Raw genomic sequence first — 72089 nt, forward strand, 5'->3', positions numbered from 1 at the left:
TCTATGGACAATGTCCATAGAGTCAAACGGACTCTATTTGGCAATGTCAAAATGTACATGCTGATTTGGTTGTTATGGAAATGCACAGTTTTTATTAGACTGCACTTTGTCAAGGAAGGAATGTTACACAAGTTGTAGACTGTACTGGCCAGGATTTTTTTGGAGAAACAGAACCAATAGGATTCATAGAGATGGATAAATGAGCAGCAGCTTATTAGAGGAATTGACTCACATGGTTATGGAGGCTGAGAAACCTCAGGCCAGGCCACCTGCAAGCTGGAGAACCAAGAAAGCCAGTAACATGGCAGATTCCGAGTTCAAAGGCCTGTGAACCAAGGAAGCCAATAACATCACTCTCAGTCTGAAGCCAAAGGCCTGAGAACCTGGTGGAGGATGTAGGAGTTGTGGGGGCAGTTCTTGTCCAAAAGTAGAAGAAGAAAGATGTCCCAGCTCACTAAGAGAGAAAGAACCCACCTTTCCCCTGCCTTTTATTCTATCTGGGCCCTCAACCAATTAGTGGTGCCTGCCCACATTGGGTGAGGGCATCTCCTCTCTGCTCAGTGCACTGAGTCAAATGCCAATCTCTTCTGGAAACACCCTCACAGATATACCTAAAAATAATGCTTTACTGGTTCTCTGGGTATTCCTTAGCCCAGTCAAGTAGACACCTAAAATTAAATGTCTCATGGGCAATGTTCAAAAACCAAAAAAAAAAAAAAAAATGAGACTTTTTTTCTAGACCAGTGTTTCTCAACTTTAGCTGCACATTTGAAAGACCTGGGAAGCTCTGTAAAAAAAAAAAAAAAAAAAAATATATATATATATATATATACACACACACACACACACACACATATATATATACACACACACACACACACACACACACACACACACACATATATATATATATATAAAAAATATCAACCCAACTATCATCTCTGCCTCCTCTCTCATCAATTGATCTTAGTTTGGGGGAATCTTCTTTCAAGTGGTTCTAATGAAAAGCCTGTGGGGGAGCCACTACCCTACCAGTCAACCAGCATCACTCAAAATCTAGTCCAAGTCCTGGTGTGGCTCAAACTGTTTCTAGCTGGTTCATGACGAGATAAGTACTGAAACTGAGAGTAAGTGTGTCTTAATCTGTTCAGGCTACTCTAGAAAAACAACACAGATTAAGTGACTCATAAACAACAGAAATTCATTTCTCACATTCTGGAGACTGGGCAGTCAGAAATCAAGCCACCAGCAGATTTGTTGAGTAGTGAAGGCCCATTTCCTGGTTCATAGATGGCACCTTCTCATTATGTCCTCACATGGTGGAATGGCAAGGCCATAGGGCCTCTTTTGTAAGGGTGCTGATCCCATTCATCAGGACTCTATCCTTATAATCACATCATCTTCAGAAGCCCTATCACATTTATGACTAGGTTTCAACGTATGAATTTGGGGTGGACATAAACATTCAGACCATAACAAAGTGTTCAGAAACTTTTATAGCAATATGACCAATTAAGTTTATTCTTAATTGAATGGAATAATAAAAACAGATGGATTAGTGAAAAAACAATAGTTGGCTTATAAAGAAATACATTGAAACCCCCTGAAGGAATGGTCTAAATCACTAAACATATGCATCTCTGGAAGTGAGGATATACTGGGCCCCTTCTTTAAGCTGTTGTGTCTTAAAGCTGAAATATTAACTTCAGTGATAAATTCCTCAGGCAGAGCATTGGCACCTGGGTACAACAGGGTTAAAGAGCAGGAGTGGGGTAGGTGGGGTTACAAACCAGGAACACATGCCCTCCAAGTTAGATAGCTTTTTTTTCTCTTTAATTGCCCTTAAAACACACACGCTCTCACATAACACAGAAGGTGAGAGCTGAATGAAGTTTTCTGGGTAATGGCATGAAATGTTTTCCTTATGAGAAGTGGTGTTGAGTTACAGCGTGCAGACGGAGAACGGGGAGGAGAGAAACAGCAGCCTCAATCTGGCCCCCACCTTTTCTTGGGCTTGTAGGAAGGTGGACATGGGCTCCCGGAGACAAGACAAGTAATACGTTGAACTGTTCGGTGGCTGGAATCAACTTTTCCTGGAGTAACCTAAGGCCAGTGTTTACCAGAACTTAGCTAGGGCCAGCCAAGCAGGCACAGATGCTCTGCTATGAAATGCCACGCAGGCAGAGACTGACAAGCGGTAGGAGCTGAGCTTTCCCCTTGGACTGCTGCTTCCTGCTGTGTTCAGGGGAGGGGGTCACTTTCTGGCAACTCTGCTGCTGCTGCTGCTACTTCAACTCCCTCTCCACTCAAGGTAAGCAGGCTAAGGGAGGGCAGGCTGCTAGGGAAAGCTTTGTACCATGAACAGGATCCGAAAGTTTTTCCGAGGAAGTGGGCGAGTCTTGGCATTTATCTTTGTAGCTTCTGTCATCTGGCTGCTCTTTGACATGGCAGCTCTCCGCCTCTCATTCAATGAGATCAACACTCGGGTCATCAAGGAAGACATTGTGAGGAGGGAGCGGATAGGATTCAGAGTTCAGCCAGACCAAGTGAAAATTTTTTACAGCAGCATAAAAGAGATGAAACCTCCCCTAAAGGGACATGGGAAAGGGGCACGGGGCAAAGAGAACTTTAGAAAAACTGAGGAGAGTGTGCTCAAGGTTGAGGTGGACTTGGACCAAACCCAGAGGGAAAGAAAAATGCAGAATGCCCTGGGAAGGGGCAAGGTTGTACCGTTGTGGCATCCTGCACATCTGCAGACCCTCCCTGTGCCTCCTCACAAGCAGAAGACAGAAGGGAGAGGCAACAACCCTGAAGCCTCCTCTCACCAGGGGACACCAAAGCAAATGACAGCTCAGGGGGCTCCAAAAACCTCATTCATAGCAGCAAAAGGAACTCCATTAGTCAAAATATCAGCACACATGGGACGTGTCAGTTTAAAACAGGAGCCCCTGAAGAGTCATAGTCCCAGCAGTGACACATCAAAACTAGCAGCTGAAAGGGACTTGAATGTGACCATCAGTCTTAGTACTGACAGACCAAAGAAGCGATCACAGGCAGTAGCAAAAGAGAGGGCACACCCTGCCAGCACAGCAGAGCCGAAGTCTGGGGAAGTCATGGCCTTAAACAAAACTAAGTCTCAGAGCAAAGAAGTCAATGCAAATAAACACAAGGCCAATACGAGTCTTCCTTTTCTTAAGTTCATTGTCAATTCAAATCGCTTAAGGAAGCAATCTATTAATGAGACACATTTGGGAAGTCTGTCAAAGGATGATGGACCTAGAGGGGCTCATGGGAAGAAACTCAATTTCTCTGAAAGCCATGTTGTGATTATAACCAAAGAAGAAGAGCAAAAGACAGACCCCAAGGAGGTCTCCAATTCTAAAACCAAAACTGTATTTCCTAAAGTATTGGGTAAAAGCCAAGGTAAACACATTTCCAGGAATAGAAGTGAAATGTCTTTCTCTTCTCTTGCTCCACATAGAGTACCACTGTCCCAAACTAACCATGCTTTAGCTGGAGGGCTAAAGCCGGCAAAAATCAACATAACTGCCAAAGCCCCCTTTACAGAATACAACCAGAGTCATACAAAAGCCCTTTTACCTGAAGACAGTGGAATGCACCAGGTGTTAAGAATTGATGTGACGCTTTCTCCAAGGGACCCCAAAGCTCCAGGGCAGTTTGGGCGTCCTGTAGTTGTCCCCCATGGAAAGGAGAAGGAGGCAGAAAGAAGATGGAAAGAAGGGAACTTCAATGTCTACCTTAGCGATTTGATCCCAGTGGATAGAGCCATTGAAGACACCAGACCTGCTGGGTAAGACCTATTTCTCTTCTCTTTCCTCAACCCCAAGTGCTTTGGTTCTTATATAGAGAGAATTTATTGCTAGATAATTCCGTGTGGTTTTTTGTCACCTAGAGAATTAAAGAAACATTAATCATTGGATATCATTCAAATATTTCACCAACTACACAGAGAAAAAATTCTCATATCAGCAGTTGCAGAGTTCTCATTCTCTGAGACTTTGGTCCCCACCATTAGCTCATGTTCAATTTCCTTCTCTCTGTTGAAAACCTGTTAAAATGATTAGATGAACTCAGTTCATAATAATGTATATATAAATGGTAGAGCTTAAAGTGTAATTCCATTAGAATAGTGACAAGGAAGTGAATTCCCAATTTTGGAGCTTTTCATTATTAGCAAGTTTGTCAGGAATATATTTGGGAAAGAAGCACACAGAAGGACTCTTCTAGGCCTCCCTGGAATCATATCTCAGCCAGCAGAATTCTGCCTAATCATGAGTAATGATAACCAGGATAGCAAGAGAAGAAGTGACTTTACTCCCTAAAATTTAATGTCTTTTATAGATGGAGATGGTAGACATTTCAGGAGATCAGTTACATAGGAATAATAATGTTGGAAAAAGTCAATCAGTCCATACCAGCAAACACCTACAGGAGGTATAAAAAGCATAATAATAATCACTTCTATTTGTAGACATTCACTATTTACAAAGAACCTGCATACATATAGATGAACTCCATATGAGCCCTGGAAAGGAGGAGGCTGGCATTATGGTTCAAATTAACAAGCTGGCAAGGGCGCTCAGAAGTTACAACACTTTCTCAAAGTAATGCAGTTCTAAAGCTGCCCAGTGGACCTTCAGGAACCAGTCCTTCAAAAAGTTAAATTCCTGTATCACCAGATGTGGATCAAAGCATATAGATATTTAATCTGATTCAAATATAATTATGTTCCTGGCATTTTTTTTTCTTGGCCCACTGATAAGTGAAAGTACTCAATAGCCATATTTCAATATCTGTTAACTCAGTTCCCTGAGTCAAACAATATTTGCCAGGAAGTTGGATTGGGGAATGTCAAGATTGAGACTTAGCACACGTGGCATGTAAACAATGGCCTTGTGGCTTCTGTAGAAAATTCTTCTTTGTGATCTAGGTAGTCAGCATTACACTTTAGTCGGTGTTACTAGGAGGAAGGCAGATACAGGGGAAGCTTTATCCATATTAGAAAGAAGAGTCTCTACATTGTGACGTCGCTACAACCAGGTCATTTTCCATCTCTTAGCCGTCAGCAAATGGCTATCAGCCATGCACTGCTTAGGTCAAGCACTGTGCCATTCACGCTTCTCACCCTGGTGATAATCACAGCCTTGAGGAGAACACAGACATACTCAAAGATGAGGAAACTGAGGCCCTGGGATGCTAGATTGCCTGTGGTCACAAAGCTAGTCATTGTAGATAAATGATTAAAATTCATGCTCAAAATTATGCTGCATTCTTCCCCATCTCTTGCCAATCTCCCCTCAAAAAGGATCCTAAAAATTATGTTGGCCCAGCTCTAATCTAAAGTCCTGTGTATCACAGGATTACACTTGCCAGCTTTGAACAGAAAGTGCAGGGAAATGAAGTAGCTGTTAAAGGAGTTTCATTTTAACATGCCCTTATTGACCCAGCAGGCTGCTAGGGAGTCTGGGGAGGAATTAGACACTGCACAGAAGCACAAGCTCCACTTCCAAACCAGAGAAAAGGCACATGTGTGGCGGGGTGAGGGTGCCCAAAGCAAGTAATAACAATGTTATCACCAGTGGGGCTCACTGAAGGCTCAGTGGCTCCCAGTGCTTTTTAGTTTCTATACTTTGGTCTGTAGAAGGTAAGCATTGCAGCCCAGGAAAGTTATAGTCAGGCTCTGTCCTCTGTCTTCTGAAGGAGGTTGTCCCAACTGTAGGAAAAACTGACACGTGTGCTTGAGAGGATGAGTCAGAGAGCATGTGGCCAGGCCTCCTCCCTCTTATCACATAACCCACCTTGGCTAAATATAGGCGTGTTCTCAAGCTGCCTGGCGGATGCTACGCTCCACTCAGGAGTCTACCACCAGGGATCCTGGACCTGGGGCCTCCCAAAGTATTTTTCAGTCCTTTTGTAGCCCTCTTCTTTGAAAGAGGATAAATCATTTTTTGTTCTTTTATCCAAACACCTCGACTATAAATATGTGTAAATTATGTATTCATGCAGATAAAGGTTAAAGAAAATACGATCAAAAAACATTTGATTCATCAGGTTGGCAAGATTTGGAGTGGTTTTTTTTTTTTCTTTTTTTACTTTGGATTTATTTATTTTCAGCCTTGCTCAAAATGTGTTTGAGGTAGCTGCTTACAGGAACGCACGCAATAAGATTTTTTAAGATGATAAGTTTTCAAAGTCAGCATAAGGGGAAATTGTTACAAAACAGAATAAGAAAATGAGTATGTGTGTGTGAAAGAGAGAGAGAAACAACTATAAGAACACAAGAGGGCTAGCTTAAAATTAGCTGAAGTAGCATCCTACTGCAACCTTTAAATTTTGAGAGTTTTGGAGAATATCTTCCTTATTGACCTATTCATTTCCCCAAAATCCACTGTTATAGATGAATTAACACATAACTGGCATATCACTACTGCTCATTGAATACAGAATGCACCAAAAAATGTAAAAAACAACAACAACAACAACAACAACAACAAAAACCACACACACAGATTTGGTATAATCATTTAAATTCAACTTCCCCCAGTGAAGATAATAACTAGTCAGTAGTTAACATCATTTAAAGATGAATTAGCTGATGTGCTAGGGTGAGGTTACCATTAAGAAGTAGAGGACAGGCATGGTGGCTCACACCTGTAATCTCAGCACTTTGGGAGGCACGGTTGGAGAATCCCTTGAGCCCAGGAGTTTGAGATCAGCCTGGGCAATATAGTGAGATCTCATCACTACAAAAAGTTTAAAAATTACCCATGGGTGGTGGTGCATGCCTGTAGTCTCAGCCACTCAGGAGGCTGAGGTGGGAGGATCACTTGAGCCTGAGAGGTCGAGGTTGCAGTGAACCAAGATTGTGCCATTGCACAATAGCCTAGGTGACAGAATAAGACCTTGTCGCAGAAAACAACAACAACAACCAAAGCAGAGGAGACAGGCAGGGATTTCCAGGACAACTTCTCTTACTCTAGTTCTGAAATCAGATTCTCTTTTCCAAACCTACTCTTTCCTCCTTTTTCTCTTGAGTCCCAAAGGACCATTGCTAAAATGTTAAGATGCAATTTCATACCTCTTTTCTAAAGCACAAGAACTCCTTTCTGTTCTCAGGGTTACTCACACTGTCCTTTTCTGTCTGCCCATGTTTCTCCCCTTGGTGGTATAGCAATAGCACCCCGCACATGACATTTTCTCCAAGCTGGGCCCTCAGCATGAGAAAAGCTAATCTCTTTGCTCTTCTCCACCCATTATGGTTGTAACCATCCACTGAAGTTTACATTCACTGGTCCCTTCCCACAGCCTCCCTCCATCCTCACCATTCTCTTGCACACATTCTAATCCAACATTACTCAAAATTCAACTGTGGCTTCCCTCCACCTGGACCATGAGGTCGCTGTGACCTCTAAATTGCAATTACTCTTAGTGTACACAGGCATCCTAGTTACTGAAACACTCTTTACTGCGTCTGTTTTGTCTCCTTAGTGAAATTATAAGCTTCTGAAGGAAACTCTGTCTTTAGCTTTATTTTGTACTCCTTTAGCACTGATCACAGTGCTGTGCATTCAGAAGCAACAGGTTTACACAGTATGAATTTAAAATTTGTTTCTCTGAATTTGTTTCTCTGAAATGATTTTTGAACATTGATACTACCTTGAAAATAATCAAAAGGTAGCAATTCAAATGAAACCTGCAACAAGTCTATTTATAAATTATTAATGACTTCTTAATTTTTCATTATGAATATATGGAATATATTAAAATCTGATTTAAGGCAAACACATTCTGTTTAACGCTATGATCTATTCATTAATTCATGTTTATTCCTTATTTTATATTTTTGTTATTGTTTTGGTTCTTAATTTTAATGTTTTGGCTTTCAAGAGAGGAAAGCCTATTTTATTTACAAGAATGTTTTATGTCAGCATGTAAAATACAACTTCATTGTTGCCTAGAAATTTTGCCTATAAAATTTGCTTGAAATAAAATGCTTTTTTGACAGTTAAAGTTCCATATTTAATCTTTTTTTAATTAAAAGCTAATCTTTTCAGTTCTTGCTCCTAATGATTGAAGTTTGTTTCTGTCAGCAACAATCAACGCACATACACATACACATACACACACACACACATGCACACACATATGTAAACACAGGTTTTGCTAAAATGTGATCCTGTGCAGGGCAATTCTACTTGGAGAAGTCTGTCTTCTGGCCTGAAGCTATAGTTAAGATGGAACTCCAAAAATGAACTTATTTTAAGAGTGCACTTCCTGAATCTGAATTTAGAGAAAAATGACTCAAAGGAATTTTTGCTGCCAGCATTCAGTTTTTAAAGTACAATAAGAATTCTGGCGTGCTTGTCTGCCACTGCTGTGTCCTCATAATGTTACTCAATTGCTTAATTTAATGCTTTGCTTTCCCTACAAAACTCTGGCAAGCCCCTCAATAAAGCAATTAAAATGGGTCTTTATTCTCTTAGCCCAGAGCCAGGACTGTCAACCAATAATTTGATTCCTTCCTACACAGCTAAAGAAAGTTTTTTTTGGCACATTTGAAAAGCAAAAGATAGCACCATGCATTTGCCACAAACCAATCTAAATTACTGAGGGGAAAGAAAAACTTTCTGGAACCTTAATTTTGATCCTAGTAGGGTTAGAAACTATAACTGATGAGTTACTGGAGGAGGAAGGGGAGGAGCAGGAGGATACAGAAGAGAGAAAATAAAGTGATCAGGTGTCCTCCCAAACTTTGAGCTTCTAAAAGTTTATCAGACTGAGAGAAAAAAAGAAACTTTAAAGTTAAATTAAATTTAAATTTGGGATTTAATTTTATCCCAAGATGGGATACAAATCTTAATTGATGAAACGAACATGCTTTTGTGACTAATAGCCATTGGAGAATATTAATTAAAATTCATTGGAGAAGCTATGAGATCTCCTTGAGAAACTAATTGGAGGCAGGAAAAAAAAACCTCACAAGATGAATTCAAAAGGATTTACTTCCTGCTTTCACCTCTATGGGTAAAAGCAATGCAGTGGTGCCTTTTGAATAGTGTGTACGTGTTCATTTTTGTGGGCACGTGCGTGCATTTGTGAACATATGCATGTGTTTGTGTGTTAGGGCACAGTGCTCTATTTCACTCAAAAGTCATGTAGGAGATCAGGAAATAAAAAGGAAAACTTGTTAAAAGGTTCAGACTAGACTGTAACATAATGAAGGTGAAATATGGCCAAGGGACAATGAACTGGGCCTTTGAATACTTTTCTTTATCCCACTCTCCTTATAACAAAGGGAGTAACAAAGACAACAAAGATCAGAGGAAAAGAATGGAAAGCACAATTCTGCCTCTAGTTCAAAGAGAAGAAAACAGCTAAACGGTGCCTAATGAATATAAAACTGAGAAATGTTAAAGCGAATTCCTGACTTTTCCTCCTAAATACTGTGAAAGCCCTAGAAACACTCCTGGGAGAGAGTAGTTAATAAATGCAGGAATTTGAAAGAAGTATACTTTTTCATATACTGAACACAGGGCCCAATTTAACCATCAGCATAATATATCAAACTCTTGCTGTAATATTGCCCTGGTACTCTTGGCCCTGAAAATAACTTCCTATTGGGCTTTTCTGGCTGATCCAATCAGAACGGAGCTTCTCAAGAGAGAAACAACTTTTTTGCTCAAGGTTCAGAAAATTCAGAGAAAATAGCAATGTTTAGAAGCTGTATTTTGCTGTTTGCTTTCGAAATGAAAGGAGCTTTTTAGAGTCTCCTGGAAAAACAGCTATATCATACCAAACTCACGCACCTTCTCAGTTGGCCTTGCTTCTAAAATGTTGATAATATGGACAAGTGTGAGAAGCAGCAATGTGAGGAAACAGTGTTTACAAAGGTCTTCACAACTTGCCTTCTCGTTTAATCCTTAAAACAATTCCTCAAGGTAGATACTATCATCATCCCGGCTTTACCTATAGAAAAACTGAGACAGAGGAAGCTGAGGTTTCAGGTAACAGCAGATATTTCAGACAGTGGCAGTTCATTTCGTTGCACATGATATTTGCTCATTGCCTATCAATCAGGAGCGGTGCACCATGCCGGGCAGTTGAGGCCTTTATCCTTCAGGCATATTATTTCATCTGATCCTTCTGGCCATGCCAGATTAGCAAAGTGTTACGTCTCTTTATTAACAGATGAGAGGGGGAAAGAGAGCAAATGGTAATGTAACTTGCCCAAGGCCTCACAGCTCACAAGTGCCAAAGTTGGGACCCAACCTCTAGTTTTCTGATTCTTCCTCACTCAGTAATAATTCCACTGCACCAGTCTGGTTCCCTCTCCACCCCCAGCAACTCTCCCCATGTAGTGACCATCATCACCTGCACCTCTCCTTGACTTGCCAAGGCCCTGTGCATAAAGGGGAATCCCTCCACTGCTCAGCTTCACACACAAAAGAAGTGCTTAGTTTTGTTTCAGTCAGTGATGTGTGTGTATGCATATATGTATGCATGTAGACTTATGTTTGCATGTGTGTGTGTATTCTAAGCAATCCTCATAGCAACACTATGAGATATTAACTTTCATATGTTTTACAGTTGAGAAGGGTGAGACTGTAAAAGAATAAATGATTTATCCACTGTCCCAGCAAGCTAATAGCAAATTTGGGATTCAAAAGAAAATTTCCCAATTTTTAATTCTTTCCACAGGTGACAGCTCCTCCTTCCTTTGTTTCCTTATAGTCATATGACTTTGGCAGAAATTAAAACACCTCTCTTCCTTATACATGGGTAAGAGATGCATGAGGGGAGTTAAGTTTGCATGACATGTACCTCATCAGAGAAAAAAATATAGAAAACCATTTCCTATACAGCACTAAGCAAAGGTGATTCTTTAAAACTGGGCCATAACACAGCCCTGCAGTGAACAAAGCTCTCAGGACTGCTACTGCGCAGTATGGCATCAGAGCATGGTCATAGACTTCAAGGCATGTACAGCAAAATGTGATGCAGAAACACAGGGGACTATTGGGGAAAAGGAGATAAAAGGCTAAACCTGAACTGGGAGAGACAGAAATGTTTGAGCTGCAACCTGAAAGAGTAGAGAGTCAGAGAAATGGAGAAAACAGTAAAAAGGATGATCCATTGAGAAACTGAGGAAATCTGACATGGGTTGCAGGAGAGCAATGAGGATGTAAATGAGGCCATAGAAGTAAGTAGAGTCCAGATCACTCAGGACCTTGTTCAAGTTCTTCTAAGGGCCAGTGGGAAATCATTAAGGGATTTAAAACCATAGAAATAACAATTTAATTTGCCTTTTCTCAGGGGACTTATGACCCAAAGGAAAGCACTTACAGGTAAATGCTAAAGTTGCATAGAAAACCACAGAATGTTAATACTAGGTGAAGATTTGAAAGTTATCTAATCTAGTCCTTTATGTTAGAGAGAAGGTTCCAGGAGAAAAATGACTTGCCCAAGGTCATACACAGCAGGAAAGACAGAACATCCCCACCTAGTACTATTTCTGTCACATCACACCACCTCCTCCTCTTCTCCCTGCCATCCCAATTTCACTGTGACAGCTTCCTGCTCAAAATAGACTATTGTTGAAGTGGTGAATGTTGATGCTGGTGGCTTATATTTCTAAGCCTGAGTCCTGTCACTTTGATGACTCTACATTTACCACGGCAACCACGGCCGCAGTTGGCTAAGAACTTTGGAGTAGAAGTGATGAGTGTGACTTAAATTTTCTGAGTCAGTAGCCAGGTGATTTTGACTGAATGTCACGGATAGTCTACCCTAGAAAGAACAAAACATGAAAGTACAATTTTTATATCGCTGTACCGTCTTACCAGTGAGAGGGAAAGCGGCCCCAAACAATTCTAAGGTCTGGGAGAAAAGAATACAATTCCAGGCAGAGCTCTTCAGCTGTGTGCTCAATTCTCCTCCTGATGTTCCTGAGATACCAGCGCTTGGGGAGTGAAGGCCCCTGAAGGCTCACATCAAGGCAGTAGTTGAATTGCAAATAGAAGTTAAGAAAATATTCTCCTTGACCTTCTGTTCAAACCTGTGAAGCCTGAGACTTGACCCACATAGTACATCTTGACTGTCTCGGAATAAAATGAAAAATTCATAGAAATGAGAGAATGTTATCATTCTCTCAATCTTAGGATTTAAAACCTTCTCTATTTGATAGGCTACATTCAAATCAGGTTAGTGGCTCAGCATACAGCACACAGAAGCCAGGAGGGTGGGACGCATCACTTTCTGGGTCTCTCGATAAATGATTGAGCACTTGACAGATTCAGATTAGAGGACTGCCTCAGAAAAGGGCAGTGTGTGTTATGCCCAGACCGTTTATTCCCTGAAGAAGACCACCAGAGTCCAGAGTCAAAGCTAAGCAGCAAGGATCTTTATTACAGGTTCGAACCTGGAACTCTCCCTCGCTCGTGAAACGAGACGGGCAGGAGAGCTCCCCCACTGAGCTCCGAGCAGTGTTATATAGTCTAAGAAAAGTGGGCATAGAGTTATTATACAAATCAGATATATGATTGGCTAGTGTTTGAACAAGGCGATTTGGCTAACTATGATTGGTTCCCGCCATTTCTGATATTTTGGTTCAAACTTTGAGGCGGGAGAGCAGGTTTATGGCAGCAAGAGTTTATCTTACTTAAACACGTCTTGTGACCTTGCCTCAGAACTTACAAAATCTCTGGTACGTGCAAAACAAAATCTCTGGTACGTGCAGAAAACCAGGTACTCACAGAACTTACGAAATCTCTGGTATGTGCAAAGATTAGAGAGCAGAACAAGGGTGTAGCGGGTGGGGGGCAGGTACACATCTATCTTTGTGTCCTTTCATGTGCTCCGTCAAAATGTGTGTATTTGCATTATGGGTAATCATAGGTTCTCACATGAGTTTTTCAGCATGAAGCTTACAAAATATTTTTACATCCATTATCTCATCAAATCTTCATCACCGTTCTGTGATGAAGGCATTGTAATCTTCATCCTAAAAGTGAGGAAACTAAGGTTCTAGGAGCCTAACTCACTTGCCCATGGCCATAGGGCCAATAAATGCTAGAATGAACAGAAAACTTAGTCCCTCGTCATCTTTCTCAAGTCCAGGGTCTTTCTGTCCACCACAGCAGTATGTCAGCTAAGTGTAGGATAGTGAAACTCCCCACATTAGAGGCCCCATTTGTTTTTAGAACTTGGATTGGCTACAGTAATCTAAGCATAGATTCCCCCCACACGAAACAGATTAGATTAATTTTTAAGTATAGCATGGGACCAGTAGACTCTAAATACCTAATCTGTTTAATAAATAGGCATATAGAATATAAATGTGATTTCCTAGCCTCAAAAAAGTTACAAACCTAGAAATATCTGGCATTCAAATTATACTTTAGAAGCAATTCCTCCTCCCACGATATAGGCAGAAATTAAGGGAAAATTGGAATAAAGGAAACTTGCTTGAATTAAGTTGGTGTAGGATAACTTGAAATGGTTTTTACAACCTATGCCAACTAGATGACGTAGTGTCTGTCCAGAATATTCTCCATTCGCCTCAAGCCCCTACCCTATTACAATAGCAAGTAACCTTCCTTCCAGTATGAAAGACTGGAGTAAGAGTTTAAAATGCTGAAAACTTTGCTGGGGTTTCCCACTGTTCCTTTGAATGAAACAAGCACACTAGTTTTTCTAGATACCCGGAAACATGTTTAATCTGTTTAGTAATGCAGGAGAACAGGTCTCTGTAAATGTTAGAATGCCTTGACATGTCAGTGACCCCAAAGCAAGGCACACCCTGAAACTTTGTATTGGAAATCTCTGGCATCTCTTTCTGTCATCCTATAATATTGCTTTTACCAGGCACTAATATGATCTGTACTATATAATCTTCCACAGAATTTTCTTCATTGTAATTCTTTAAACACATCTAAGATATATATTTGTCAACAATTGGCAGAGGTGCTACTTATTTGTTGGGATATTAGCATCTAGTGCAATCCCTCATGATCTACCCATGTAGGGTACTAATGGTGAAATTAAGGCACCATGACACATTGGGGGAATGGAGGATTAGATATTTGGTGATTAGAGGTGTCTTCCCCAAATCTGTCAAATTTCTGAGAGTTTTTCTTACCTCCAATTTCAGACTGTCTAGCAATTTTTAGAACTTCCTTCTAAAAAAGACAAAAACTCTACTAATTTAAAATATAGGAAGAGTCATTTGCATGAGCCTGCTTAGTTAACTCCTTCTCATACAATTCCTTTTGTCACTGGATGTTTCTAAGATCAACCAAATTTTAACCACAAAGCAACTCTCAGGACTTCACAGCGGGGCTTGTTGGTTTATGCAGAATTTGTGTAATTGACTCTTTCTTTTTAGAATTGATTAGATTTTTTTTCAGCACCAAATACCGTTAAAAAAATTTAAGTGTGAAATGTGTGAAATAATTTCTCATTAATTTATATTCTAAAATTAGAGAAGAGGAAGTCACAGGCCGTAGCTGTTTTCTTCTGTACCCTCCCTTTCACTCAGGCTATTATACTTCTCTTAGCTTTACTTCCTCTTTCCCTGACCCAGAGCTCATCCCAGAATATTCAACCACCTTACACCAGTCCCCTCAAACCTCACTACCCATTCTCTTTCTACTTCATGTGCTTTGATGTCCCTTAGACTCATATTAATCCAGCAATTTGCTTTATCTCTTCTTACACTCAGGCTGGCAGGCACTGGTGGAGCAAATCATATATTGAAATTTCATAAAATTTTGGCATCTCCAGTTTCAGAAAAGCGCTCACTGCCCATCTGAAATCCTAGCTAGCTGGCTAGTATTCTCTCCCATTGCCCATAGTATATGTCTAAAATATTCTCCATTCTCCTCAAGCCCCTGGCTTATTACATTAACAGATAACCTTTCCTCCAGTATGAGCTACGGCTATTTTCAACTTCTCATCCCATGTGCATAAATATATTTGTATACATTACCACCATTTTGTACTTTCTATCTCAAAGGGAAATATTTCTTCCACTATTTTGGCTTTAAATTTAAGCTCCATCTCATCTCCATCCATCCATTCATGCATTCAATACATATTTATCAAATATTTATTGTGTAATTGTGCTGGAAGCTTGTGGTACTGCAGTAGGCAAGGCAGATTTGTCCTGCCCTCAGAAAATTTTGGATGCAGAAGATAAGGAAATAAGATTGATAAATGAATGCTATGACAGAAACACAGGTGACTGCAATAGGGAATAATAAAAGAATACCTAAATTTTGAGAGGGTAGTCAGAGACGGCATCTCTGTGAAGGGAATATTTAAGATAGGAACTAAATGAACAGAGGCAGCCAGCCACGAAGATATGGGAAGGGTAGCAAAAATGCTAGAAGTTAAGCAAATAACAAAAGCTGGAGCATTCTTCTAGGAACTGAAAGAAGGCCAAGGTGGAGTGTGTGAGGGGAGAGTGGAATGACAGGCAGTTGGAAAGGTGAGCAGGGGTCCTATAAACTAAAGAATGTGGATTTTTTTTTTTCCTTTTCACTTTGTCCCATAGAAATTGACTGAGGATTTTAGACAGGAGAGTGGTGTTGATCTGAAAAACTGTGGAAGTAGTGTCCCATTATGGGACTCCAGCAATAATCCTGGAGAAAGGGAATGGATGCTCAAGAGCCAGGGGAGGCAACTGTGGAGGTATAAAGATGTTAGAGTTGAGATATTTGTTGGCAATATACAGAATAGAAGTTGATGGATTGATTATATTTACAGTCAGGAAGAGGGTGAATTCTAGACAAGAATCCATATTTCTGCAGCAAGGAGGATGGTGATGCCATTATGAGGGAAATGCAAAGGAGCTGGTTGGATTGAGTGGGGTGAAGTCAAGGTTTCTGTTTCAGACACATTATGAGTGAGATGCCTGTGAGACATGCAGAGGAGATGTTCAAAAGTTGTTTAGATGTAAGGTAAATCTGCAATTCAGATGGGAAAGCTGACCTGGATATAAACTAGGAAGATATTATCACACTTAAAACTGTGGGCATGATGGGCTCATACAGTCATATCATACATAGAAGAAAACAAAGCCCCAGACCCAGCTCTGAGAATCTTGTGTTTGTTAAGAAGAAAGGAAAGCTGAGAAGGAAACTGAAGGCGAAAAGCCAGTGAGTGATGGGTGAAAACTAGGAGAGTGTAGTGTCTCATGGGACAAAAAATTTAAAAATGGACAGTGGCCAAAAGAAACTAGACTTGTTAATTGCATCAGCTGCCACTGTAAGGTGGGTTAACATAAGGAGACCTTGCTTTATTGATAATCCTATCAATTACTGATTTTTTTTCAACTCTTAGTTCTATCTGTACCTTCTCTGATGCTCATAAAAATGATTCTGTCCATTTCTACTCAAGAGAGGAAGGGAGAACAGGGATGACAAATTTTCCTTGTATCCCACCTATCTACCCTCCTATTTCTTTCTTTTCTAGGTTTTCTCCCAAAATTGTCTGCAAAATACTATCCTTTCCCACATTTACGTTTTACTCCTTTTTTAAATAATTTCAACATTTTAGATTCAGGGAGTGCATGTGCAGGTTTGTTACAGGGGTATAATGCGTTCTGCTGAGGTTTAGGATTACAAATGATTCTGTCACCCAGGTACTGAGCATAGTACCCAACAATCAGTTATTCAACCTTTGCCCCTCCTTCCTTACCCTCTCTAGTAGACCCCAGTGCCTATCGTTGCCATCTTTATGTCTATGAGTACCCAGTGCTTAGCTCCCACTTATAAGTGAGAACATGTGATATTTGGTTTTCTAGTCCTCTGTTAATTTGCTAAGGATAATGTCCTCCAGCTGCATTCATATTGCTGCTAAGGAAATGATTTTATTCTTTTTTATGGCTTCATAGGATTCCATGGTATATATGTATCATATTTTCTTTATCCAATCCACCATTGAGGGGCACCTAGGTTGATTACATGTCTTTGCTATTGTGAACAGTGCTGAATTGTTTTGGTAGAACAACTTATTTTCATTTGGATATATACCTAGTAATTAGAATGCTTGCTCAAATGGTAGTTCTATGTTAAGTTCTTTGAGGTATCTCCAAACTGCCTTGTACAGTGCATAAAGTAATTGGTAGGAACTACATTCCTACCAACAGTATGGAAGTGTATAAGCATTCTCTTTTCTTCACAGCCTTGCCAGCAACAGTTGTTTTCTGACTTTTTAACAACTGCCATTCTAAGTGGTATGAGATGGTGTTTCATTGTTCATTTACCTTTTACTTTGTAGTTCATTGTGCTCTCGCCCCACCAATCTCTCGTTGGGAAACTTTAGTCTCATCACTCTGGTCTTTAATGTTCACCACAAGAGATTCTGAGAATTAGAATCTTATTTTGGAGATGTTTCCTCTTTTGCCTTATGAAAAACATTTCAGAGTTTAAAGTCTGTCCAGTTCCAAAATTGTCCCTTAATTGTTGGAATTGTTGGTAATCATGCAACCAAATAGACCAATTTTTTATGTACTTCTTGGAAGCTCCTCAATTTATATTCTTTCTTCTTTTTTTTTCTAATTATCTTTCTTTTCTAAAATTGAGTTTCAATACAATAGTTCATAATTTGGTATCACCAATTAACACTTTCATGGACTTCAATGTGCAAACTCCTAAAACTACAAAGAAGCTTCAAATTTAGAGAAAAAAACCCAGCATGACTAACAATTCTGTAAATTCAAAATAAACCTACCTTTTGTTGAGGGGTAGAGAAACCATTTTAAATTTTTATTTGAAAACAGCACATTTCTTGCTTTTTGTTTGTTTGTTTTGTTTTTGTTTTTGAGACAGAATTTCACTCTTGTTGCCAAGGCTGGAGTGCAATGGCACGATCTCAGCTCACTGTACCCTCTGCCCCGCTGGCTTCAAGCAATTCTCCTGCCTTAGCCTCCCGGGTAGCTGGGATTACAGGTGCCTGCCACGATTCCTGGGTAATTTTTTGTATTTTTTTTTTGTACTTTAAGTTGTAGGGTACATGTGTCCAATGTGCAGGTTTATGTTGGTTTGCTGCACCCCTCAACTCGTCATTTACATTAGGTGTTTCTCCTAATGCTATCCCTACTCCAGCCCCCCACCCCACAACAGACCGCAGTGTGTGATGTTCCCTGCCCTGTGTCCAAGTGTTCTCATTGTTCAATTCCTACCTATGAATGAGAACATGTGGTGTTTGGATTTTTGTCCTTGCGATAGTTTGCTGAGAATGATGGTTTCCAGCTTCATCCATGTCCCTGCAAAGGACATGAACTCATCCTTTTTTTAAGGCTGCATAGTATTCCATGGTGTATATGTGCCACATTTTCTTAATCCAGTCTATCATTGATGGACATTTGGGTTGGTTCCAAGTCTTTACTATCGTTAATAGTGCCACAATAAACATACGTGTGCATGTGTCTTTATAGTAGCATGATTTATAATCCTTTGGGTATATAGCTGGTAATGGGATCACTGGGTCAAATGGTATTTCTAGTTCTAGATCCTTGAGGACTTGCCACACTGTCTTCCACACTGGTTGAACTAATTTACACTCCCACCAACAATGTAAAAGCGTTCCTATTTGTCCACATCCTCCCCAGCATCTGTTATTTCCTGACTTTTTAATGATCATCATTCTAACTGGCGTGAGATGGTATCTCTTGTGGTTTTGATTTGCATTTCTCTGATGACCAGTGCTGATGAATATTTTTTCATGTGTCTGTTGGCTGCATAAACATCTTCTTTGGAGAAGTGTCTGTTCATATCCTTTGCCCACTTTTTGATGGGGTTTTTTTTTTCTTGTAAGTTTGTTTGAGTTATTTGAAGATTCTGGATATGAGTCCTTTGTCAGATGGGTAGATTGCAAAAATTTTCTCCCATTCTGTAAGTTGCATGTTCACTCTGATGGTAGTTTCTTTTGCCAGGCAGAAGCTCTTTAGTTTAATTAGATCCCATTTGTCTATTTTGACTTTTGTTGCCATTGCTTTTGTGTTTTAGTCATTAAGTCCTTGCCCATGCCTATGTCCTGAATGGTATTGCCTAGGTTTTCTTCTAGAATTTTTATGGTTTTAGGTCTAACATTTAAGTCTTTAATCCATCTTGAATTAATTTTTGTATAAGGTGTAAGGAAGGGATCCAGTTTCAGCTTTCTACATATGGCTCGCCAGTTTTCCCAGCACCATTTATTAAATAGGGAATTCTTTCCCCATTTCTTGTTTTTGTCAGGTTTGTTGAAGATCAGATGGTTGTAGATGTGTGGTGTTATTTCTGAGGCCTCTGTTCTTTTCCATTGGTCTATGTATCTGTTTTGGTGCCAGTTCCATGCTGTTTCAGTTACTGTGGCCTTGTAGTATAGTTTGAAGTCAGGTAGCATGATGCCTCCAGCTTTGTTCTTTTTGCTTAGGAGTGTCTTGGCAATGTGGGCTCTTTTTTGGTTCCATATGGACTTTAAAGGAGTTTTTTCCAATTCTGTGAAGAAAGTCATAGGTTGCTTGATGGGGACGGCATTGAATCTATAAATTACCTTGGGCAGTATGGCCATTTTCACTATTTTGATTCTTCCTATCCATGAGCATGGAATGTTCTTGCATTTGTTTGTGTCCTCTTTTATTTCATTGAGCAGTGGTTTGTATTTCTCCTTGAAGAGGTCCTCCACATCCCTTGTAAGTTGGATTCCTAGGTATTTTATTCTCTTTGTAGCAATTGTGAATGGGAGTTCACTCATGATTTGGCTCTCTGTTATTCCTGTATAGGAATTTGATTCTCTGTTATTCGTGTATAAGAATGCTTGTGATTTCTACACATTGATTTTGTATCCTGAGACTTTGCTAAAGTTGCTGATAAGCTTAAGGAGATTTTGGGCTGAGGTGAGGGGGTTTTCTAAATATACAATCATGTCATCTGCAAACAGGGACAATTTGACTTCCTCTTTTCCTAATTGAATACCCTTTATTTCTTTCTCTTGCCTGATTGCCATGGCCAGAATTTCCAACACTATGTTGAATAGGAATGGTGAGAGAGAGCATCCTTGTCTTGTGCCAGTTTTCAAAGGGAATGATTCCAGTTTTTACCAATTCAGTATGATATTGGCTGTGGGTTTGTCATAAATAACTCTTATTATTTTGAGATACGTTCCATCAATACCTAGTTTATTAAGAGATTTTAGCATGAAGGGCTGCTGAATTTTGTTGAAGGCCTTTTCTGCATCTATTGAGATAATCAGGTGCTTTTTGTCTTTGGTTCTGTTTATATGATGGATTACGTTTATTTATTTGTGTATGTTGAACCAGCCTTGCATCCCAGGGGTGAAGCTGACCTGATCATCGTGGATAAGCTTTTTGATGTGCTGCTGGATTCTGGTTTGCCAGTATTTTATTGAGGATTTTTGCATCGATGTTCATCAGGGATATTGGTCTAACATTCTCTTTTTTTGTTGTGTCTCTGCCAGGCTTTGATATCAGGATGATGCTGGCCCCATAAAATGAGTTAGGGAAGATTCCCACTTTTTGTATTGATTGGAACAGTTTGAGAAGGAATGGTACCACCTCCTCTTTGTACCTCTGGTAGAATTTGACTGTGAATCTGTCTGGTCCTGGATTTTTTTGTTTGGTAGGCTATTAATTATTGCCTCAATTTCAGAGCCTGTTATTGGTCTATTCAGAGATTCAACTTCTTCCTGGTTTAGTCTTGGGAGGGTGTATGTGTCCAGGAATTTATCCATTTCTTCTAGATTTTCTAGTTTATTTGAGTAGAGGTGTTTATAGTGTTCTCTGACAGTAGTTTGTATTTCTGTGGTATCAGTGGTGACATCATTTTTTATTGTGTCTATTTGATTCTTCTCTCTTTTATTCTTTATTAGTCTTGCTAGCAGTCTATCAAGTTTGTTGATCTTTTCAAAAAACCCGCTCCTGGACTCATTGATTTTTTGAAGGGTTTTTTGTGTCTCTAGCTCTTTTAGCTCTCCTCTGATCTTAGTAATTTCTTGCCTTCTGCTAGCTTTTGAATGTGTTTGCTCTTGCTTCTCTAGTTCTTTTAATTGTGATGTTAGGGTGTTGATTTTAGATCTTTCCTGCTTTCTCTTGTGGGCATTTAGTGTTATAAATTTCCCTCTACACACTGCTTTAAATGTGTCCCAGAGATTCTGGTATGTTGTGTCTTTGCTCTCACTGGTTTCCAAGAACATCTTTATTTCTGCCTTCATTTCGTTATTTACTCAGTAGTCATTCAGGAGCAGGTTGTTCAGTTTCCATGTAGTTGTGTGGTTTTTAGTAAATTCCTTAATCCTGAGTTCTAATTTGATTGCACTGTGTTCTGAGAGACAGTTTGTTGTGATTTCTGTTATTTTACATTTGTTGAGGAGTGCTTTACTTCCAATTATGTGGTCAATTTTAGAATAAGTGTGATGCTGTGCTATGGAGAATGAATATTCTGTTGATTTGGGGTGGAGGATTCTGTAGATGTCTATTTGGTCTGCTTGGTGCAGAGCTGAGTTCAAGTCCTGGATATCCCTTTTAACCTTCTGTCTCATTGGTCTGTCTAATATTGACAGTGGGGTGTCAAAGTCTCCCATTATTATTGTGTGGGAGTCTAAGTCTCTTTGTAGGTCTCTAAGGACTTGCTTTATGAATCTGGGTACTCCTCTATTGGGTACACATATATTTAGGATAGTTAGCTCTTCTTGTTGAATTGATTCCTTTACCATTATGTAATGGCCTTCTTTGTCTCTTTTGATCTTTGTTGGTTTAAAGTCTGCTTTATCAGAGACTAGGATTGCAACCCCTGCTTTTTTTTGCTTTCCATTTGCTTGGTAGATCTTCCTCTATCCCTTTATTTTGAGCCTATGTGTGTCTCTGCACATGAGATGGGTCTCCTGAATACAGCACACTGATGGGTATTGACTCTATCCAATTTGCCAGTCTGTGTATTTTCACTGGGGCATTTATCCCATTTACACTTAAGGTTAATATTGTTATGTTTGAATTTGATCCTGTCATGATGTTAGCTGGTTATTTTGCCCATTAATTGATGCAGTTTCTTCATAGCATCAATGGTCTTTACAATTTGGCCTGTTTTTGCAGTGGCTGGTATGGGTTGTTTCTTTCCATGTTGATTGCTTCCTTCAAGAGCTCTTGTAAGGCAGGCCTGGTGTTGACAAAATCTCTCAGCATTTGCTTGTCTGTAAAGGATTTCATTTCTCCTTCACTCATGAAGCTTAGTTTGGCTGGATATGAAATTCTGGGTTGAAAATTCTTTTCTTTCAGAATGTTGAATATTGGACCCCACTCTATTCTGGCTTGTAGAGTTTCTGCCAAAAAATCTGCTGTTAGTCCTATGAGTTTCCCTTTGTGGGTAACACGACCTTTCTCTCTGGCTGCCCTTAACATTTTTCCTTCACTTCAACCTTGGTGAATCTGACAATTATTTATCTTGGGGTTGCTCTTGTCAAGGAGTATCTTTGTGGTGTTCTCTGTATTTCCTGAATTTGAATGTTGGCCTGCCTTGCTAGGTTGGGGATGTTCTCCTGGATAATATCTTGAAGGGTGTTTTCCAACTTGGTTCCATTCTCCCCATCACTTTCAGGTACATCAGTCAGATGTAGATTTGGTCTTTTCACATAGTCCCATATTTCTTGTAGGATTTGTTCATTTCTTTTTACTCTTTTTTCTCTAAACTTCTCTTCTCACTTCATTTCATTCATTTGATATTCAATCACTGATACTCTTTCTTCCACTTGATTGAATCGGCTATTGAAGCTTGTGCATGCATCACAAAGTTCTCTTGCCCATCAGGTTTTCAGCTCCATCAGGTCATTTAATGTCTTCTCTACACTGTTCTAGTTAGCCATTCATCTAGCCTTTCTTCAAGGTTTTTACTTCCTTGTGATGGGAAGGAACATGCTCCTTTAGCTCAGTGAATTTTGTTATTACTGACCTTCTGAAGCCTACTTCTATCAACTTGTCCAAGTCATTCTCCATCCAGCTTTGTTCCATTGCTGGCAAGGAGCTGCAATCCTTTGGAGAAGAGGCACTCTGATTTTTAGAGTTTTCAGCTTTTCTGCCCTGGTTTCTCCCCATCTTTGTGGTTTTATCTACCTTTGGTCTTTGATGTTGATGACCTACAGATGGGGTTTTAGTGTAGATGTCCTTTTTGTTGATGTTGATGGTATTCCTTTCTGTTTGTTAGTTTTCCTTCTAACAGTCAGGTCCCTCAGCTGCAGATCTGTTGGACTTTGCTGGAGGTCCACTCCAGACCCTGTTTGACTGGGTATCACCAGTGGAGGCTACAGAACAGCAAATATTGCTGCTTGGTCCTTCTGCTGGAAGCTTCGTCCCAGAGGGACACCCACCTATATGAGGTGTCTCCCAGTTAGGCTATACAGGGATCAGAGACCCACTTGAGGAGGCAGTCTGTCCATTTTCAGAGCTCAAATGTTGTGCTGGGAGAATCACTGCTCTTTTCAGAGCTGTCAGACAGGGACATTTAAGTCTGCAGAAGTTGTCTGCTGCCTTTTGTTCACCTATGCCCTGCTCACAAAGGTGGAGTCTACAGAGGCAGTAGGCCTTGCTGAGCTGCAGTGGGCTCCGCCCAGTTTGAGCTTCCCGACTGCTTTGTTTACCTACACAAGCCTCAGCAATGGTGGACGTCCCTCCCCTAGCTAGGCTGCTGCCTCCCAGTTTGATCTCATACTGCTGCACTAGCAGTGAGCAAGGCTCCGTGGGTGTGGGACCCACCGAGCCAGACACAGGAGAGAATCTCCTGGTCTGCCGGTTGCTAAGACAGTGGGAAAAGCACAGTATTTGGGCGAAAGTGTCCCATTTTTTCAGGTACAATCTGTCACAGCTTCCCTTGGCTAAGAAAGGGAAATCCCCAGACTCCTTGTGCTTCCCGGGTAAGGCAATGCTCCACCCTGCTTCAGCTCACCCTCCGTGGGCTGCACCCACTGTCCAACCAGCCCCAGTGAGATGAACCAGGTACCTCAGTTGGAAATGCAGAAATCACCCGTCTTCTGTGTCAATCACTCTGGGAGCTGCAGACCAGAGCTCTTCCTACTTGGCCATCTTGGAGCAGACCTCAATTTTTTGTATTTTTTAGTAGAGACGGGGTTTCTCCATGTTGGTTGGGCTGGTCTCGAACTCCTGACCTCAAGTGATCCACCTGCCTTGGCCTCCCAAAGTGCTGGGATTACAGGCATGAGCTACCTCACCCAGCCTATTTCTTGCCTTAACTCAATAAGCCCTTGTGTCAGGCTAAAAGACATGGTTCTCCAAAACTATATTTACTTCCTAATTGTCAGAACCTGTGATTGTTACCTCACCTGGAAAAAGAGTAAATATTACCTTCTGAAGCAAGAGATGTGATGAAGGATCTTGAGAGGAGACATTTACCCTGAATTACCCAGATAGGCCCCAAATGCCCTAAATCACATGTATAAACACTTTTATAAAAAAGAGAGCCAGGCAGAGGTTTCACCCAGAGAGAGACAGAGAGAAAGTGATGTGAAGACAGAGAGAGAGATTTGAGTGATGTAACAAGTCAAGGATTCCCAGCAGAAACTGAAAGAGGCAAGGAACTAAATCTCCCCTACAGCTTGTGGAGGGAGTGAGGCCCTATTGACATGTTGGTTTTAGAATTCTGGCCCCCAGAAATGTGACAGAATATGTTACCAAGTTTGTGGTAATTTGTCATGGTAGTCAGAAGAAACTAATATAAATTTGGTATCAAGGAGTGAGGTGCTGCTATAACAAATACCCCAAAATACAGAAGTATCATCCAAGGAATGTCCAAGTTATATGGTTTGGATGTTTGTCCCCTTCAAATCTCATGTTGAAATGTGACCTCCAGTGTTGGAGGTGAGACTTGGTGGGAGGTATTGGATCACAGAGGGAGATCTGTAATGAATGACTTAGTGCCATCCCCTTGGTGATATGTGAGTTCTCCTTCAGTTCACACAAGATTTGGTTGTTTAAAAGGGTGGGAGACCTCACCTTGCTGTCTCTTGCTTGCTCTGTCATGTGACATGCCTGCTCCCGCTTTGTCTTCTGCCATGGGTAAAAGCTCCCTGAGGCTTCACTGGGAGCTGAGCACATGCCAGAGCCATGCTTCCTGTACAGCCTGCAGAACCGTGAGCCAATTAAACCACTTTTCTTTGTAAATTAGCTAGTCTCAAGTATTTCTTTTTTTTTTTTTTTTTTTTAATAGATGGAGTCTCACTCTGTCACCCAGGCTAGAGTGCAGTGGTGTGATCTCAGCTCACTACACACTACAACCTCCACCTCCAGCGTTCAAATAATTCTCCCTGCCTCAGCCTCCCAAATAGCTGGGATTACAGGCACCTGCTACCATGCCCGGCTAATATTTGTATTTTTAGTAGATACTGGATTTCACCATGTTGGCCACGCTGGTCTCGAACTCCTGACCTCAAGTGATCTGCCTGCCTCGGCCTCCCAAATTGCTGGGATTACAGGTACCTGGCCAGGTGGATTTCTTTAGAGCAACACAAAAATGGCCTAATACACCAAGGAATTAGGTAATAGGTAGAGGCTGGAAGAATTCTGTGAAGCATCACAGAAAAAACCTAGAATGCCCTGAAGTCACTGGTGGTAGAAATATGGATATCAAGTATGCTGTTGGTGAGGGCTCAGAAGGAAGTGAGCGGCACAGTAGAGAAAGCTTCTATCAAGATTGTGCCATTGCACTCCCGCCTGGGCAACAGAGCAAGACTCTGTTTCAGAAAAAAATAGAAAGCAAGCTTCTATCAGTCGTCTTTGAAAATATGTATGCTATCTTGAGCAGAATGTTGGCAAAAATATGAGCATTGTAAGTACTTCTGGTACAGGCTTAGAAGGAAATACAGAGCACATGATTGAGAAATGGAGGAAAAATGATCTGTGTTACATAGTGGCAGTGAGCTTGGCTTAATTGTGTCCTATAGTCATGTGAAAATTAGCAGAACTTGCCAATGATTAACTCGGATATTTAGCTGAGGAGAGTACCAAGCAAAATGTTGAGGATGCGGACTGTTATCTTCTTTCTGTTCAGAGTAAAAATGTGAGAGAAAATAGATACATTCAGGAAGGAACTGTTAAGCAGAATTTTCAGTAATTTGTTATGGTAACCAAAGTAAACTGATAAAGCTCTTAAGTGAAGAGAGGAATATCTTCTCATATTATTCAGAAATGCCAATGCATGGATCCTTTGTGTAGACTAGTATTAGTTTAGACAGTCTGCTATTTTAAGTTAGCATTAGATACCTGATCACTACATCAAGATACTGAATCAAAATGTGTTATTTTAATTCTATGTCACTTGAACATTTAGGACATGCTTCTATCAGCCCTCAATTTATTTTTTTTAATATTAGCCTCAAATAATAAGAATAAATTAACTTTATTTTGAGCTCAAGTGTTGTTTTTTGTTTTTTGTTTTTTTTGGGGGGGGACAGAGTCTCGCTCTGTCGCCCAGGCTGGAGTGCAGTGGCCGGATCTCTGCTCACTGCAAGCTCCGCCTCCCGGGTTTACGCCATTCTCCTGCCTCAGCCTCCCGAGTAGCTGGGACTACAGGCGCCCGCCACCTCGCCTGGCTAGTTTTTTGTATTTTTTAGTAGAGACGGGGTTTCACCGTGTTAGCCAGGATGGTCTCGATTTCCTGACCTCGTGATCCGCCCGTCTCGGCCTCCCAAAGTGCTGGGATTACAGGCTTGAGCCACCGCGCCCGTGAGCTCAAGTTCTTAAACTCACCAATCAATGATTTGTGAGTCGTTCTTTTGTTTGTTGTTTGGTTGGTTTCTTTGCATTTTGTTTTATTTGTTTGTACTTTAAGACATGGATTCTTGGGCCCTCTGCAAACCTTGTACATTGATTTTCTGGTGCTGAGGATTGGATATTTATATTTTTCTAAGGCTTTGTCAATTGTTATGATAAACAACCATTTAGGAAACCATTGATATTATGGAGCATAGCTGGATTTGTCTACCATTTCTTAAGTACTCCCTATGTGTCAGATATATATTAGATGAGCTTTACATAATATTTATATGTAATCTTACAGGTACATGTTTAATTTCAGCTTTGTAGTTGGCAAATTGAGGTTCAAAGAAGTAGTAAAGCTGTTCCAAATCTGTAATTAGAAAAACTGATATTTGAGCACATATCTATTTCCAAAACCCATTCTCCTACAGAAAAACCAGCAGTAAAGTGAAAACATTATTTGTTCACATTTCCTTATATATCCTTTCTAGGTGGATGATGTGCGTAAGTCATTTAACTTCCCAAGATTTAGTTTGCTCTATTTGAAGAAGTGTATAATAATATGTATCTCAAGCAGTTGTCATGAAGACCGAATTCAATTATGTACAGAATAGCACTCTGGCAACACTAGAGTGCCATGCAAATGTGATTTGCTTTACTATGGTTTTTGCTCTTACCTATTTTTATTTATGGAATAAGTAAAGTGTAACCATGTTATTTGGCAGAAGTGCCAGCTCTCACAAAATGCTACATCTACTGCCAGCTGCTTCTATTCTTGTGGATCTAAGGCTTCCTCAGTGGTTACTTTTGGAGCCAGAATGGATCAGTGTTCATATCCCCGCTCTGCCATTTACTAACAGTAGAATCATGTACTAGTCTTTCCATGATTTTGATTATTCACCAATAGAAAGAGAAAGAGATGCTGGTAATTTGAGGTCGACATTGAAATAATATGGAATGCTTATAATGTTTATGGTCATCATCATTAATGATCACATTACTGACAGTAGCTGTGTTAGTAAGATGGCAAATACATTTTGTGAGGTTCCACTAGACACTGCCTATGAAGAGTGGCACAGGCAGGGGGTGAAAGAATGCCAGCAGTGAGGCAGTGTATTCCGCAGGGCATGGGAAAAAACCCAGGCCAGTTGCAACCCGCGTGAATACTAACTCCCACTGTAGCCTGGATTGCATTCCTATGCCAGCAAAATGGTTTTTCAACTGTGGCTATTCTGTAGCAGAGTATCAGCAAGGGAGCCCCAGATAGGGAAGCTGAAAAGAGTTTAATTATTTAGCACATATATATTATGCCATAAGTACATACACAAGCAGAATGGGAGAAAAGAATAGATCCCGTGGCACTTGGCAGATGACCAGTTGGAAAGGCAATCATAAACTACTTGGGAACATTAAATAAGTCAGAATGCTATCTTCTAACATATAAACTAGTAATGATAGCAGTAACTACCATTTCATAAATTCCTGTGCCAGGAACCCTGCTAGGCTTTGTATGTACATTATCACTAGGCTACAAAACTCTATTGAATAAGAACCATTTATTACCTCATTCTACAGACGAGGAAATTGAGGCACAGAGAAGTTAAAGAAGGCATTAATGGTTAAAGACCTGAGAAATATTGGCCATGAGATTTAAAATAGAGTCTAACTATCTGTAAAGCCCATGTCCTTTCCACCGCAGTGTGATGTCTCCATGGAACATTCTCATGTCTTGCATCTCTTGTCCTTTTACAACAATCACTGTTACAGGTAATCCTTCTGCTTTTTTATTTTGCATGTACCCCTCCTCAAGAAAAGGTACATGATAAATAATAAAATCATCATTGGGTGTATATATAAATAGATGATTGATAGACCAGACAGATCGATGACAGACTGTGTGTGTATATGCACACCATCACACTCTGTGACTTTTAAAACTATCTTGTGGATCTCCTTAGCACATCTCTTGTGCTCTGCTTATATTCCGGCCCAGATGTACAGAGCAGCTAGTTCACAATAACCTCCCAACCACCAGTGTCATCATGTGCTTTGTGGATGAAGTGTGGTCCACTCTCCTGAGATCTGTTCACAGTGTCCTCAATCGCTCTCCTCCATACCTCATCAAGGAGATTCTGCTGGTAGATGACTTCAGCACCAAAGGTAAGAAAACCACTCGGGCTATCTCTTGAAATTTCAAAGTTTGGTGGAAGCAAAGTTTGGTAGCAGTTTGGATGGCAAAATTACAAGATAATTTGATGAAGCATAAACATTGTACAAATGCATTGTTTTACGTGGAGCCTCAGAGACATAAGTCTAAGCATCTGTGGACATTAAAAGTCATCTGGAGCTCTATTCAGTTAGTTGTCTCAGTTGTAACTCTCCTACCATGTTGGAATGATCTTCTAACTATGGCTCGTTGGAGATGGGTACTTTGAAGTACTGGAGTTTAGATGTCCTCTACAATTGCATAAATCCCTTTTAATGGAATCACAATTAAAGGGAGGCCTTGCCTACTGGTAATAACTAGAGTTACAGTTGGACTTTATGGAAGGCAAAGAAATTGAGGTCTTATGGCTTCTTCCTTGAGAGCAAGGCATATGATGTGTTCAGTTAAGTGTTAAGAAGACAAATTGCCAATAGGACAAGAGAGATGAGGTGATTCCAATAAAGTTCAAAAGAAGAATCCACCATAGCCTTTACATTCATTTTTGTTTATTACAGTGAAGAATCTCGCTCTTTAGGTTGTCAAATAACTTGTGTATGTAGGTGGTCTGACAGCCACATTACAAATTCCCAAAATGGAACCCATTTTTCAGAAAAGTTTAGAAAATAGCAAAGACTTGGCAATGCTAGTATACTTAGCCTTAAGCTAAGTCTTAGCCTTGAGCTGTGACCACAGCAACATGGGAAGTTTCTTTAGCTTCAGAGTTTCTACCATAATCACATTGAGCTCAAGAAACTGTGGGATGACAGAGAAAAACTGGCTGAAAACATAAAACGTGGCCTTGAAAGCATAAACAAAAATAGCACCCAATTAGAAAGTAGATAAGAGTCCCTTCATGAGGGGTAGGTCCAGATTCTGTGAGACCTGAAGCTTATTCAGTTTTCAGGGTCCTAAGAAAAACTTTCTTAGAAAGTTTTCTGGAAGCCATTCCGACCTAGGATAGCTGTCAATAGCTTAATTACACACAGAAGTGACTATAAGTCACATAAACATGGCTCATAAAGCCCCCAGAAAACTGTTCCTTTAGCTGGATCCCTCCATAGCCATCTAATAAGAGAGAAAAGGTGTAATGGAAGGGGATGTCAGAGTAGGAAATGAAAGGGTCTTATTTGCACACATTGTTTAGCCTCTTCCTTGGGTCATGGAAAGGGCTTTTGCAAGAGGTGGGGTTGAGAGTAGAAGCAGAATTGTGCAGAAGCCTGAGCTACATTTATTTTAAGGCAAATATTCCCCTACCTTGACAAATACTCAGAAAGGTGTGCCCTCCACTGTATCACCTTGCAACACTGAAAACAAAGATTTGGGGTTTGAAAAATCAGACAGCTTTGAATATTGAAATGAGACAGAATCCTTCCAAGAAAATGACATCAGAAAATAAAATTATGACCCAAGGAATAAAATTCAGTGATGATGGTAATGTCATAGTTTTTGGCATTTGACTTCGGGAAGGCACTTCTGATACTATCTAGACTTAGCTAATTCAAGTGTTCCTGGTTTATCTTTACTCTGATGTAGACTACCTAAAAGATAATTTGGATAAATACATGTCCCAGTTTCCAAAAGTTCGGATTCTTCATCTCAAAGAGAGACATGGCTTAATAAGGGCCAGGCTGGCAGGAGCACAGAATGCAACAGGTAAGAAGCTACTCATTTTTTTGTGTGTTACATTTTGTTTTAATTTAAAATGTTTCTCAAACATACAGAAAATGTGAAAGACTAGCACAATGATGCCTATATATGCATCACTTAGTTCCATCAGTTTTAAAGTTTTTATAATATGTGCTCTATCATAAACACACATAGACACCTATTGTAGATACTTTTTTCCTGAACCTTTGAAAAAGAAGTTACAGACATCATCATACTGCACCCCTAAGGACCTCAGTAGGCGTCTCTGAAGAACAGGAGCATTCTCTTAAATAAGCACAGCTTTCATAACTAAATATAATACCTACTATATGCTATTTTCAAGTTTTGTCATTGTTCCCAAAATATTTTTGGTTTTGGATTTTTTTTGTTTTTTTGTTTTTTTGACGGAGTCTCGCTCTGACGCCCAGGCTGGAGTGCAGGCTGGAGTGCAGTGGCACCATCTCAGCTCACTGCAAGCTCCGCCTCCCAGGTTCAGGCCATTCTCCTGCCTCAGCATCCCAAGTAGCTGGGACTACAGGCACCCGCCACCATGCCTGGCTAATTTTTTGTATTTTTAATGGAGATGGGGTTTCACCACATTAGCCAGGATGGTCTTGATCTCCTGACATCATGATCTGCCTGCCTCAGCCTCCCAAAATGCTGGGATTACAGGCCGCAAAACGTTTTTTTTAAATTCAGAAACTAATTAAGTTTCATACCCTGCATTTGATAGTTTGGTCTTCTTAGTCTAGAATACTCAACTCCTCACACTTTGCTTAAACATTTGTGTGTGTGTGTGTGTGTGTGTGTGTGTGTGTGTGTGTGTGTGTATTTTAAGTTCATGCCATTTGTTTGGTACAACTGACCATGTTCTGAAATTTTCAATTTCCTCTTGTTACCTGCAGGATAAATGTTTTTGGAGTGAAAATATTATATAGAATGCTACTACATAGGTGATAGAAACGGTATACATCTCATCAAGAGGCATATAATATAACATAATATTACCAGTATTGTTGATACTAACTTTGAGAAGTTAGTTAAGATGTTGACAGCTAGAGCTTTACTTTGGGAGTAAGAAGTAATTTGTGGAATGATACATTAACCCATGAGAATATTCTGTTTTTCTTACAATGTTTTACCCAATGGTTTTTAGTATCCATTGATGATCCTTGCTTAAATCAATTATTACATTGAGGACTGAAAAGTTGCTTTTCTATAATTCATTCTTTTTTATTTAGCTGGCACTCATGTGTAAGGAAAAAAATCTCTATCTCTCCCTCTCCTGTTTTCTAACTCTTCCTCCCTTCCCCCTCAACCTCCCTCTCCCCTCCCTCTCATCCCCTCACCAATATGGATTTATGGCTTAGAAGTTAAATGTGTATTATATCACCATTATTCTTGTTGGTGTTCAAATTGTCCCAAATTTGGTCACTAGGAGCTTCTTCAAGCCTGCACCTTTTTGACCTGACCAATCAGTATTTCAAGATTTCATAAAGTTTTAATTCTACAATCCTCACCCCTCTCTTCTCTGACCCATGTCTGTTCTTCCTAGGTTTTTTCTGCCTTCCCCAAAGGCCATATGCCTTCTTTTCCCCTCCTTTTTTTAGTGTGCAGGTGTTGGTGAGTGAATGAGAAGTGAGTCTATTTTATGAGTATTCTACAAACAACATCAAACATTTGGGTTCATGCTCATAAGTTTCTAAGGAAGGATCTGTGCCCTGTGATAGTAGCTGACTTATATGCTAGGTGCCATTCTGAATACTTCATATATTAACTGATTGAATCCTCACAATAACTCTATGAGATGGGTACAATCACATCCTCATTCTACATATGAGAATATAGAAGTGCAGTGAGGCTGTGCCTTATGCAAGCTCACCCATCTAGTCAGTGGTAAATCCAAAGCTGGCACCTGAATGCCCTGACTCCAGAGGGCATCCTCTTATCTACTACACCTTGAGGCCTCTAGACACTTAGTCACTACTCCGGTCCTGTACGCCCTGCTTTTACAGTTCTTCACCAGCTTAAATTCAAGCATGTTCTGATGGGAAATTATCTGCTTACGTGAGTTTAATTTTCTCGTAACTGGACCCCATATTTGAAGCTCTTCTCATTTCATTGGTTTGCTAACAAATGTCTTCTCTTTGTAGAGGAAATTTTAAGTGAACAACAAATACATCACACCAAAATTGGCATTGCAGTGACAGTTAAGATTCTCAATGAGAGACTGCATTCAGAAAAATCTAATGGCATTCCTTGCTTAATTTCCTTTGGAAAATAATTATCTATAAATGATGTACAAATAGGATACTCAAGAACTAGTTTAAGTAGGTAACTTTTGAGCTGAGGTCTGGGTGAAGACTATTCCCAAGCAAATGGAACAAGAAGTACAAATGTCCTAATGAAGAAATGAGCTTGGCATATTCAAGGTAAAGAAATAAGTTCATTTTGACTCATGGGTGCTGACCATGGGGAGAGTCATAAAAGATTCATTTGGGGGGAAAGAAAAAAGCAAGTTTTTCTAAAGTTTTGTGCATCACTTAAAGATTGTAGGCATTATTCTCAGTATAAGGTGAAGCCAGTGAAGAATGTTAAATGGGAACAAAACTGTCTGATGTACATTTTGAAAGTTCATTTTGGCCACTGTGTAGATAATGGATATTAGGAAGATGAAAAACGAAGCAGGGAGGCTATTTTAGTTGTCCAAGTACCAGGGAGGTGCCAGGGTAAATGGGAGAAATGGTCAGCTTCATCATAGATTGTGCACATGGAACGTATAGGACTTGCCATCAGATAGGATGTGAAGAGAATGAGAGCAATCAGAAACAAACTCTAGGACTGGTATCTGAACAGCTTGGTGGGTGGTAGGCTCAAAATTGGAGGAGCAGGTTTGGAATTGCAGTTGAGTTTTGATTTTGTCCATATAAATTTGAGATGAAAATTAGATATTCACGTGCAGAAAGTAGAATACAGAACCAAATATGGATTACTTATTTAAAAATATTCTCTCTGCCTGCATGGAGCACAGAGTATGCTAGTAATGGCCTCTGACACAGTCCAAACTATTAGACAACATGGGTGGCGTGTCTTAGAAGGGGTGTTATGAGCTTGATTAAAGCAGTTGCAACTGCTTGCTCAAGTGTTTGCAGTTACATTCATAAAGTAATTTCTTTGAATTTAGCAAATCTGAATGTAAATTCAGATTCATTAACACCCTTGAGAATATTAGCTCAGTAACTTTCAAACCATTTTGATGATGACTTGTGTAGAAATAAATTTTTCATCACAATTCACTACATGTGTAATCACACATATAACTACAGTAGACATTTTATCAAATAACATGTGGAATAGATTCTAATATCTTCTTTTCTATGTTATTTATTTTTTAGATCCTGGCCAATCTCAATAAATTGATTTAGTGATTGATTCACTAAGAGGATCTACAGCTCTCAGTTTGAAAAACCCCAGCTAGGTGTATCTTAATTGCTTGCCACTGCCTAGTAGAGTGATGCTTCCCAAACTATCTAAAAAGGACTTTTTTCCCCTAATTTCCATTTTTTTATTGACCTACCCCTTTGTAAATTATAACAAATATTAATTACTCAAAAAGGAAAGTAGATATACAAAACACAAACCCATTTTTATTATATATAAATTATATATGGCTGGGTGCAGTGGCTCACGCCAGTAATCCCAGCACTTTGGGAGGCTGAGGCAGGCAGATCACCTGAAGTCAGGAGTTCGAGACCAGCCTACCCAACATGGCAAAACCCTGTCTCTACAAAAAATACAAAAAATTAGCCAGGAGTGGTGGTGGGTGCCTGTAATCCCAGCTACTCAGGAGGCTAAGGCAGAGAATCTCTTGAACCCGGGAGACGGAGGTTGCAGTGAGGTGATATCACACCACTGCACTCTAGCCTGGGCAAAAAGAGCAAAACACTGTCTCAAAAAAAAAAAAAAATATATATATATATATATATATATAAATTTATAAATTTGGCAAATTGCTATAAAGTTTCAAAATATTTGTTCTCAATTTCTATTGCTATCTCCCTGTAGACAGCAGGGTCTGTGACCTACACTTTGAGCAGCATTAGTGGAGCTTAGGTACTTGAGAGTTTGGAAAGAAGAAAGATGTGTCTCGATGTATCCTTGCCCAGGGATACATCCAATGCCAGGAAGTACACCTGTCCCCTGTGGGGAATTCAAGGCAATGCAGGATCAATTTTAGGAGAGAATGTAATTCAGAGACTGGCATTGAGCAGAGATGGCAGGCGGGGTGGGTCCTCTCAAACTCCCCTGGGTGTGCCACAGCTCTCAAGAGTAGAGATAAGTAAGAGACTAAGGTCCTCCTGAAGAGTTCCTGTAAATTAGAGGTCAGCAAAGACAGCAGACAAAAAGTTTCTCTAGGATGCCTCACCAAACAAAGAGTTTAAAGATAAGAATCTGAGTCCAGAACCTGACAGGCCTTGGCGCAACTGTTCCCTACAGATTTGCCCTTTAGGACTCAAAAGGGAATTAACAGGCAAGGGTGAGATCCAGAGATCCAAAGACATGCAAAAATAGAAGTCAGATGGCCTATTTTGGTCCCATTGTATTATGAGGCTCTCTGAAGGTCTGCCGGAGGCTCTCTGAAAGTCTGCAATCATCTGCAAAATAATAAGGGGCCAAGCACTGATCTGCCTTACCGTTAGCGATGTCTACTATGCATTCCGTTTCCAGGGCATGTTAGTTCTTCATCTGAATCTATTTCAGGCAAAAAGATTAGGTCCAATCAGTTGCTTGCTGTGAATGAGGGGGTTGAGAGGCCCAAGTAGGATTTCAAAATTTGACAGGTAGGCCAGGGGCAATGGATCTCTAAGAATTGCTCACTCTATGAAGCCAACAGAATTAAAAAGATGCAGTAAATGAAATATCAGGGAACAAGTAGATCACCCACATTCCTTCCTAGTATGGAACAGACCAAGTGATTTACTGCCCTGCCAAGAGGAGTTACAGTCAGGCAGTAGAGAGTCAGAGTAAATATTAGGTTTTCATTTCCTTCATGACATGGCGTTTTAGCAAAATTCCTGACATTTCTATGAGCATTCTAAATAATCACTTGGCTAACTTTAAGTAACTGGACAGGTGACATCTAACTCCTAGCAAACTCCAAGGTCTCCTAAAAAGCAACAGTAGACATCTTTCTGCAAACTTTTATAACTTGTATCTGCTGCAGGTAAAAATTATTTCCTTAGCGTTACTTAGGAGGCATTATGTAAAATTAAATGGCATGCCAAGCCAACATCCCTCGAGGAACCCTTGACATAACCATCCAGCATTAACTGGTTCTGCAGCAATATTCCAGGTTGGTACACTGGATATAAGTGGGGGTCCATGCTCAACAAGGACCCAAAATTGTTTGGCACATTGAACAGTTTTATGTTGCCCCCCACCCTCCAAATTTTTAAGTTACAAATGAAACCCATCTGTAAACAATCCAGTATTATTGTGACCTATCCTTAGAAACAGAAAATCCTACCAGGTAGCAATCAAGATTGGACTAAAATTTTATATTCTTTAACCAACCTCTCCCTATATCCCCTCTCCCCTACCCTTTCCAAATCTAGTGCTCTATAGCACTATAGGGTCACTATAGTTAACAATAGTTTATTATATGTTTTCAAGCAGCTATCAGAGAGGATTTTGAATGTTCCCAATACACATAAATGATAAATGTTTGAGGTGATTGATATGCTAATTACCCTGATTTGATCACTACACATTTTACGTATCAAATATCACTATGTACCCTATAAATATATATAATTATTATGTGTCAATTTAAAAATTTTAAGTGATTGGGTTGATTATTCTGACAGTAAATTATACTAGCCATTTTTAAAGAATTTAGGTATGAGGTAGATCTTAGAAATATCTTTACAAGGCAAAGCTCAAAAAGGTTAAGTAACTTATCTAAACTGGCTAGGAAAAGCAGAGCTCGGATTGAAGGCTATTGTATGTAACTTTAATGCTATGCTTATTTCACTGTGCTTCTCAGCCTCTCCAAATCAGGAACAGTGTGTACAATGTCCATAGACAATAATCACACCAATCAGAAATCCCACCAAGAGTCAGCTACACAGAAAGCTCCCTGTTTTCTCACCTAACATAGTCCTAAGATCTTATTTTAAAACAAAATGTCTGAAAGTAGAGCAATAGCATGCATGCATGGGAGGATTCTCCTCTTCCCCAAAATAAAACAATATAAAATTCCAGACTATGTTTTGAGCAGATGCTGCTTCCCTTAGGTCCTGGCAGCAAATGAATGAGAATTTTCATAGGGATCTGGGCCAGGTGGGAAGTGAATGTAGGTTTGGGAACCCATCCTGCTGCCACTGGGGACTGAGAAAGATAATCCAGGCCCCTTTGACTTCATAAGGTTGCTATGGGGATAGGGACAGGTGGTATAGTAAACACTGCTCTTTAAACTCTAGGTCTGAATGGACCACAAGTAGAAATCTTATTTTTTGTTTTTGTTTTTGTGCTTTTTGTTTTTTGTTTTTGAGACGGAGTCTCGCTGTGTCACCAGGCTGGAGTGCAGTGCCTCGATCTCTGCTCACTGCAACCTCCACCTCCCGGGTTCAAGTGCTTTTCCTGCCCCAGCCTCCTGAATAGCTAGGGCTACAGGCACACACACAGGCCCAGCTAATTTTTGTATTTTTAGTAGAGATGGGGTTTCACCATGTTGGCCAGGATGGCCTTGATCTCTCAGCCTCATGATCCTACCACCTCGGCCTCCCAAAGTGCTAAGATTACAGGCATGAGCCACCACGCCCGGCCAGGAATCTTTTTTTTACCACATTGTATACCACTAGCCAAGTGGACTTTAGCAGGCCATGCTTCATATACCTACATAACCCTGTGAGTCTTCCCATGACCGGGGAGAGGGTTGTCCCAAAGGTGCCATCCCCAAAGGACACCCTTAGGAGATGGCTTAGTCCTTTTGGGCTGCTATAACAAAATGCCTTACACTAGATAATTTATAAATAGCATATATTTATTGATCACAGTTTTGGAGGCTGGGAAGTCCAAGATCAAGGCAGTAGCAGATTCGGTGTCTAGTGACAGCTCACTGTCTGCTTCAAAGGTGGCACCTTGTTGCTGTGACCTTACACGGTGGAAGGGCAAAAGGGGCTCACAAACACTCTCCAGCCTCTTTCATATGGGTACTAATCCTACTTAAGAAGGCTCCACCCTCATGATCTTATCACAAAGGCCCCACCTCCTAATACTATCACCTTAGGGTTAGGTTTCAAAATATGAATTTTGGATTGACACATACATTCAGACCATGCAGGGGACAATACCCTGTCATTGTCAAACAAGCATTAATGCCCTGAAAATAGGACCCTTCCAGCCTGGTCAGGAAATGAAACTGCTGTCTCCAAGAACAGAAGACTACATGGTGGGGGAGTTGCCTCTCACAGATGGTTTCACTAAACAGACTCCTCAAGAACACTCCACACCAATACCTTACCCTGATGCAAAAATGCCATTGTTAACCAAGTAATTAATATGATGCTAAATTCCATTAATTGAGAGGTAGTTTGCAGATTTCGGTGATAATGATCTATCATCTAGATAACTGTCCTCATTTTGTTTTCTAAGCCTTCCCATACCCAAAACTCTGCCTCCTTCTAGCAATTTTTAAGGAACGTAATCTATGGAATGAGCTACTTGTTTTCTAATATCACATTGCTGTTTGTTAACTGTGCAACCGTAGAAAAGTTACCTAAGGTCTTTGTTCTTTAGTTTCCTTGTCTCTTAAGTGGGAATAAAAATTAGTTCTATACTGCAGGGTTGTTGTAAGGACGACACAAAACATCCATGAAGAATGTTTAGAACGGAGGCTGGCATAGAACAAGCACTTAGATGATGGTTGCTCTTACAGGTGTGTCAAGAGCTAAGCTGAGCATCCAGGTATCAACACAGTCAATTAAAATGATAAACCAAAATGAAAGCAGTAGTCAAGCCTTAATCCCTTACTGCAACAGTATCAGCAGGAGGCTGAAGAGGAGAAGGCATTGGCTCCTCCTGTGTTCCATTTTTCCCCCTGGAATGTTGCTGAGTAGTGGATCAGAGCAGAGCAGAGCAGACAAGAGGGGCAGCTCACTGCCTGCCCAAGGAACGCAGCACAAAAGGGTTCTTCTGTTATGTGGCCCTGGGATCCAGAGTAAGAAAGGGAAAGGCTAGGAGTGGGAAAGCACTGAAGAGTGAGTCCGAGTTGAGCAAAGTGTCTTCGAGACCCATTCCCTCTCCAATAAAGTGGTCCTGGCAGAGGCTTTGGCCTGAATGGAGGCACCTGGGTTAGGAATGCAGACAGGCAGAAGAGCAAGTCCTGCAGCCGAGTGGAGGGTCTGAGTCCTGGACCACAACTCCCTTTAGAGACTTCAACACACTGGCTGGGCACCAAGTCTGAGTGAGAAAGCAGGTTTCCCCCATGAGCGCCCCACTAGGTAGAGCCTTTGTTTTACCTGTGGTTGGGCCTGAAAGATCACACATAGGATCTGGACCAGGAGCTTATTTCCTAGGTTGTTACACTCTCTCACACACACATCACACCACACACACACATACACATACTTCACTTGTATAAGATCCTCTGGAGCAATGTAGATGCTACTGAGGTTTCACTGGGGAGGGAAAGAGTGTTACTTCACACAACTAACAGGGAAAAAAAGAGTTCTTAATACTACTTCTGGTCTCCAAGTTTCTTTTCCTTTTATTTTCTTTTTCTTCCTCTTAAGTCTTTTTAAAAATTGTGTAAAATACATAGAATATAAAAATGGACCATCTTAACCATTTTTAAGTGTACAGGCCCATAGTGTTACATACGTTCACATTGATGTGCAGTCTACATGACTCTTTTTACCTTGCAAAAATAAAACTCCATACCCATTCATCAGCAACCTCCCATTCCCTACTCCCGTCTCCTGTAACTCTTTTCCAGTACCTCCTAGCCTTGCCGGTTCGTCTACTTTAATTTCTTTCATCCCTATTGTGTGAAGTAATTTTTCCTCTTCATCATTCCTAAGGACAAACTTGTCATCTCAGTCTCTCTGCTTCTTAAAAACAAAGTCCCAAATCCTGCACCCCCAGCGTTAATGGGCACACTCTCTTAGAGGGGACTTCAGCAACTACCTTTAATACCAAGTATTCTTTTCAGATTCTTTTACCCATTCTAAATGGCTTACCAATTTTTTCCAAACATAAATTATGTTTGCACCACAGGACTCCTAGGAGCAAAGTTCCTCTCATTTCAGTATGAAATGAAATTATGCTGACCACGAATTCAGAAAAAAAAAAAAAAAAAAAAAAAGATTACTGCATTTACAGCTACATTTCTGGAGCAATCATCAATACTTTTGAACATGAAGTACACACATTCAGTATACTGTATTTTCAAAGATTTTTGTGTTTTTGGCTCTCTAGGTGATGTGTTGACATTTTTAGATTCTCACGTGGAATGTAACGTTGGTTGGTTGGAACCTCTTCTGGAAAGAGTGTATTTAAGTAGAAAGAAAGTGGCCTGTCCAGTAATCGAAGTCATCAATGATAAGGATATGAGGTAATATTGACACATTCCACAAGATACTTCTAAGCACATATGTAAACACAAGCAGCAGAAAGTGCTGAGTATATGCCCAATATGTGCATTTTTTGAAAATCCAAAACATATACAGCTTACTTAAATAAATGGAAAAGCATGGTCGATATCTTGGGATCAGAGTCTGCTGATGCAATAATCTATCTGGTCACTACAAATTCTTAACTCTAAATACCAATAAATCCTAATAGTTATTATCTGTTTTTTCCCCTTTATATTTAGCTGAACCCACAAATATTTATTTGCCTCAAGTTTAGTTCTTATTTCTGTGGGAAACACGTATGTGCTTCTAAGTTGCCCTTGTACTTTTTTTTCCTTCAAAACTGGCCAGAACAGTATTAAAATAAAAGTATAAGTTAAGCACAAATAATCAAGCCAATTAGTTACTAAAGCAAATTGTACTTGTAAATGTTCTTGAACTATTATTAAAAGGTGGTGCCCTAAAATCATCATAAGCACTTGTTTCATTCATTTGACTACGTTGTGAAACCAAATTGATAAAGTACATAAAGATTTATATAATCCCAGGTAACACTTTGGTTTTTTCTTCCTGGATTAGTTACATGACAGTGGACAACTTTCAAAGAGGCATCTTTGTGTGGCCCATGAACTTTGGTTGGAGAACAATTCCTCCAGATGTCATTGCAAAAAACAGAATTAAAGAAACTGATGCAATAAAGTAAGTGTGTGCAATTTAAGACTAGAAAGCAGTCATATATCTTTTTGTAAAAGCATAAAAAATTCTACAAAACAGCTTATTATTCTATAGAACATTAAGAATCACAGTTCTATCCAATAGATTACCAAAGCAAACACAATATTCCTGAGAAATTTGTTCCCAAAACTAATTCTTCACTGGTCATTTGTACCGTACTCAGGGCTGAACACACAAAAATTCACTAATGCTATCCTGTCCCCTAGGATTTGCAACCTAAGAAACACAAACTAGCAAAATGTGCTGCATACATACTATATAAACACACATAATATTAAAGTAAACATAAGTGCAAATTAAAAGTAAATAATAGTAATAGAAATATCATTCTAATGATAGCAATGGTTAGGATTTTCTTTTACAGCCTAATCCTACCCCCTCCATGAGAGAAGTGCCAAATTCTATGAATAAATTTAAAAATCGATTCAGAAGCTGGATATGAATTCAAGTTTGGGCTTTTATTCCCAAGAAACTGCATTAAAGAACACAGCTTAGACCTGAAGCTGAAGTGGAGGCTTCCCATTACTTCTTCAGAATCTAGGCCTGCAGGACAAGCATTCAGCCAGCCACAGAAAGAGCAGCAGGGAGCTTAAATTTTCCCTGTTGTAGTGACCACTTAAGCAGACACAAGCAAGCCAGCCCCAAGAGAAAGCCAAGCCCAGACTGCATTGAAGCATGTTTTCCCCAAACTTACCCCTCAATCAATCATACCACCTTCCTTGCCAGGTGTGATGCCTTCAGAATTGTTCCACCAAGCAAAGAAGTGAAGGTTCTACCATTTATTAAGCACTCTGTGCCAGGCACCTAACTCTCTTCCTACCTCTAGGAGGCAGATGGAAGTATTCACCTTAAAGAGGTGAGGAAATTGAGACTTAAAAGCATTAAGTAATTTTCCCAGAGATCCACAGTTAATGAAAGAAGAATTTGAGACTCAAACCCAGAACTACCTGGATTTAACACTGTTATTCTGCACCTACACCTAAAGAACCTCTGCTTTTTCCAAACTCTCATGTTGAGGGCCAATACAGTGGTTGAATTCAGACTACATTCAACATAATGTTAGGAAGAGAATGCATTCTGGATAGACTAGTAGGAAAATTGGAGTGCAGAAAGAACACGAACATAAATGGTGGCAGAGGGGAGAGAGGTATGGGACAGGAATTATGTCCCCCTTGAGATTACTGTATACACTAAGCACAAAGCAGACTCTCCACAGAAACTACTTCAGCTGGCTGAGTGGTGACCACCATAGGAAGTGATTCCAGTCTTCGCTAACTGCTGACTAAAATATAGTTTCTATTCTCCATAATCAATATTATTAGTGAAGGCTCTGGAGACAGTTTGAATCTCCACTCTGCTACTGAGAAGTGGTATGAGCTTGAAAAGACTACTTCTCATCTTCAGCCTCTATTTCCTCATTTTTACACGAAGACTCATAAAAGCAGGTGCTACTTAGATTGTTTTAAGAACTGAATCAGATAATACATAAAGAGCTTTGAAAGGTGCTTGCCATATAACATGCTGTCGGTAAAGTTTGTGTGTGCTTGTGAGGCAGAAGAATAGGGTCTGGAGGCAAGAACCTTGAGGCCAATTCATGCCGACCTCCTGAAGTCGAATCAAGGAAAAACACCAAGGTCTGGGGGGCAGGGAATCTAAGACCAATTCCTGCTGACTTCCCAAAGCTGGATCAAAAGGAAAACACCTGGGTCTAGGGGCAGGGGATCGAAGGCCGAATAACACCCACTTCCTAAAGCTAAACCAGAAGGAAAATTCCATTTCCCCACATCCGAGTAAAAAAGGATCAAAGGCTACTCTCCCTACAGCCCTCCCCTTCCACCACCTCTCAGAGGGAAAGGGAGGGTGCCTTGGACTGGCCAAGCAGGGACCTTCCCTTCATCTGCATAGGGCGCCAATTCACCTCAGCCTTTCATTAGCCAACCAAATCCTTCATCCAGATAAGGGGCAGCCGATAGGGACCTCGAAAGGAGTACTCGTAACTCAGAAAACTTTGTAACCCGTTTGCTCCGGCCCACTCCCACCCTGTGGAGCGCTTTCTCGCTTTAATAAATCCCTGCTTGTGCTGCTTCGTTCATGTGTTTCGTTCCTTTGTTAGTGTGTTTTGTTCAATTCTTTGTTCAAACTACCTAGAACCTGGATAACTCACACTCACGGCCTTCCTTCCGGTAACCGCGAGAGGCAGTACAGTGGAGTGAGTGGCACAGCGTCCCCTCAGACTGCCCAGAGCAAACCCAAGGTGTCAACTGTCCTTGGGAAAGTTTCTTACCTTCTCTGTGTTGCCGATTCCTGAGAGCTTGCTTGGAGGTTCTAGCAGGGAGCGCAGCTGCTCGTATACCCTTGAGGGAAGACCGGCCCTCCTCTGTCGGGGATGGTCGTCCTCTTCCACAGAGAGCGCAGCTTCCGGGAGGGACGCACATGGAGAAGTGAGGGAGGAAGGGGACACCCGCCTAGCCAGCCGGATCAGCCGAATCAACCCTGGCAATTCATGGGGTGACAGATGTCGCAGCCAGATCGCCCTCACATCCAGTGTTGCAGATTTTTTTTTTTTTTTTTTTTTTTTTTTTTGAGACGGAGTCTCGCTCTGTCGCCCAGGCTGGAGTGCAGTGGCCGGATCTCAGCTCACCGCAAGCTCCGCCTCCCGGGTTTACGCCATTCTCCTGCCTCAGCCTCCCGAGTAGCTGGGACTACAGGCGCCCGCCACCTCGCCCGGCTAGTTTTTTTGTATTTTTTAGTAGAGACGGGGTTTCCCTGGGTTAGCCAGGATGGGCTGGATCTCCTGACCTCGTGATCTGCCCGTCTCAGCTTCCCAAAGTGCTGGGATTACAGGCTTGAGCCACCGCGCCTGGCCCAGTGTTGCAGATTCTTAATAATCATACACACTCACAAGATTTTTTGTGAAGTCTGGGCTGGTATGTATATAATACTTACAATAGTGCCTGATACTCCCTTAGCCCTGAATAAGTGTTAAAAATAACATTCCTGGACAGTTTGTGTCACAGTATAAAGGGCAAATAATACTAGTTCCAGGATGCATCTTTGCTGAACCTAATCAAGCTCTGCCACCATGATCCAGGGATGGCATCACTTAAGCCCTATTTGTGACTCTGTCCCAGGGCTTCCCTGCATCGGATAGCTATTCTGAAAAGCCTTCTACCTCCAGTACGAATGTACAGAGGACCAACTCTAAAAGTCGAACTTTCATGAAATGTAAGTTTAAAAAACAAACTTTTCTTTTTGTAGGTGCCCTGTCATGGCTGGTGGATTATTTTCTATTGACAAAAGTTACTTTTTTGAACTTGGAACATACGACCCTGGCCTTGATGTTTGGGGTGGAGAAAATATGGAGCTCTCATTCAAGGTATTACCAGGTGTTTCCCTAATTTTCTTTACAATAATGAGTTAATCAATTTAAATGGTTTGATTTTACTACTATAATCAGATATGTGACTGCCACTAAGAGGAAATTTCACAGAAATTTTAGGGTCTCTGGATTAATTTTTTCATATCTCAGATCGAATTTGGAGGAATCCATTGCTGTCGTGAAATTTATTAGCATTCCCTAGTCTTTCACAACACCATTTCTGCTTGTAAATATGGGGGAAATGACTTTCTGCCACTCAGAGTAAATGCTGTGGGAGTCATATGTGATACAGAATAACTCTTCTGGGACATCTGTCTAGTATGTTGGAAGGAATAGACTCAATCTGTATTGGATCATCTTGGAGAACACAAATGACAGAAGGACATAAAAATACCTCTAAAGCAGGTCACCAACAGGTCAGGTGTGCTCATAGTACAGCTCCTTTGGATACTTTATACCATCTATTATACAATCACCAATTAACTTCTGAGAAAGCCTTGGCAACAGCAGTAGTAGAGAGTGTCCAAAAAGTAATTGCTTTCCTATTGGGTGGGTGTTCTGTATGTAGGCAAAAGGGTATAATTTTGGAGCTGCTGATCAAGAAAAATGGTTTTGAGTTGTGTACCACAAGCCTTTTGGTTTTTCCCAAAATGAGAGTAGGGGAACGTGAACAAATGGACAGCTACACTTCTTTCCCTGATTCAACCAAAACAAGAACTCATATTTTACAAAATGGGATTCTGTGAAGATTTATTTTCAAATAAATAAAAAACTTATATTGCAGGTTAGGAAATGAAAAAACTACATTTCACTAATCCTAAAATGATCCACAGCAATACACAAAATTAAATAAGCCTGTTGAGTTTGATTTTCTATTTCAAAAGTGTGTTTGAAGTTGAGTATTACTTCAGGTAAGGGGATACAAGGTCTCCAGCCAGGTGGTTTCTTGTCATTGTTAAGTGCCCATGATTTGTGGATAATCATTTGATAATTGATGCTTATCATCAAATTCTTCCAGGTGTGGATGTGTGGTGGTGAAATTGAGATCATTCCCTGCTCCCGAGTGGGCCATATATTCAGAAATGACAATCCGTATTCTTTCCCCAAAGACCGGATGAAGACAGTAGAGCGGAACTTGGTGCGGGTTGCTGAGGTCTGGTTGGATGAGTATAAGGAGCTGTTCTATGGCCATGGAGACCACCTCATCGACCAAGGGCTAGATGTTGGCAACCTCACCCAGCAAAGGGAGCTGCGAAAGAAACTGAAGTGCAAAAGTTTCAAATGGTACTTGGAGAACGTCTTTCCTGACTTAAAGGCTCCCATTGTGAGAGCCAGTGGTGTGGTAAGTTCAAGTGACAATTTAAAATCTTACTCCATAAAAACAAAACACAAAATCTCTTTCAAAAATGTGTGGAAAGAATGAATAATTACATCATAAATAAACATCAAGTATGAGCATAGATGGGACAAAGCATAGCTGAGAATTAAATATAGGTAAACTTAAGGAAGGCTACCAAGTGGTCATGTTCATTGATTAACTCAACAGATATCTATTGAATATCCATAGATCTGGGAGTATTTCAGACTTGGATTACAGGGCGATGAATGAAGCAGACTTGATCCCTTCCTTGTGGAGCTTAATTTGGGTAGGGAAGAAAGATTATAAACAAATAAGCAAGTCAAGTGTAAATACAAAATATAATAGCTCTCATTTAGGGAGCAGGCCACAGTTAATGAATTCTCAGAGTGGTAGAGAAATCCTCTCTGAGAAGGAGACTTTGTAACTCACGCCTAAAACACTAAGTGTCAGTCAGCCAAGCTCTAAAGAAGAGTGCTAGGCAGAGGGTGAAGGTCATGTAAAGCCCTCAGACAAGTGAGTGTTCTCCATCCAAGCACTGGAAAGAAGGCAAATGTTGTTGTCAGGGTGTGAAGGAGGGAAGAATGACGCCAGAAGAAGGTGAAGAGGAAGGAAGGAGCCAGATCACACAGGTCCTTGTAACCAAAGTAAGGATTTTCTTTCTTTCTTTCCTTCCATCTTTCCTTCCTTGCTTCCTTCTTTCTTCTGAAAGTAGTGGGAAGTTACTGAGCAGAGTTAAGCAAGGGGGTGATAAGATTTAATTAGGATTTGTAAAGATTTCAAAGAGGGACTTAAAATTACAGAAAATATCAGAGAATAGCAGATAACATTCCAGGACATGAGAGATAGTATCCGAAGGGAAGAAGCTAAGCCAGATAAGGTGGCCAGAGTACAAGACTAAGAAAACATCAAGGAAGAGGAAAAGCTGGGGAAAAGCCATTTCAAACCCATTCTAGGAGTGAAGCTGCATTTGAAGAGGATGGTAAGACACGTGGGTTTAAATATGATTAGCCAAGCCTTCAGCTGGGGTTCTGTGCCTTTCATGCTTATTTCTAATCTTTTATTTCCAATTTGATTTGACTTATAACTATCCCCAGTGTTTTTGTTTTATTTCAGCTTCCTTTTTCTTCATCCAAGAAATTATTTTAAAATGTGACCATTAGTTATCCTGCCCTTTTAGGCCAAATTTTTTCAGTTTTTCTAGAGAGTGGGTTATACCATGCTTTCTATCTGGAAATTCTCCTGATAGCAAAAACTTATTATAATACTCCCCTTGAAAGTATTAGGGAAATCCAGGAAAGCTATGAAAGACAAGAAACTAGTCTTAAAAAGTGATTCTGTTTTTTACAAAATTCAACTGATAAATAAGCATATGCGACCTCTTTTTAGGTAATGCACTATATTATAAAATTGCCATTTTTATAGGTCCAAATAGAATGGCAGCTAATTTAGGTGGCTCAACCTGGTAATTTATCAGACAGTTTGGATTTATATACACACTGTTCAAATGACAACATGTCAAATATAACTGTAAAATAAATTTACAATTTTTAATTTCAACCCCTGAGCAGAAAAAAAAAAAAGAAAGAAAGAAGGAATTCCCACTATTGTAATTTTTCCCATTCCAACAGCACAATCTCAGTAAGAGTAATACTGAACTTTAACCACCAGAGGGCACTAGAAAACTACGTTTTGGCTCCACTGGTAGGCTAACTTGTGTGAGTTCCTACGAAATTTCTGAAGAGCTCTCCTAATGAAACAGCCTTCTGCTGATGTCTCCGCTATAACATATCAAAATGCAGCAAGTAGTTTAAAAACTGATTTTAACAAATTCCTTCTATTTTCCTTTGTTGTTTCCTTGAACAAATTTCAGTGAAGATGTAGTTTGCTCCCTTCTGAAGCAACCAGCAGGGAGCGTTATTACCATTTTTAAAAAATTAGGACCTTTCTCCAGGTAATTTGGAGCAAATTAAGTAGATCATTATTTTAGATAGATAATCTTGGAAATTTCCAAGAAAATAAACTCCACAACTTCTTTTTGTATCTTGCTCCGTTTCACTTCAACCTTCACACGTAGATACTTAAATCCAGTGAAAGTTTTGTGTTTTGTAATAAGAACAAATATTTTCTTATTGAACCACCAATATTTGAGGCTAATAATCTCACCAATAATGTATTTTTACACTGGATTAAACTGCTGGCAAACAGTCTATAGCTCTGTTTCCCTTTTTTCAACCTCCATGTGTAGGAATTTAAATCCAGTGAAAGTTCGTGTTTTTTGTAATAAGAAGAAATATTTTCTTATTGAAACGACAATATTTGAAGCTAATAAAAGAATCTCACCAATAATGTATTTTTACACTGGATTAGACTGCTAGCAAATAGCCTAATGTTTAACAATTCTGTCATAAATTGTGGGGAATATCTACTTCCTAAATTGGAAAGTGAAATAATACAACATGGATAATTTGACATTTATACACTGCCTGATTTTTTTAAAGATTAAAATGGTTTACAGTAAAAACATGGATCAATTACTTTTAAATAAAAAGGAAAAATTATAAAAATGGTTAATAATGAAATGAAGAATAACAATTCCAAAGCACTTCAGAGACGATGTCTATATGAAGAAAAGTATTAGGTTGGTGTAAAAGTTCCTTCAGTGGCAAAAACCGCAATTAAATAGTTTCCTTGGTAATTCCTAAGAAGAAGGGGGAAAAAAAACATCCTCAGGTCAAGTGAGAGAGGGGCATGTAAGGGACAGAAAATTTTATCTTTCTTTCCAATGCTTTTCGGTTCTTGGAGGGATTATACAAAATAAACACAAATATCAGTTAACCAGGGGGTTCTCAAACACTGTCCTGACCAATGTTACTTGTGCTGTCTCAGAGTTCCATGGTCAAGTACATTTGAGAAACATTCGTACAACATTCTGAGCAGCAAGCTGAACATACACACCCTGAAGATTTTGAGAAGTTCTGGAGTAGAACCACCTGTTCAGCTCTGTGGAAACCTGCATTTTCCAAATTTGTTTGAAGATAGAATATTTCTGCATGATCCACAAATATAGGAGCTTATATAATATTTATCTGTGCTGAAGTACAGAGAGCAACTGCAGCATGCTTTCCTTCTTTTCAGCCCCGAGATTATTCTACCGTCACGTCTTTCTATTCACCTTCCTCTCTGAAGTTCAGGGCTGGGACTGGGGGGCACTAAATCCTTCTGTGCCTTGTGATGCCCACGTTTACTAACAGTGAGCTGTCTCTCCCATATTTGTCATTTTAAATTGCAAATAGAGCTTTCTCTGAGGATTTTTGATAGAGATGCCATCCTTCCATAGTTGCTTTGTTTCTGTCCGTGCCAGGCACCTCAGAAGTCATTATCAACCTGGTACTATTTTTAGCGTTTGTTTCTATGCCTTGAAAGTCTGTGATGGTTCCTGTCCAAAGCAGGTGGTGTAAATATTCATCTCAAACCCAAATGAAGTCTGGTGTAAAGTTTCAGATTCTCAAGGAGAATCCAGCTTCCTTGTTTTCTCCCTGTGCTAACGGGCAAATTGTTTTTCCTAGTGCAGCATTCAACTGAAGGTCTGTTTTTCCGCTGTTACGTGGAAGACCTGAATTCCAGCTTTTTGGCTTACCCACGCCTCTGTTTTTCTTCCATCCATATGAAGGAGCAAGTCTTTCTTGCCAACCTTTGCATGGTTCCCTGTAGCCTTTAATTTTTTCTGCTTATTCTGATCCCTGAAGATGTCCTTTACTTTCTTGTCCACTAAGCTAAGCATGTAAAAGTGAGGACCAATGTACTGAGCGCCCTTTTATGAAGTCTGGCAACTCTGTAAGCATCCAGCCGCCATCAGTGCAGCACCCTGAGTTAGAGCTCTGTTAGGCATCATAGAACCGGAAAGGCACAAATAGTGTCCCTGGCAACAAAGACTTCAGCTCCTCCCAGCTCAGGAGGCTTTCCCGGGACATGTCATATAGATTCGGCTCTGCACAGCTGTTCTAGAAATCTGAAAACCCTAAGTTGCACTGTTAACCCATCATCTTGTTAGCCCTGCCCAGGATGTCAAAGGAGGAAAGGAAATCAACATTTTTCTGCAATAAATGGTGACTTAAAGAAAGCTACCTCCATATTTGACCCTGTAAATCCATTAAAAACCTGGGGGCCTGCCAGAAAGTGCCTTTATGCTTGGCTCTAGATTAGCTTTCGTGACTTTCCTATAATGAATTGTAGCTCGCTTGAGTCATTAAGGAGATTCTGACAGGGAATCAGCTGGAATCTGCTGTTCTTTGAAGGACTCAATTTATCTATGATTCAGTGCTTAAGCAGTCAAAAGCCTTGAAGGGGTCAGTCAGGGAACATAGCTCATAACTCTTATATGTGCATTGACTTTCAGTATCTGCATTAGATAAACTTAAGACCAGAAAATAACTACTTTTCTTGCCACCTTTGCTCATTTGTTATTTAGCATTCCAGGCAAAGGTTAATTAAAAGTTTCTGTGTGTTGGCTCTATGGCTGATCACAGGCCAAAATTAACAGATTGAAGCTGTACTATTACAAGATTACATTATGTCTCTGTTAGAGACAGCAACCAATAAAACTGGATAGTGCTAAGTAATGTTAAGCTATTAACTATCTTTTAACCTTATTATAGTTTTATATTCTGTATTTTCTAAATGTGTCTGAATGTCTTGTTCTACTTTAAATTGTTTTTTAATTCCTGTTTCGTATTTTGCTTCTTAGCTTATTAATGTGGCTTTGGGTAAATGCATTTCCATTGAAAACACTACAGTCATTCTGGAAGATTGCGATGGGAGCAAAGAGGTATGCTAAACTGTTTTCTAGCTCATGGTAGCTGACAGGTGCAGGGTATGACACATTCATTGCTCAATTGAGAAATTCATCTTTCCCCAATAGAAAAATAATTTTCTAAATTTCTTTGTAATTAGAGAATCCACCACTAAACACAAAGACAGTGACTGGGGGAATAAAGGTGTGGGTCCTGCACTCAACTCACTGGATCCAGAAAGAATACAGTCCTGCCACCATCACTTGCCAAAGCATATTAACTTCTGCAGATTCATTAACGTTTGGGTAAATGGTAGTAATAATCATGCCTACTTCTAGAACTGGTGTGAGGCTGGAGTTAGGTAATACCTATGAAGCCTGCAGAACAATACCTAATGCTTAGTGCTCTGTAAATGTTTGCTGTAATAATAATAAAGATAAAAATGTAAAAAATGCGTAACATAGGTAAAGATACTAAAGAGAGAACATATTTCTAAATAATCATTCTAAGGAAGCGGTCTTCTTCTCTGATTCCATTCCCCTTTCCCCTCATTCTCCCGCATTTTAAGGGAATAATGGAAATAACCAAATCCATGATCCATGGTAGAAACGTCTATAGGAAAACTCCACAAACTCAGAGCGAAATGGTTAGTAGAGGGAGTAGGGCCAGGAAGCAGGGAATAGAGACTCCTTCCACAGTGCTGGAGGTGAGCTCTGAGTGATTACACTTCCCTCACTAACATACATTCCCTAACAGTTCTGTGTTTGTGGAAACAGTTATTGGTTTGAGTGGCAAGTAGGACTCAGAGGAAAATAGATTCATGAGTAGAAATCAGTTCCCAAAATTGCAGATTGTTCTTTGGTACAGAGATTATTTTGCAATGGTAATCTAGGCTTGTCAAGTCTTACATCTTTGCTTTGACTTCAAGATACTGTTTATATTTTTTGGTGCATCCCATCTCTACCTCTTAACTCAAAGCTGCTACTAGAAGAAAAGGTATCTCTGTTGCTATATTTAGCTATGAATTGTAAACCTGAAGCCAAGGCCACTCTTTTTTAATTAGGAAAGAAAGGAGTCAAAGGGAAGTGAAAAAGTGTTAAAACCCATTAAAAGAAATAACTTTCATTTACTAACAAAGAGGAAATAAAGTCATAAATTGTAAAAACAAAACCACAGTTATTTCACATTATATAAAAGGAAAAGTATTAAATAATGCATTTTTTTTTTTTTTTTTTTGGAGGGGGGAATGATCATTGCAGGGACTTTTTGTGCCGGAGTAACCAGTATTTTATCTGAAAACCCAAGTTCTATTCTTGATGACCATTGAGTCTTTCTCAATTGGATGCTGGGAGGCAAAAGTATAAATTATTCAGCCTTTACCTTCCACAAAGCCCCAGCATCTTTTAGTCTCGTTGCTCATTTTTAGCTTCTGCCTCTCATAGTTTGCTTGGGTAATAAAAAGTAAAGAAATGTGGAGGAAGTTAACTCATTTTCGGCAGAATTAATGAGGCTTAATACCAAGCCAATGACTACAACATTCATCCAAAAAGGCTCAACAAGAATAAGACCCTTAGATTGAATCATCCAGCTCTATCCCTTTACCTTCTACCTAAAATATCTCCTTGGTTATTAACCTTTCAAGCAGTTGAGACATATTTTTCCAAGGTAACATCTAGCTTCTCTTAGTAGCACATAACTTCCTTATATTATGCCATACTTCCATGCTTCCTACATGTTAATGTTCACACAAATCACCTAGGGAGTTTGCTACACTGCAGATTCTGAATCAGTAGGTCCGTGATGTGGTTGAGACTCAGCACTTCTAACTAGCTCCCAGGTGATGTGGATGTTGGTCCAAGGACCACCATTCCAATGTCAAGTTCCAACACAATGACTTTGATCTAACCTGATAATCAAAGTTGAACTTCAGTTACAATACAAATGATTCATGAGGTAAAGGTTTAGATAGATTTTACCAGAAGCCTATTTTTTCAAATATGTTTATGTTAGTACAAAACAATAAATTTCCCACAGACCCAGAGCATTAGAGTAAATTGACCAGGCAGATACTACTAGGTTGTAAACAACTGAAGAAAAATATTTAAGGTTAAAAACGTAGTTTCATTACCAGAATTGGTGCTTATTTTAGACACTGGCAACTTCTCCAAGAGCAGTTTCTATGAACTGGGGGATGCCAACCTGGTAGCAACCTGATGATTCCTCGTGCTAGTAGCAAAGAAAGACTTCCACCTTTTCCACAATTGGACAAAGCCTTTATGATAGTTTTATACAAGGAAGCATCAAAAATCCACCCAAGAAATTTAGGGCTGTGACTGTTATCTCCCTATAGCCACCCATGGTTTAGAACCTTAATCATGTGGTAGACTGAACATTCCAATTCTTTAAGCACCAGGCTTGTTTGGGATTCAGAACACTGAAATGACATCCATATGCAGACAGAACTAATTGCACTAAATAATTTTATTATTGTAACTAACATTTATTGAAGGCTTATTGGGTGCTAAACACTTGATAGTCATTACCCCAACCCTCTGAGATAGATACAATCGCTGTCCAACTTAAAAATTAGAAAAATAAGATTAGACAGGGTAAATAATATGCCCATACTATCAGAATTACAAATGATAATACCAGGACTTGAACCTAAAATGACAGATCATAGTTCCTATATTCTTAACTATTGCTAACAAAAATGTTTGACAAAGCCCCTGCCTGTGTCTGCTGCCTAAAGTGACCCTTTATTCATTTCCCCCACAGCTTCAACAATTTAATTACACCTGGTTAAGACTTATTAAATGTGGAGAATGGTGTATAGCCCCCACCCCTGATAAAGGAGGCATAAGCCTGCACCCTTGTGATAACAGAAACAAAGAGCTAAAATGGCTGCATAAATCAACATCAGTCTTTCATCCAGAACTGGTAAGCAAAAGATTGGTACCTCTTCTTTACCACAAATATGACTTTTGATCAAATAGGACATAAAATTTTCATTATCAGCTTCCTCAGTCAGAAGTTTTGTGTGTTTGTGACAATGGGATTATGTAAAAGCTCACTCACAGAGATACATGGGTATCTTTTGAAAGTTGGCAAGTCCTTTTTTTTCTTTTTCAAAATTTATTTCAAATGAGTTATTTTAAATAGAAGTCACCAAGTTCTTGTAGTTACATTGCTATCATTTGCTTCAGTCAATCGACAACACCAAAAGTTAGGCTTAAAGGCTAGAACTGGTTCCCACTCGTTATCAGAAATGCTTATAAGGAGAGGATATGGGCAGCACAGGAAGCCGCATGTCTCCTACAAGTCCTGCACTTGAGAATGAATCTGGTTCCTCATTCTGCCCCCTTTCCATAGAAGGAGACTTTTTCATCCCCTACGGTACCCAGAGACTGGGGCTTCTAACGGTCTGCTGGACCCAGCTTTCACCAGCTCGCTGGAGCCGCTTGTGTGTACACTTGCTAACTTTGCATTCAATCCTACCACATTGGTAGCTTGAAACTGGCCATATTGGGAGTATTTATACCACAGAAATTGGAAGATGTTACTGGATCAGGGATACTTTTCTGAAGGTCCAGTTATTCTATTTACCAGAACATTCCTGGTCTACTGTATTCATTCTCAAAAGTCCTCTCCATTTTTCCAAATTACATTTTAACAGAATATGGAGTCATAAGCCTTGGTGTAGGAGCTTAAGGTTGGCGAGAATAGTCTCAGAACTGCCTTCTTAAATTTTCTACCATCTCTCTAGCAGGTAGCCACCAAATCTACTGTCTACAGTAAATATCTGGGTATTTGGAGACTCTCAGTTTGCCCAGGGCTGTCCCTAAAGTAAGCACCTTTTCTTCCTCGAGGTACCTCCGTTCCTTTTAACAACACAGCCAATGACTATTCTCTTCTCAACATTTTTCTTCCTGCTCAAGGCCAAAACTGGGGCCTGAGTAATGTGTTCTCCAGCCTTTCTCCCATTAGATCCTCTCTGTTGTATTTCAATTCTTTCTGGACAGTCTTTTTCTCTTTAGTAATAATGGTTATTATTGAGTTATTCAGAAAGATTAGGAATTATTAGCATATATGCTGCTAATTTTATTTTTGCATAGTGTTAGGAAATCCATATACATGCAGTGTAGTGAATAACTTACATCTTACCTTCTCCCTGTGCCAAAGTCAGGAGGGAGGGAAGGAGAAAGGGGGAGTGGGATAAGGAGAGAAAGAGAGACAGTGAGTAAGAGAGAGAGAGAATATGAATAAGAATGAGAACTAAAACACATTCTTCATCTCCAGAATTGAATCTTGGGAAAGAGTTCAAGCATAGCAATTTCTCTTAAGCAGTAAGCTGATTTGGTAAAGGAGGTAATTTAGTTAAGATAGCAAAAATTGGAAAACCTTTTCCCTACCTTGTTTGTACCTATGACTTTGTGACATTTGACACAGCTGCCTTCTGTCTTGGGTTTCCTTTTTGATGTTACCAAATGTCCTGGAGATTAGAAGCTTGGTGATCAGCTTTCTTCTTTTTTCAGTTTTTCAGTAGTTTTCATGCTATACCTCCTAGGTCCCCCAGTACATGTAAGTCTTAAACAACAAGAGAAGTATAAAATGAGACTTCTTTACAAATCCTTGACAATATTCAAGCATCATATTTCCAAAATCCTGCAAAGGTGACGATACTTTTGAGGAACAATCTTTAAAATAAATTATTATGAAAGTCACCCCTTTTTGATAACTTATTAAGGTTTAAAAACAACATGTGTAATTAAGATCGTCTTTGTCATAGTCATAAGTAATTGAGAGAATTTATAGATAAAAAAATATATAAGCCATTAGTAAGTTCTATGTAATTTATCTATCATTTCTAGGATATTCACTAAATATTAAGCAATAATAGAACTTTATTTAATATTTGGACATCAGTTGTTATGAATTGTCAGAGATTATGGTAAAGAGCTCACAAATAAAATACATCACTTCCAGAATTTTGTAATCCAAATTCACAAAGACACCTACTTTAAAAATTAATTAACTTTTTGTTGCAGTATGTATTTTTTCTTTACCGTCAATGAAGTAGTTATCATCTATCAAATCCAATAAATGTCATCTGTAATGTTTTCTCTTTAAAGAGTATATAGTTCTCAGCCACATCATCAAAAAATTTTTATTTTGCCTCCTGAGGACTTAAAAGTCTTATAGCTTGGAGGAGGATGATTACTTAGTCTGAGACAGAGACAAATTTAATACTTTTCAAAGTCTGTGTTTATGTTAATAATTTAGTTCAGAAGAGTTCTTAAAAATCAAAAATATAACTGCCTGTCAGTTTTTTAAAATTGGTTTTCATTTCTTTATATCGCAGTTATCAAATTCAACCTCATTCCCAAATCCTCTTTCTCTCCAGGTGAATCACATTGTTTTTGAAAACAATCAGCAATTATTATGCTTGGAAGGAAATTTTTCTCAAAAGATCCTGAAAGTAGCTGTCTGTGACCCAGTGAAGCCATATCAAAAGTGGAAATTTGAAAAATATTATGAAGCCTGAAATGGAACTGATGTTTTTATATAGTAAATGCATTAAATACTGTGAAAATAACACTGAACTTGTTAACTGTATTTCTCAGCGGTAGTTTAAATTTTCAATTTTAATAGAATTTGAATGGAAGATTTTTAATAAATCACAATATTTGGAATACCAAAAGATAACTCAGGAAAACAGTCCAACATTGGACTGAAGTCCTTCTTCAGAACTGGGTGGCCTTTTGAATTGCCTGCTTTCCACCCTGTGCTAGAACTCATCCTGCAAATTTCCCTATGAAGCTAACAAGTAACCGGAAATGAAGACAGAAGGACTTGAGAAAGCATGAGGGTATTCCCAATGACTGTGTTTGATAATAATCAGCTCTTCTGGCCCACAAGTAGGAATGATCAACGAGAACTTAATTTAGTCCTTTATTTGGAGATTTTTTCATCAAACAAAAATTTCTTGAGTTCTTATGGCTAGAAGACCTCGGATGCCCACAGCTATCACGTTTGTGAAATCCCTCCAGACTACATGCATACTTACCTAACAGTTTAAAATGGGATTGATCTACTGCCGGTAACCCTGCTTGATGGCAGCATTTTGATCTAAATTACATAATGGTTTTTCCCAATCTGAATCAGTGGAAAAAAATTTAAGTGAGGAAGAAGAGGGCTTCAAATGCTTATTTAATTCTAGGTATGAACACTGTTTCAGCTCATTTTGTGCTTTTAAAACTACAATTTTAAAGATTTGCAATACCAATAACTTCCTAGATTCATGTGGATTTTTTTAAAGGCAATGAAAAAAGGCTGGATTATAACACACTGTAGTAACCAAAAATGCATTTAAGCATTGAATGCACTCTAGTGCAGGGCCAAATAAGAGGAGTTGAAATGAGTAAAGCAGAAATAGAACTGCTGAAAGTTTCTTTTATATAAAAATAATAAAATACGACTTTAGATATAGTAGCAGTCACAGGAATGAAATATGCTAAAAATGGGCTCTAAAATATTTCAGAGTGAAAGTAAAGTGAAGGAAACACCATGAAACAGGAAAGGAGTGAGGTAAACAAGTCTTAGGAAGAGAGTTAAGAAAAAATTCCCCTGGACTTAACCAGAGAAGGAAGGGGATCTGGTATCTCTATGAAGGAAAAAAGAGTAAAGCCCTCAGTGTGAACCCAGTGAAAACACTGAAAATTTGGGAAAAGTTAAATACTGATTTCATCCAAATAAAGCCTCTAATCTTAAGTATACCAATACATTGACATACCAGAAGAGGCCTTAGAAATCAGGATAGCCTTTGCATTTATTTCATTAAGAAAACTGATGCTGAGAGGACAAATTACCTAAAAATCTTAAAACCCAGGCAAGTCAGTCAAAGAATCAAGATTAGAATTCAGGTTTCCAGAGACAGGGCTCATTCTGCTGCCTCAGGTCACTGGCTGGCCTGAACAAATCTGCTTCACAGAATTCCTTAGAAAGAGGTACACAAATTTCTTTGCTGGGATTGGGTCCCTAGAGGACAACCATACTATATTCTTGTTAATTTTTTTTTTTAAGTTAAACCTTGGTTCAGTTGAGATGAAGGTGAAACTAGATATATTTCATTCTGACTTCTAGTTTAACATTTAATTTCAACTTCTAGTGAGTTAACGTAAAAGCAAAACTATAAGAATGGGAAAAAGAACTATTTCTGCACATTTGTAACATATTTAAGATGTTTTCTTCAAATAATTGAAAATTGTAGATGAGTAAGAGAATGACTAGAAAATGAGATACAGTTATATGACACATAATGATGTTTTAGTCAACAATGAACCACATATTTGACATTGGTCCCAAAAGATTATATTAATAGTATGGTATCTTTACTCTACTTTTTCTATGTTTAGATATGTTTAGATACACAAATACTCACCATGATGTTAAGATAGCCTACAGTATTCAATACAGTAACATGTACAAGTTTGTAGCCTAGAAGCAACAGGGATTCCATATAGCCTAGGTGTGTAGCTGGCTACCTACACCATCTAGGTTTCTGTAAGTACACTCTGATGTTCACACAATGATGAAATTGCCTAATGACACATTTCTCAGAATGTATTTGTGTCATTAAATGATGCATGACTGTAATTCTTTTCAAAACAGAGCCATATGGGGCAAGGGGGGTCGGGGGACACAAGTCAGTTGCCAAAAGACTAATTGAGTTAGTGACACACTGAATATGCTAGGTGCTTCACGTAATTCTTCTTGTAACTAAAAAATGTTCAGAGGTTTTTTCCCCCCGGGTATATAGGCTCTCTTTTTATCTAAAAATACTTTCCACAAAGAAGTCAACTCTGTTCTGAAAAAAAAAATGAATTGTGTTTTGAATACACTCATTTTTGGGTATATCAGCTAAAGGAAGTTGGATTTTTTTCCTTAACAGAACCTTCTGCAGTCCTCTCAGTTCACATCCTTTCTGACTTTACCTTGACCAACTTATTATATAAAGCTATATTTAAATCTCTATTGTCAATATGACAAAGGATTGTTTTCAAACATCACAAATTTGTTCTTGGATAGAATTTTATACATTGCTTTTGTCATATATTTGCTGTTACTCTAAGAAGCAAGGAACTGATCACTAGTTGGGAATTTATATGGGCCTAAACTTGAGTGTATAGATTTATTATGAAATCCACTACCAACATTTTCTCAAGCAGAACCTTCTAAATTTTTTTCAGGAGACTGGAATAAAGGTATAAATGCTACTCGATCTTCTGGTACTTCTAATGATAAACCTTTGGATGAGACAGGTACTAATCAGTACTGAATTCTTCAATAGGAGACTGTGTTATAGGAGCTACAGATTTTTCCCTGAATTAGCTTAGGTCATTGCCTTTTCTCTTTTTTTAAAAAAAAAAGTCTATGCATCTTGTGACCTTGAATACAAGGGTGGTCTTGATAGTATTTGACAGGACTAACCAACTTACCAAGCCATCTAAGTGCTTCTGAGACTTTTCAGTTTGCACAATTTCTTTCTTTTTCAACAGTTACCCAGCGCTTCTGCCCTACTCTCTTGTAAGCTGACAGAGCTGTTGTTGGTACAACCGTGTTTTATCACCAGCATCAAATTTGCTTAATACTGCTTGCTGACATCCCCTCAGCTGTCACTCACAGCAAACCACCATGTGCGATGATCACAATGTATTATTAGCTTCCCCACACTAATTTGGAAACATTCTCTTAGATATTAAAACACCTTGCTTCTAGTATTAGTTTGGGACTGAAGAGGGGCAAAGATACCATTTACAGTGTATAGGAGTCCAATATTCCCAACCAACCTTGATTTCATGAATGGCTTGTAATTATTTTTAGTGGGCACTCATGCAATAGAATGAGGTTTAAACATACCAGAGAGTACCATCTTTCTTTGTTTTAACATCTCTGATTGAATTCCTATATTCAGAATACAAGAAAGAAATTTTACCAACCTGGCACAGTGGCTCACGCCTGTAATCCCAGCACTTTAGGAGGCCAAGGTGGGTGGATCATGAGGTCAGGAGTTCAAGACCAGCCTGGGTAACATGGTGAAACCCTATCTCTACTAAAAATACAAAAATTAGCTGGGCATGGTGGTGGACGCCTGTAATCCCAGCTACTTGGGAGGCTGAGGCAGGAGAATTGCTTGAACCTGGGAGGTGGAGGTTGCAGTGAGCCGAGATTGTGCCACTGCACTACAGCCTAGAAAACAGAGCAAGACTCCATCTAAAGGAGGAGGAGGAGGAGGAGGAGGAGAAGAAGAAGAAGAAGAAGAAGGAGGAGGAGGAGGAGGAGGAGGAGGAGGAGGAGGAGGAGGAAGAAGAAGAAGAAGAAGAAGAAGAAGAAGAAGAAGAAGAAGAAGAAGAAGAAGAAGAAGAAGAAGAAGAAGAAGAAGAAGAATTTTTACCTCAGAAGAAAGCCCCAAAATCTTGGATTAAAAACGAAAAAATGACAATGGGTGATGGGAAAAAAGAAAGGAACTAATTATCATTGAGTATGTGTAGGCACTATTTGTATAGGCACTATATGTGTCCCCTCTCACTGATGGGTACAACTCATGAAGTGAGTCTCATTCTCCCTGTTATACGAAGAAGGATAACTCCCATATACAGATGAGGAATTTGGCAAATTGCCCAAGGTCATCCCACAAGTAAGAGACAAAGCCCAGTTTCCATTTTATCTGGCTCAAAAAAACATTTCTCTTACTATACCATGCTGCTATATAATTAATTTTCTTCTTTACATAAGGCTGTCATCTCAGGTGGGTGCATTTAAAAGTTTCTTGGTCTCAGATTACTGACGCCACAGTATTGAAATGAGATTGAATTAAACTTCTTTGGTCTCTTTCGGATGTTGCATAAACAGAAAAAAGAAACTAGGTCTCTCTGTGGTAACCAACTGATGGGTAGGTATAACCATGGCTACCCCCACATGTTTTGCTGTGATCTGTCTCTTTAACTTCGTGCAGAACCTATTCTCTTTCATCTCCTGGACCAAATATGAGAGAAGGAAGTGGACATGTGGAAGGTTCTTCCTCCGTGAATAATATTGAAACAGCTCCGTATTCTGGAGAAATACCCATGGTTCATTGTCTCATGCCAAGATAGAATTCAGGACACAGACACACAAGAGGAGTGGGTCTAGGAGTGGAAAGTTTAATAGATAAAGAAGAGAACAAGAAAGCTTACACATGTTGAGAAAGCGAGTTGCTCAAGAGAGGGTTTTCCACGTTTGGGGCAAGATTTGATGGATTTTATACAGAGGCTTGAGGAGGTGGTGATTGATTTACATAGAGCCCAGGGGATTGGTTTAACCAGGTGTACTATTTACACAGCCAGTGAAAAGACTGGCCCTCCCACCCTAATCTTTTATTATGCAAACGCAGCTTCTACCTGGCTGTCACCATGACCTTGCACACGTGGCTTTACTTGACTGGCACCATGACACCCACACACCTGGTGACAAGGAAAAGGGAGCGGGAATTGCCATATTCAATGTGCCTGGCTTCCAGGTACAGCTGCTAACTTTACATATGCGAGCCTCTAGCTTGCAACTTGATTTTTCAGGCTCCTTTTTGTTAGAAAACAAATGGTTTGGGGGCTGCTTTTTATTAAAGGAAAAATTCACCGAGAACTATTTTACCCTTTCTAATGGCCTAAAATAAATTTTTAATGACTCCTGTATTAATATTACCAACTCTCTTGATTCCTCCAACCTTTAAACAAAGCTAGCAGATTGCTCATCTTGAATAGAAATAAAAAGTTAAAAAGTTGGAGTCCTTTAAAACACAAACCATGACTTTTTATTTCTACTGATTGTGTAGATTGTCACTACTGTGTTTTGCAACAACTTTTGCACGGGTTACTCAATAGTTGCTACAAGACAATATGCCTTACAATCAGAAAAAATAATATTAGCCAGAGATATTGTACAAAATATTTATTTTTTGACAGTTTTGAATAAGCCATATGAAGTATTGTATATCCCTAATAAGGCTTAATGGATGGTATTCCAGGTGTTGGTGGTGTCTGTATCTCAAAGAAAGAAAAAAAATAACATCACACTAAACAGAATTAATGCCTCTGTTTTCAACCTAATGGAACAATAGTTATCATTTCAATTAGGGTCCCTTTGCAAGTTTATGTGATTCTTTGCTTTGTAAAAACACAAAACACAAGGGAAAATTCTCATTTTCCAGCAAATACAGCAACTTCTATTATGCTGAGTTTCTAATAATGAGTTGCCATCAAATAAGTAATAAATAATTTCTTTGAAAACAAGAGCTTTCTGTTTTATTATTGATTGACAGGTATTTACCAGTTTAAGGATATTGTCCATAAGTATCTATATAATAAAGCCTTTATATTAGATGTTAAATTAAAATTTTTGATAGCATGAATAGATTTTTAAGTGACCATTCAAAAACAGCAATTTTTGTAAATATACTGTATGTGTGTAGATGTGTATATATATATATATATGTTTGTCGATGCTTTGATCTGGATGCTTTGATATGTTTGTCGATGCTTTGATCTAAATATTTGTCGATGCTTTGATCTGGAAGAAAGAAATATCAAGAGTTTCTACTCACAACGTAAAGAAAATTAAATGTTTTTGGATATTTTTAATTCTTTCAGGTGTATAGCTTTGTCTGCATCTGGCCTTCTGTACAAAAGTATCTCAAGTGAACTTTCACTCTGGATACCGTTTTCCAAACTTCAAGGAATAATCAAATTCTCAATTATCAGGGTGCTTGTTATTTAGTTGAAGATTACACACGTCTTCTGCTTCAAACAACTACCCCAAATTTGCTAGTTTTATATATATTGGCTTAAAAACAAGAGAAGTCAAAGATTAAGTAAGCGAATTGTGTTAAGGATTGCCTGAAAACGTTTGCTAAGGGGAGAATAAAACTAAAACTATGGAGTATAAAGGATGTTGGAATTAAACATCTTTAAGTACTTTTTTTCTGCATCTGACCAACTGAAGTTATTATAAAGAAGGAATCAAGTATGTAACTTTAAATTCTAGGTAAACACCCAAATTACTTTCTAAATTCATTTCCAAAATTCTCCTGTGCTGGCAGTTAGCTACTAGAGATCATCATTTGCTTTTGCAGTTTGCCATGTTCTGAGTGACTTCAACTGTTTACTGCTACCCAAGTCATTGTGTTTGTATTGATTGCCTGGCTCAGTTATCTCATGTTCTTCGTGAGCTATATACACATTTTCATTGTCTTTAAACAATACTGTGTTTTTAAGTTAAGTAGAATATTGTACGGGTTATCAGAAACCCATATTCATTGTGTTATGTTTCTGTCTGATATTTTAATGTTGGCAAATATAGTTTTTAACATTGCATTTTACAATCTCATTGGTTTTTAGAGTGATGAAAGTTCAAGTTTTAAGAGAAGTGGTTGCCTTTCTCATACTGTCAAACATATTTTTTCTTTATTATACTCTGGTGCTTTATCCTTCTCCATAATTTTCTATTATTACTTATCTTAAATGTTTTCCCTATCACATTGAAAAACTTAAATGTCCGTTCTCCATTTGAAAACATGCCAAAAGTACTGTCCCATGTAAATATGCAGAAACAATTACTATGAAAATGTCAGCATAGTTTAAATGTATTACTTTGATGATTACAGAGATTTTTTTCAAGTTGTTCATGTTAAGATGCATCTTAAACAGTATCTCAGTTCCTTAAAAAATAATAAAAATTTTTCATGTATATTACATATCTACCTACCAGAAATCCTTTTTACAATTTTATATACAATCATTTTAAGACCCTTTTGAAATAAATAATGCAAATGAATTAAAATAAAGTGTTCTCTTGATTTCTGAAGAGGCATTCGTTAATTATCTTAGTAGCTGCTGATATACAAGGATTCTTTCTAAAGTTTAAAAGGCAGCTAAAGAAAATAAAGTCTAGAAACCAGAAATAGAGACAAACTTTTATTGAGAGTAAGTCATACACAGCAGTTCTTTATTTAAATTGTAGATAGATAGGTACGTAGGGGGAGAGAGAGATGCTAGCAAATTCTGTGCCTTCAATGTAGCATTATATGAAAGGTAGATTTTATATTGGCAGAGAAATAGAGCTATTATTAGTTTCTGTTCATCTAGCAACAAAGGCAAACAGTCACGTAAGAAATACCAGCATTTGCACAATATATTAATTCTCCCTCTTCCCTGGTTTTAGAGTCCTTACCACCCCTGAGCTTTGAACCACAAAAGCTCAAGTAAACCTTCATGTGTAGCTAACAGTTTGTGTTACTAATCATCTTCCCCCTGAGTTTCAAATATGTTAAAAATCCCCCACACAATCTGAATCAGACCTTTGTGTTTCCTAGGTTACAAAGGCTCAAATCGCCAACCATCACCATTATGTTACCTAAGGTCACTTAACTCTGTGGCTTTCATGTAAGATGGCGGTATAGGGCCATGGACACCAAGCCAAAGAATAGTTTCAGGGTTTTTTTTTGCAAAAACATTGCATCATCCATGAACATGAAGCATTTACCAACTAAACATACCCTAAAATAGTTTCTGTTGACTAAATCTTTCATAGTTCATTCATTGACTGGTGAGAGTACAGAGCTAAGAGGACCAGCGTTAGCATATATTAGAGTCCCATAAGAGCTACTTGCTTTGCTGTGCCACGTAACCATAGGTCACCCACCACTACTTCTACAGGAATCCATCATTTCTGTTGGAATAACTCAAAATACAGGCTCTTGACAGTAGGTTAAAAACATGGTCCTGTTATGTGATAGATAACACATAACAGGTTTTGAAATTCAGTAGAAAATTGTAGGGGTTATCAGTAACCCGGAAAACAGGTTGTCCAGGCAGAAAAATTAGATGATCTAAATTAAACTGGAAATTGTCCTATTGCATCAATCTCCCTAACTTTATCAATAAAGATCTGATTTCCCTCACTTTTATTCTGGAAACTGACATTGTAACACACGAAATCTATAGGTTGTATAGAATGAGGGTAACAGAACTTTTATATGGTATCTGTTTGAAAGAATAAAAGGAGCACTGTAATCCTGAATTCAAATTTGAGTCTTGTAAACAACTAAATAATAGTATGTGATACTATGGAAATATAATATATGACCCGGAAGGATTAAAGAAGTTGTCATTAGAATATGTGGGATTTATGTTACACATAAATAAGCAGTCATCCAAGAGGACTAACCCGGAGTTTTTCACAAAATGAAAAAGAAATAAACAAAGGGTTGAATAGTACAATGAAGACTGTATTACATTCAGACAATAAGGAATTGTCTTTTTATTTGCAGGGCAAAACAAAATCTTTATCTGTGGTGATAGAAAGTTCAGGGTAATATATATGGAAGCATGAAATGAAAAATTGTGGAACAAACTATCTAAGAATATAAATATAGTCTCTCTTTTCATAAATATTCAATACGTTATTTGACACATTGGTTTGAGTGAAGCTCCACAAGTACAATTTTAAGCATCTTGATTTGGGCTGAGGTCCAGTAAATTATATATTCCCAACAACTATCAGAGCTCTCTCACTAAAAATACATGCTCACGCTCTACTTTGAAAATATTCTAAGATAATTATTTCCATTTTCATAGTAACTAGTACAGTTATGACTAGCGTTGTCTCAGGTTTCTAAGGAAAGAAAATTATTCTGAGATACTGTTAATAAGAGAAAATGTGGTAATAGAGAGGGGCATTTTCTTAAAATTGTGCTAAAGCTGTCATTTTTATTTTTAATGACTTTAACTGTGCTAGACAAGATTTTATTTTCAGCCACAAAAATAAAACTATCCAACATAACTCTTTAGTCTGCTGCCCACCAATCTTCTAGCCCCTCCCAGTGTCAACCTCACAATGGGTTTAATTCAGTTTGAAAGCATAAAGGCAACATTTAGCAAACAGAATTCTCCTGACTGACAATTGCTCATCTCCCTCTGTGAGAAGATTCAGTGAATGGTAACACCTAGGAAGGAGGGCTATAGAATTTTCTCTCTGTAGATGCCAAGGAAAGCCACTTAAAATCTTGTTTGGTGATAACAGAAAAGGCGCAGAATTTTGGAAGGCTTATTGCCAGAGTCTGTAAAACCATGTTTAAAAGTAAGAAAGGTTTTAATACCAGACTTTCCATCACTCCAATGTACAGGAAGGAAGACGCCAAAAGAAACACAGGAATCATTTCAAATAGTCCCCTCAAATAGTCTCATTTGATGACCACCTTTCCAAGCACTGCTACATTTATAGCCAAATTATGCCACATTCCCCCAGGGGACTGACTGCTTAGTGCTGATCACACAATGCTGTATTAGTGAAGTTTTAAAAGAGAAACGCCCAAGAATGAATTTAAAGCTTTTTCATTTGAGGTTATCAGACTGAATTTTATCTAGAGTTATTTCCACATTATTCTACAGTGAAAAAGAGAGTCAATTTCCACCTCCCCCCAGGTGATAACTCAAAAAAGGCATAGAAGTATGCACCCTGGGACAATAGAATTAGCTTTTCCTTTAGTGGGCATGAGACTTTCTCAGTTCCAGTTAGTTTATAAATGCATCATAGACTCGAACTCGTCAATTCTTTGCTTGGTATTTCCCTTTCTGATTTTCCGATAGGATATTGTATTGTATCTGGAATAAGCATTTCTGGAGATATCGCTCTTCTTCCCTAAGATTGGCTGCTCATCAGGTGTCACGGCTTGGGAACTGGCACTGCTCAGTGGGGAGTCCTCACTTGCATCACCTTCCTCTTTAAATTGAGAAACCTCTTCATGTTTTTTCTTAAATTCTATCACTCGAACTTCATCTTCGTCATCATTGCAATTATCATCATCATCATCATCATTAATTTCTTCATCCCAAACCTTCTGCTCCTCTTCATGTTTAGAATGTAACATGTCAGCTTGGCTAGGTTTTCGAAATCCCAGCCATTCAATTTCAGCTGCCTGGTGACCTTTGTTCTTCCTGTCCTCATCTTCTTCCTCTTCAAGAGGTTGCTCAGCAATCCTCTCCTGTCTTCTTATTTCCTTGTTACTGCCACTCAAAGGAATCTTCTCCCACTGATGCCCTGTAGCAAAATCAATTGGTAGATGAGATGTGTAGAGATTCCAAAATACCCAGCCATTAGTCTGTTATTCTCCAAATAATTTTTCTTGCTAATCACTTCCCAACACGTGTTTTATGGGATATGATTCTGTGGGTTACCAATATGTTTTGCACAACAGGCTACACAGTCGAAGTAATTTTGAAAACACTGCATTAAATACAGTTAAATAAGCATCTTCAGAATTTTTACAAGCCTTTGAAATGTTAATGAGTATTTTAAATCTGTAAGAAAGTCAACAACCTAACTTCATTTGTCTGTGGAACTCTGTTGTGGACTAGTATATTTAGTGAGACTTGTATTCCCTGAGACACACTTAAACAAAAAAATCTTGTCTAGCCAGTCACAACTGGATATGTGCACATATAAAATGAAATGTTTGGACTTATCTCTCTCTCACACATATACACACACACGCACAAACACACACATACACACACTCACACCTCAAGGAAAATTAGAAAAATATTTCAGAAAGAAAAAAATCCTTGTTTCCAATACTGAAAATGATGACTGTCCATGACTGGTCACTTTTCAAACAGCTAGATCATACCATCATATACCCTCAACAATATTGATTGAACTTGGTAAGAATTAATTGTAAGGAAGCTGAGGTTGTTCTCTGAGCCTTCATCCCTGCAAGGCTTCTGTGGGAAGTTTCAGTCTGTGGTGTACACAACTCAGAAATCTGTCTGGGTTACACCCCTTGTCAGGCCAGAGTTCACCATTTTCTTTTGACACCATGAAAGTCTATAAGCAAGGTGAGAGGCAACGTTCCTCTTTGTCTTTTTCCTCCACAATATTCTACTGTCTCTGAAAGATGTTCACAAGTCCATTTTCATCCAAGGTGTTTAGTTCTCTTTTTATTTTTTGTTGTTTTCTCACTCTAGGGAATACATAGTAAACTTACAGAGATAGAAGTAAAAACGGGTGATCACCCTAATTTGTTACACACAGCTGCTCTCAGGTTGCTAGTGTCCTGTCAATGTTCCTAACTTTATCCATAAATACACATTAGAATGTTTGCTATAATCTTATGCTTTGTTTTGTTTTATTTTGTTTTCCACAAGAAGCAAAGTAAGTGATATTTTGTTTATATTCATGATTCAGGCATGAGATTGTCACATATAAAATTACTCCTTGAATTTATAGTTTTTCCTAAATATTTTTAGCATCTTTATATGTTTTAATCCAGTAACATTCTTTTTGAAGATTTTATAGCTGTTTGCCACTGTGAAGATAAAAGACACCAAAATCTGTGCCTCTATTATAGAGGAAAAACATACTCCGTCAAACAGCAAAGGATTCATTGAGGGAAAACTTAACCGGCAAGACCATCTAGCTGAAAACTACAGACTGCTTTCATTCTCCATTTGATGAAAATGAAAGATCTAGACAACTGTTATCTGCAATGGACTCCTGATCAAACATTTGAAAGATGCTCTAGATGATAGAAGGTTGAGATTCTGCCTCTGAGAGCTTGTTACATTGGAAGAAGAAAAATTAGGGCAAATAGGTTATTTAGTTCACATTATGAAGTCTTAAGTCTTACAAATTATCTCTGGTAATGTAACAGCTTGACACTGGCTATTGCTTGCTACATATTTCCTTAAGTGGTGATACACTGCTAATCAGACATAGTCTGAGAGGTGTTCAGGCAAAGGGAGCAGATGTAGGAAATAGCCAATCACATTCCTGTCCTCCTTGACATCTACTATTTTATGTGATGTTCTAATATTTCAACCAATAGTCTCTTCAATATTTTGCCTGTTAAAGTCCTAACAAAGCTAAATTGGTTAGGTTTAGCAAGCTGACTTCAATTTGACATAAGATGTGTATGGCTACAAGAGAGGAAAGAAATGATTAATTAATAGATTTTATCCTACACTTTATTTGGAAACTGTTTAAATGTAGGTGTCTTCTTAGAAGAAACATCTAAAGGATTTTGTGTCTCTTAGTCTATTAAGTTTATTTAAAATTTAACATAATCACTTCAATGTTTCTTTTATTCTTCCATTATCTTAAAGAACACAATTAAAATTAACTTTATCAACCTGTCTTTCTTTGGCATGAAATAGTTAACAATTTTGTACTTACATTAGAGGCCTATAAAGTAAATCATTTCATGAGATTACTTTAAACTGTATGTTGGCCGGGCACAGTGACTCATGCCTATAACCCCAGCACTTTGGGAGGCCAAGGCAGGTGGATCAACTGAGGTCAGGAGTTCAAGACCAGCCTGGCCAACATGGTGAAGCTCCATCTCTACTAAAAATACCAAAAAAAAAAAAAAAAAAAAAAAATAGCTGGGCGTGGTAGGGGCACCTGTAATCCCAGTTACTCAGGAGGCTGAGGCAGGAGAATTCCTTGAACCCAGGAGGCAGACAGAGGTTGCAGTGAGCCGGGATTGCACTATTGCACTCCAGCCTGGGCAACAAGAGTGAAACTCTGCCTCGGTAAATAAATAAATAAATAAATAAATAAATAAATAAATAAATAAACCTGTATGTTAATTGTAGACTTTTAGGAAAGACCCATTTTTGAAACATTTACATCTCACAAGGTGCACACACAGATTTGGACACACCAAATCAAAAAGTAGGGTTGACTCAGTGGACTAACTTAAGAGATAGACATCACGTTGGCATGCCAATCAGCTATGCCAATCCATGCAGCCTCAGCCTTGAACAGTGTGGAATGCTTTATAAGGTGGAACCCACAGATAAGTTTATACTCTCTTATCTGCCTACAGCAGCTTTGAAAATTTGAAGTCATTGCCTGGATTGCTTTGCCAATGCCACATTCATGCAACATTTCATGGAAAAACTGTCATCCATATTCAGTCAAACAATTTCTGTGTACAAAACTGTAGTTCTTGTTACCTTCTCTGAATGTCATTTCATCAGCACTTGTTTCTTGGAGAGAAAGATCTGTGATAGCCTTATGAACAATAAAGAATTTCTGTTCTGAGTTTTCTAGAAAAAAATAAAATTAGTATTTTAACATTTAAAATATTTACTGTTCAACGGTTAATAAGTTACCAATTTAACCTCTAGTTAGATGTCTTTAATTTTAAATCTGATCACTAAAAATTACTATTTGACTCTTCAGATTCATTCTTTATCAATTCAATTAATTTACTTAATGATCACTTCATTGATTGGTAATCTCTCCTTTAATATTTATGTAAGATATATATATCTATAAGATATAGAACCATAAATTCAGACTTCAGGTATATTTAGGAGGAAATTTAAAAATTTTGAATTCTCTTTGTTCAAATAATAGTGGGGCTACCCATTATCATAATAAATAACAGTAGTGAACATTTAGCCAATACTTACCCTACACTTGTAGGTATTATTATTAGTATTCTGTCTTCTTCTAGTGAAAAAACTCAGGCTTCAGGAGACAGAAAGTTGTCTGGGGTCACAGAGCTATCAAATAGACAAGCCTGGATTTCACCAGAGGAAGAGGTTTAGTCCTTATGCTATGCATAGTAGAATAAAGGGCTACATTTTTGGGGTGTCCAGCTCATTCTTATAATAGTTTATCAAAAAAAAAAAAAATCCAGGGCAAATTTATAAGTCAAAACAAGAAAATTAAGGAGAAGGGAAACACTTTACCTTTTAGAATTTTCTCCTCCATGGATGAGTTGAGCAACATGTTCCCTTGTAATTTTCTTCTTTCCTCCTGATTTCCTTTGCTGGGTACACCTTCAAGACTGGGTTCTACCCTGTAGTGTGGCAGGGGGCTGTCCACATCAGTCAATTCCTCACTAGTTTTAGTGATTGTTTGTTGACCGTTTTCAGGTGGTTTATCCCCATTACATTCAGCTTGGGTAAATGTAGCTGGAACATCTGTCATGATGTGCAGATGAATCTGATTTGGAGAGAGAGTTTTAGGGAAACTGAGTGAGTAGATCCTTGATAAGATACCTGCTCTTGCCTTCAAGTCCTATAGTTCCAACCCCTACTCTAAGAGCACAAATTATTCACTTTTGTACATAATAACACGGTTCTTTTCCTAAAAGTATCCAGACAGAGCTTAGAGCAAAAGCAAGAGGATTTGTGAGATCTGCCAGGAGCCATGAGCAAGAATCCAGCCAATCACCACCTTCTTTGTTGCTTGCCAGTCCCCTGGCAGAGTTAAAGGCACCCTTTTGATTTACATAAACAAACAATCTGAAGCAATCAGGCTTTTGTGTTGGCATGTAGAGAGGGACTTTCAGCTTGTCAGTCCCCCTCTGGGAACAGAGATTTTTGTCCCTTTTCATAATGGCCCATTGTAATTTTCCCTGTAACAGGAGCCACAATTGTCCCACAGCTTTAATCCAGAGAGAATGACCACCTTGAGGCATATTAGTTCTGTATAACCAGCTTAACATTTCCAAACAGATTTTGTTCAAGTAAAACCTCAGCTATTTTGTAAAGGACAATGGCATCGTTTTTTATTTAATAAAAAATAAAAACAGCTTATCAAAAAAGCTATAAACAGGACAACTTTACTGTAAATGGTTCTGGCTGCAGATTTCACGGTGTGCTTTCAGCGGGCTGCAGAGGGGACCTAAGAAAAAAACAAATTCTACCAACTTGCTAATACCAAAAGTTTTATAATTTCAGAGTCATTTACTTAGTCTACAGCTTTTTGTCCTCTAGTTTATGTCCACTGAAGCCCAACCAATCCTTTAAAACCCTAATAAAATTATCGCCACGAAGTTTTCTCCTCCCCCAATCAGAATTAGAATCCTCTCTATTCCATACTGATATTGCATGATGCTAGTAAAATGTAGAGGGCCAATGCAATCTGCCCTTGGGAGAAAAAGGCGATTATGTTAAATGACTGCTACTGACCACTCCTTCCTTTTTAAGTCTTTTTCTTTTTTGGATTTCTCATAGTACAAAATGGTTCCAGAGCCTTTGCCCACACAGCTCCTTCTGTGTGAAATGCCCTTCTCTTCCTCAAGCCCAAGCCCCTGGGCTAACTAGCTCCCCTAAGTTCTGTTTTTAAGCTTAAATGTCATCTCTTTACACTATCTCTAACCCACAGGGTTAGGACAGGACTCTGTTACACATTGTCTTTGCCCTTCAGAGTATTCTTCATGGTTGTAACTAAATAAGCAACTGCACAATTATCTCTGTAATGTCTGTTTCACCAACTACAATCTAAGCTTCATCTGGCCGGGGGCCATTTTAACTTGCTTACATGTGTCCCCAGCTCTAGGCATCTGACTTGAAATAATAGCACGCAATAAAAATAATTTTATATATATATATATACACACACACACAAATAATTATATATATACACATATATAACAAGAATTATATATAAAATAAATTTTATCCCCAAGAGAATACATTTCAGATCATTTTTAAAGAGAAGAAGAAT

The 72089-nt window shown here is 38.9% G+C and overlaps 2 protein-coding genes across 3 annotated transcripts; one reads left to right on the forward strand and one right to left on the reverse strand.

Annotated features, from left to right (window-relative positions):
- The first annotated feature begins 1830 nt into the window (after positions 1-1830).
- LOC105493216 (polypeptide N-acetylgalactosaminyltransferase 5) lies at positions 1831-59802 on the forward strand. Of its 2 annotated transcripts, XM_011760740.2 has the most exons (10): positions 1832-3811; positions 28773-28939; positions 30519-30638; positions 40113-40248; positions 40847-40966; positions 44261-44378; positions 45400-45723; positions 50486-50566; positions 53310-53471; positions 55936-59801. In XM_011760740.2, the coding sequence occupies exons 1-10, from the start codon at positions 2358-2360 to the stop codon at positions 56074-56076; spliced, it is 2823 nt and encodes a 940-aa protein (XP_011759042.2). In that variant the 5' UTR covers positions 1832-2357; the 3' UTR covers positions 56077-59801. The 2 variants fall into 2 exon arrangements, with proteins under 2 accessions (XP_070928897.1, XP_011759042.2); XM_071072796.1 differs by lacking the exon at positions 40847-40966 and having other exon boundaries at positions 1831-3811; positions 55936-59802.
- Positions 59803-65695: 5893 nt separating this feature from the next.
- LOC105493215 (ermin) lies at positions 65696-70814 on the reverse strand. Its single transcript, XM_011760739.3, has 3 exons — positions 70325-70814; positions 69581-69673; positions 65696-66662 (listed from the first exon to the last, which is right to left on the reverse strand). The coding sequence occupies exons 1-3, from the start codon at positions 70563-70565 to the stop codon at positions 66142-66144; spliced, it is 855 nt and encodes a 284-aa protein (XP_011759041.1). The 5' UTR covers positions 70566-70814; the 3' UTR covers positions 65696-66141.
- Positions 70815-72089: the final 1275 nt, after the last annotated feature.

The sequence above is a fragment of the Macaca nemestrina genome, chromosome 11, assembly GCF_043159975.1.
Source record: "Macaca nemestrina isolate mMacNem1 chromosome 11, mMacNem.hap1, whole genome shotgun sequence".
In the NCBI taxonomy this organism is placed as follows: domain Eukaryota; kingdom Metazoa; phylum Chordata; class Mammalia; order Primates; family Cercopithecidae; genus Macaca; species Macaca nemestrina.

Excerpts from the sequence above, each read along its gene's own strand:
- LOC105493215 (XM_011760739.3), bottom strand. The coding sequence starts at position 70,565 with ATGACAGATGTTCCAGCTACATTTACCCAAGCTGAATGTAATGGGGAT. Across the intron at positions 69,674-70,324 it reads GGAGGAGAAAATTCTAAAAG|AAAACTCAGAACAGAAATTC; the intron begins GTAAAGTGTTTC and ends ATTTTTTTCTAG. Across the intron at positions 66,663-69,580 it reads TGAAATGACATTCAGAGAAG|GGCATCAGTGGGAGAAGATT; the intron begins GTAACAAGAACT and ends ATTTTGCTACAG.
- LOC105493216 (XM_011760740.2), top strand. The coding sequence starts at position 2,358 with ATGAACAGGATCCGAAAGTTTTTCCGAGGAAGTGGGCGAGTCTTGGCA. Across the intron at positions 30,639-40,112 it reads AGGAGCACAGAATGCAACAG|GTGATGTGTTGACATTTTTA; the intron begins GTAAGAAGCTAC and ends TTGGCTCTCTAG. Across the intron at positions 40,249-40,846 it reads ATCAATGATAAGGATATGAG|TTACATGACAGTGGACAACT; the intron begins GTAATATTGACA and ends TTCCTGGATTAG.